Source organism: Mustela erminea, chromosome 20, assembly GCF_009829155.1.
Source record: "Mustela erminea isolate mMusErm1 chromosome 20, mMusErm1.Pri, whole genome shotgun sequence".
NCBI lineage: Eukaryota > Metazoa > Chordata > Mammalia > Carnivora > Mustelidae > Mustela > Mustela erminea.
The window spans coordinates 32384407-32448933 of NC_045633.1; the positions used below are offsets into that span (position 1 = coordinate 32384407).

Consider the following 64527-nt stretch of genomic DNA (forward strand, 5'->3'; position numbering starts at 1 on the left):
CAAAGGCGGACAGGGAGGTGCGGGGCAGGAGAGGCTGGGAGAGGGGAGTGGGAGGAGGCACGGATACCAGACACAGACATGACACCTCGTGACTCTGGGCCAAGCAGATGAAAAAAAAAAAAAAAAAGTCCTAGCAATGCGCCCCCTCCCCAGGGAGACCATAAATAGAAAGCAGCGACACTCCCCCTTCTCCCCACGGTGCGCGATGGGGGAAGGGGTCAAGCGGAGGAGAGAGCCAGAAAAAGAGTCAGGAAGAGAATAGAGACCTCGGGAACAGAGGCGGGGGAGACAAGATAAAATGGGGCACAGGCAGGGGATGAGGAAGATAGACCAATGAGCCATGGGGGGTGCCCCAGAGCCACAGCCATGGATTAGGGGCTGTCCTGGAGGGTTTTCCCCAGTCTTTCCTCTGCGCCTTCCCAGGAGTGGGGAGTGGGGGGGGGGGGGGAGGCGGGACAGAGCTTCCGAAGGAAGCTACTTGGCAGGGGTCCCCGTGGGCGCCAGGCTCAGGGGACAGGTTGGAGCGCAATGACGACGGGATGGGGGAGGGATGACGGACGGGAAAGTGCCTCTGAACATCTAGGCAAAGTCCGGGTCCCAGTTATCTAGGTCACCGGACCGGGAGGGGTAGGGGTAGGACTGTAGGGGGCACAGCGGCTGTCTTCCCCTGGGGGGGGGGGGCGGTGGCCTGCTGCTACCCCCGTTCCGCGGAGGAGGAGCACGCCAGCCCCCAGCCCCCGGCCCCCTACCTCGCCGGAGCCCGGGCCGGGATACCGAGACACGGAGCGGGACAGGCCACGCGGACAGCGAACCAGGTGTCGGGAGTGGGGTCCCTTCGGAGCCCCGAGGATCGAGTTCGGACGGCGCGGGGGGACCGGAGCAGTCCCAACGCGGAGTTGGAGCGCGGATGTGGGGTCTGCGCCGCGGCTCAGTGCCGCACGCGGGCGGGAGGTTCGGGGTTCGGGTGCTGCGGGCGCCTCCCGTCGCGACGCTCTGCTGGGCCCGCGCGGCGGCTCCGAGGGGCGGAGACCCTGGCGACGCGGAGGAAACCCGGCCCGGATCTGGAGTGGACTCAGGGCGGCCTGGGGGCGGGGAGCAGGTGCCGGGGAAGGTGGGGGGCGGGGGGGCGTGCGGGCCCCGGGGCCAGCGCAGCTGGGTGGCCTCAAGTCCGGCCGACGAGACTTCGCCCCTTGTCCTGGCTGGGCAGCGGGACTAAGGGTGGGAGGTGCCTAGGGTTTTGGCCGAGGGGTTGACTGCGGGCTTAGTTATCACCCCACACCCCAGCACCTTTACACTCTGCCCTGGGGCCTACCCCCCCACACCGCTTTCCCAGTCCTCCCTCCTCCGGGCGACACCCCCTCAAACTAATCTCAGTGCCAGGTAAGTCAGAGCCACTGGAGAGGGCACGCAGAGCCCTGGGGACCAGGTCGGAGAAACCGATGGAGGAAATTGGAAATGCTTGCAGATGGGGGTGCGAGACACCGGGAGACAGATGGGGATGGGAGCCCCTCTCCCTCGCCCTCCCTCCAGGGTCTGCCCAGCTCTCCTGCTCCCTCTTCTCACCAAAGCTGATTCCCCACCTATCTTTTCCCACTTTTTAAAATACTTTCCAAGGTGATAACTCAGCGATCCAATAGGCTGTGCTAATGTGATCAAGTGGGGGGGGGGGTTCGTGTCCTCTTCCGGGGCTCCCAGACACATGGCCTCGCGGAGGGTTAAACAGACGAGAGTCATTCTTGGAATTCCAGGCCCAGGTAGGCCAATAAATAACTGACAAGTCACTTAACCTTCTTACTTTTCTTTCTTTCTTTCTTTCTTTTTTTAAAGTTTTTATTTCTGTAATCGCCGCACCCAACGTGGGGCTCGAACTCTCGACCCCGAGATCAAGAGTTGCATGCTCCACCGACTGAGCCGGCCGGGCGCCCCTCTTCCTTCTTTTTTCTTAATATGATTTCTGATTTAAAAAAAAAAAAAAACAAAAAAAAAAACAAAAAAACCCTGCTAATACCCTGCCCATCTCCCAAAGCGCGGGTAAGGCGGAACGTGCTCCACTGGCGGCTGGAGGGAGACGCAACCAGGCTCTAATCCCTCCCTTTTCGCCAGAAGCCCCGCCTTCTGCCATCAGAAGCTCTGGGATTGGCTCAACGTTCACCACTTCCAGTTCCCTCAGCCAATGAGAAGAGAAAGTTTCCCGAAGTTGCTAACGCTTCACGTCTGAGCAGCTCAGAAGGGAGAAGTCGCCGCTCATTGGTCTAATCAAAAGCCACGTGGTTCCAAAATCACCACGCGCAGGCTGCTTCTGTCCCGACACCCCTGGGAGTTTAGGGGGGGCGGTGGTGATAAGAGGATGGAAGGTGACGAATCCCCTGGCTGCCCCTCCCAGCAAGAGGGAACAAGAGGCTTTCGGCATCCGTAAGTGCTTTGAGGATGCGGGGTGGTGGGGGAGAGGGGGTGGGCTGGAGGGAGGTGGGGGTGCATCACCTTGTGCCTCTGGACTTTAAAATCCGCCAGGGTTAAGACCCGTGGGGGTGGAAGCATGATTTGCTTTGCGACAGAGGCGTGAGAGTCCTGGCTTCACAGGTCTGGGTACCAGGTCACCCCGCCTCTCCCCCCCACTTCACCCCCGCACCCCTTCCTGGTGGTGAGCCGCAGAACCACCCAGAATGTTTGCACAGCACTTCGGTTTGATTCTCATAACACTGTAGGATGGGTGAGGCTTGTTTAGTCACTTCCACAAAGGAAGAAAGTGGGTTCTGAGAAGTCCCGCCTCGTGGGCTAGATCCCGCAGCTGGCAAGGGACACTATGAAGGCCTCCGGCTGCAAACGGAGACCCCCACCGACCACTGACCCCCTCAGAGGGCAGAGGTACTTGGTGAAAATGCTTTTGCAAACGGCAGCACACGAAGCAGATGTCAGTGCAGTTAATGCTGGAGGTTTCCCTTAGCTGCCCTGAATTTTGTAAATGCTGTCTCGGACCCTGGGGACCCATACTGGCTTTGACTCTTATGCCGGGCTTGTTTCTTTGGGCCTTTTATTTGGAAGACCAAGGCTGAGACCCCTGGCCTCTCCCTGATCCAGTGACCCTTCTTCCTGGGAAAGTCCCCATTCTATGAGTCAAATCTATCGGCACTTGGCTGATCGCAGAGAAATATAAAAGATGCTTTACTGAGCATCTTATGGGCACCGCATGTGCTTTTTGTCGATTAGGCAAAGGACCAGCTGATCTGCAGATAAGGCAGGAGGCCAAAGATCAAAGGGTTAAGTAATTGCCTCAGAGTCACAGAGCCAGTGAATACCTAAAAGTCTTCCTCAGAATTATGGCATTGGAAGGAACTTTCCAGATCACCTCAGAAGGCAAGGTATCACAGATCCCACATACTGGTGACTCACGGCTTCTTCATCTGTAAAGAGGGCATAGCTCCCACCTTCCAGTAAGGATTAAGTAAGATAATGTAAGAAAAGTGCTTGGCAGAGCATAGAGGTTCGATTAAAAGTAGGTATTACGATCTAGCCAACTAGAACAACAATTCTCCCCTGCGGTGCATTGCAGCTTGTACACTGAAATGCAGACGGAAGCAGAGGCCTGCCTTATTCATTCTTCCTTTGGGACTCTCAGACTCTAGGAACTTCATGAATCAGGGGATAGAAAGCTGGGAAGCCACTGAGCTTGACAGTGAACTCTTTTTTTAGAACAGGGTTGATGTTACAACTATCTTTTTGTTGTTGTTGTTGTTGTTGTTTTAAGATTTTATTTATTTGGGGTACCTGGGTGGCTCAGTGGGTTAAAGCCTCTGCCTTCGGCTCAGGTCAGGGTCTCCGAGTCCTGGGATCAAGCCCGAATCCGGCTCTCTGCTCAGCAGGGAGTCTGCTTCCCCCACCCCCCGACCTGCCTCGCTGCTTACTTGTGATCTCTCTCTCTCTCTGTGTGTCAAATAAATAAATAAAATCTTTTAAAAAAGATTTTATTTATTTATTGGTGGGGGGAGAGAGAAGGAGCGGGGCAGAGGGAGAGGGAGGAGCAGACTCCCTGTCGAGCAGGGAGCCAGACGTGGGGCTCAATCCCAGAACCCTGAGATCATGACTCAAGCAGAAGGCAGACGCCTAACTGACTGAACCACCCAGGCCCCCTGATGTTAAAGCTATCTTTATACCTCTGGTGCTTTGTTCAGCTCTTGGCACATAGTAAATGCTTAATAAGCATATTATGAAAGAAGGAATGACTTCAACCTAGATCTAGAGTAGGGGAAGTTGAGACCACCTTTGATCGTTTTTATCGAAAGTCATCCACTGGGTAGAGGTAAAACCAGACTCCCGGTATCCTAACCCCAAGTCAATGCACAACCCAGCCTCACACTGCATTTCTTTTTTTCTTTCTTTTTCTTTTCTTTTTTAAAAGATTTTTTTTTAAGATTTTATTTATTTATTTGACAGAGAGATCACAAGTAGGCAGAGAGGCAGGCAGAGAGAGAGAGGAGGAAGCAGGCTCCCCGCTGAGCAGAGAGCCCGACATGGGACTCGATCCCAGGACCTTGAGATCATGACCTGAGCCGAAGGCAGCGGCCTAACCCACTGAGCCACCCAGGCGCCCCTTATTTATTTATTTGAAAGAGAGATCGAGATCATGGGATCATGGGATCATGACCTGAGCCGAAGGCAGAAGCTCAACCCACTGAGCCACCCAGGCGCCCCTCACACTACGTTTCTAAAAGCTCAGGATAACGGCTTGTGCCTAGAAGTCCTTGAAATTCCACATCTTCTCTCCCCATCCATCAGCAGGTCCCTCTCTCCAGGTCTATATGAACCAACATTGTCTGTAATGTCTGTCATTTATTCACAAACATTAACATCATCTTCGATGGGTCTGATTGACTCCATTTCTGTTCTCAAAGAGCACAATCATTAGCTAGCTGTCAGAAAAAAACCCATCACTTTTACTCTGGAGACTATCTAACACACGCAGAAAATAGAACAGTATAACGAAGCCTCACCGGCCTACCGTCAGCTTCAACAATTATCAGCTCATAACCACTATCATTGGACACTGCAAGCACCCTGACATTTTGAAAAAAATTTCAGACATCATATCGTTTCTGGTATTTCAGTAGATCTTTATCATAGGGAGAGAGAGAATTGTGTCTCCCTCCCCAATTCATATATTGAAACCCTAACCTCCAGTGTGACTGTATTTGGAGACAGGGGCCTTTACACAGGGAATAAAAGCTAAATGAGATCATAAGAGTGGGGCTAGAATCCATAGGATTATAAGAGGCAGAGACCAGGAGCCCCCTCTCTACCCTCGCATTTGCAGAAAAAAGACCTTGTGAGGAGACAGAAAGAAAGTGACTCCACAGGCCAGGAAGAGAGCTTTCACCAGAAACGGAATCTGCCAGAACCTTGATCATGGACTTGTAGCCTCCAGACCCATGAGAAATAAATGTGGGGGACACCTTGGGTGGCTTAGTCCATTAAGTGACCGACTCTTGATTTAGGCTGAGGTCATGAGTCATTTAAATGCTTTAAATTGTTCTTTTCATTTGTTGGTCTTCAAAATAACAAGTTTTTAATTTTTTTAAATTTTCATGATTTTGGGGGCGCCTGGGTGGCTCAGTGGATTAAGCCGCTGCCTTCGGCTCAGGTCATGATCTCAGTGTCCTGGGATCGAGCCCCGCATCGGGCTCTTTGCTCAGCGAGAGCCTGCTTCTCTCTCTCTCTCTCTCTGCCTGACTCTCCGCCTACTTGTGATCTCTCTCTCTGTCAAATAAATAAATAAAATCTTTAAAAAAAAAAATAAAAAAAAATTTTTTTTCATGATTTTTATTTATTTAGTATGCAACGGAGAGAAACCATGAGAGCGGGAACACAAGCAGGGGGAGTGGGAGAGGGAGAAGCAGGCTCCCTGCTGAGCAGGGAGCCAGATGTGGAACTCGATGCCACCATGCCAGGACCTTGGGATCATGACCTTAGCCGACGGCAGTCGCTTAACAGACTGAGTCACCCAGGCGCCCCTAAAAAATAACAGGCTGGGGCGCCTGGGTGACTCAGTGGGTTGAGCCTCTGCCTTCGGCTCAGGTCATGATCTCAGGGTCCTGATGAGGATCGAGCCCTGCATGGGGCTCTCTGCTCAGCGGGGAGCCTGCTCCCCACCCCCCACCTGCCTTTCTGACTACTTGTGATCTCTGTCTATCAAATAAATAAGTAAAATCTTTAAAAAAAAAAAAAATCCCCTCCAGTGGTTGAAGAAGGACAAGGTCCCGCCAGGAGGAGGAGGCAGCCTGAGCAAAGCCCAGAGCAACAGCACCCTTTGCAAGAACTGGCAGTTCTGGGTTGTACCGGTCTTGTAGGCAGGGGCTGGCCCGCGGGGAGTGGGGTGGGGAGGGGGTTTAAGCAGGAGTGACATCTTTGCCTTGTGAGTAGAGACCGCCCTCTGGTGCCCACATGGGGGAATGACGGGGAAGAAAAAAGCCAGAGGAGGCATCAAGTTGAGCTTTTAAGTTTCCTCAGTTCATATGTTTAGAAGTTAGACTCTTCCAGATCAGGACGAGAAATCACAATGTTGGGGCTTTTCATTCAGCTACACAGGAGGAGGAATGGCATGAGGAAACTCATTAACGGTTTTGTCCTGTGGGCCACAGGCCTCTTAAAAATACATTAGGCCCTTCAGGATGGTCTAGTGACCCATGTTCTTCTCTCTGGGCACCTGTCACGCACAGTCCTCCAAGAAAAGATCCCGTGGCGAATGCTCGCCACTACCTAACATAATTTGCACAAAAGACCATCTCTGGGTGGGTGCAGCCCCCAGGCATAAGCAGAGAAGATTTTTGTGCGAATTTTTAAAGGACACCTGTTGGGGCACCTGTGTGCTCAGTGGGGTTAAGCCTCTGCCTTCGGCTCAGGTCATGATCTCAGGATCCTGGGATCCAGCCCCGCATCAGGCTCTCTGCTCAGCAGGGAGAATGATTCCTTCTCTCTCTCTGCCTGCCTCTCTGCCTACTTGTGATCTCTCTCTCTCAAATAAATAAATAAAATCTTTTAAAAATTTAAAAAAAAAGGGTACCTGTCGAGAGCTGAATGTGCACCACCCCCCCAACTCAAAAAGACACATTGATGTCCTTACCCTTAGTGCCTGCAAAAGAGACCTTATTGGAAGATGGGTTCTTTGCAGACGTAATCACATTAAGATGAGGTCATACGGAATAAGAGTGGGCCCTAATTGAATCTAGAAGTGGGCATCTAGAAGGAGAGGGAGATTTGTGAGACAATCCATTTGGTTGTTTTAAATCACCAAGTGTGGGGCCCCTTGTTAAGGAAACTAGTGGCGCTCCCTCCCTTCCCACGATGGGTGCAACACCCCCCCCCCAACTTCTGGCTCTGTGAAGGGAACCCCCATGCACTCCTGCCCCCAGCCGGGCTTCCTGGGCACAATCTACAAATGATGCAGCTGGTTCCCTCTGCACAGGTCTCTTGGACATGCTTCCTTCGCTCGTGCCTGGTGCATGGCCATCACAGAACGCAGTCAAAATGCAAAAACACCCAAGACGCACTTCCTGCCCTTAACAGCCGCATTTAATAATAGGAGATAAAAGATCATGGATGAGTCGTATGTTTGGGTAACAGAAGACCAGTCTGCCTAATGCGATGGCATACGTGATGGGATCCTATGGTGTGAGGCTTGGGATGTGGCTGTGGCTAGGAAAAGATTTTCCGTAAAGACGTGGGCGAGATAAGAGTGCCAGTAACTAAGGTCTGCTGAGCGCCCTGCCGGGTCCCATTTCTGTGCATACCTCATTTGGAGCTCATGAGGAACCCTGTGGTATAGATAGGAGGCTTAGAGGCGGTGCGTGAGCCTGCCAAGGTCCGCTCATAGTGAGGGTTGAGCCCCGGGAGCTGAACTGGGACTCGTTGGTAGGGGTTCCATCCGCTCTCGGCTCAGGAAGGAGAGCCGAGTCAGAGACAGGCTGGGAAGATGGGCTGGGCTGTTTGGAGGCTTCCTCGAATGTGGTGCTGAGGATTTCACACCTTCGAACAAGGACCCCGTGACAGTGAGGATCCACTAGGGAGACTTACACGCAGAAAGCAGTGCGTTACAAAGAGCATCTGGACAGCGGGAGAAGGGGTTGGATGGGAGAGGAGGAGCAAGACGTCTCTGATCGCAGAGGAGCCGTCCCAGAGGCTGTCCGCGGAGGGATGGGGGTGGGGAGCGAGAGGAGAAGCTGAAAACCGTTTAGCAGGAAAACTGAAGAGGCCAGGGGTCTTGAGTGGGGTTCTGGAAGGTGTGGGGAGAAGCAGGAGGTGAGGACCATTCTGGCATGTCCAGCATCGGCCCCAGGAACCCTGGGGATGGCAGGCGGCTCAGGACCTAGGGATCCCCGGGTACACAGATGCCATGTTCTGCCCCTACAGAGCTTGCCCTTTCCACAAGCAGGTGGAGAGGACCATAAGGGCTGGAGCTCAGGAGGAGAGCTCATCTATGGGAGGTGACTGCCAGATCCCCAAAGCATACTGGGGTTGGCCTTGGTGACAGGGGAATGGAGATAGGACTAGCCGTGGGGCTCGGGTCAGACCCTAGCAAGATTCTCCCTGTCTGGGACTGGAGCTTCCAGACCAGCCGTGGTCATGCCCGGACCTCCCCCGGGCTGCTGGGTGGACTCTGCCACACCGTGAAGGCTTCTCCCCGCCTCGGCCCTTCTCAGTGCCACCTCCCCCTTCTTTCTCCGCAAAGGCTTCCGGATGTTTCCTCCCAGCTCCACTGTGGCTGAGGAGGCACCCACCTGAACGAGAGAAAGCCAAGGGTGAAGAAAAAAGGCTGGGTCACCAGTGGGTGGACTGTTTGCCTCAACCTCAGCACAGAGACATCGGTGCGGCTGTCCTGTGAACTTGGATGGAATCTCACGCCTGTCGCAGAGAAACCCTGTGTATGTTCAGTTGATGAGAATCTGAGCCATACCCTTGTGATTTGTGCGCTTGTCTGTATTGTATTTCAATTAGGAGTTTTAAAACCTCACAACTTGGAAGTAGGTAGTCCTGTGTTACCAGGGGAAGCTGAGGCTTGCGTGCTTTGACCAAGGTCATGACCAGTGACTGCTAGAGCTGGACCCCTGTGGTTCAGAGATGGCCCTTGGACCACTTTGGGTCCTCAAATTCAAGTTCAGGCTCAAGCGTTCCCTTGAACTACCTGCCTTCCAACTCTGTGCTATTTCTGTTTCCAGTCAGTGACTATTGTCACCCTGCCAGCAGTGTGGCATCTTTCTCTGTGAGGACCCAGGACGTGCAGGCCAGAACAGGAAGGGACAGGCCTTGTGCTCTGAAGCTCAAGCATAATCTCTCTAGAATCTTGATTCCTGTCAGGGCCTCCGGCTTTGATCATGGTCTGGGCCTGAGCGGCCTCAGCTGAACTAAGCCCGTTGGCCAAGGTGACAGTTGCACTGGGGAGATTTAGGTCCAGGTTAGAGCCCATGTGACAGCAGCCTCTGGGAAGCAGGGGACTGACGTCGCACAAGGCCCTTTGATTGTCTCACCTGGAGTCTCAGTCCAGCCAGGGACACTTGTCATTGTCCAGGGGTGTCATTTTCTTTTCTCTCCTTTTTTCCCTTGAAGATTTTTATTTGTTTATTTGACAGAGAGTGACACAGTGAGAGAGGGAACACAAGCAGGGGCGTGGGTGAGGGAGAAGCAGGCTTCCTGCTGAGCGGGGAGCCTGATGTGGGGCTCGATCCCAGGACCCTGAGACCATGACCTGAGCCGAAGGCAGAGGCCCAACCCACTGAGCCACCCAGGCGGGGCCCCTGCCCTGCAAGTCTTGCCACAGCTCTCGGCACTGAGGACACATTCTGTTTGCTGAACCTCATCCCCAACACACACCTATGGGTACAGGTGCCGAGGCTCTCTCCCAGAGACGGAAGCCTGATCTTGACCTTCCTGTACCTTTCTGGTTTGTGTCTAACCCACCCCGATGTTTCCACATGAAGGATAATGTTCCCTCTCAGCTGTCCCTCTCTCCACCAAGATGAGACATGACTACTTCCCTGAGAAGCTTGCCCAATTAGATTTATGAGTCCTGGGAAGACTTTGTTTCTCCTGACCACATGTCTGCCTCTAGGGCCAACTCAGTCCTAACTGCTTGCTGGCGCCTGTTTCTCTCCAGCCTCAGGCTAACCCCTCCCCTCTCCTGACTTACTGGTCTTGGATTTCAGATAGGAGGAATGAGTGATGGGGAGTGAAGTCCCTGCCTTCCTTTCCTCCAGTCCCCCAAACTCCCATTCCTCACCAACCACCCAGCCCAAACTCCCCTCCCCAGAGACAGGCATCTACCACTCACAGAGGAGAAGGGCAGGGAGCTTTTTGGAGGAAGGCCCACAGCGATCTAATCCCCATACCCCCCGCCGTTGGTGGCCAGTTCTCACTAGAAGATGGTGCCTTTGTCCCTCAGGGGAAGAATCCAGAGAAAAACACGTGATGCGATCCTTAAACCCCACGCAACAAGCAAGACCACATTTTCTAAGCCAGTGATCGAGAAGTGACCCTTGAGTCCTCAATCCGTGACAAGGATCAGAACTTGGACACCAAGGAGAGAGGTGTGAGGGAAGGACTTCAGAGCTCTGTAAGCCCTACACCCCCCCCTTCCCGGAGGACCAGGCTTCCCTCCACAAGATCAGTGACAAAGGCTGCAAAACTCAAAGAGTGCCGCCTACCCCAGCGTTCGCGGAGTATGTCCACCAGAGGAGTCCAACAGCCAGACGGTAGCTGACTGCATGTTCCCATCCAGGAAGGACAAGTGGCTGCATTGAACCTGTATTCTGGTGGTCTCCAGGCTAAGCGTGTTCCAGCCTCCAACTGTTTAGTTTCCATCCCTCTCTCAACCTCTCAGCCTAGAAGAGCAGTGGGATTCCTAAGGAGAAATCCTGTGTCAAGTGCATGAGCAGAAAACCAAGGACAGACGAAGAGGCAGAGAAAGCTAAAAGGGAATACTCCAGAAAATCCAGGAGAGCCCCCCTGAGGACAAGGAATCAGCTTGGAAGGTCTGGAGGCCCAGAGAACACGAAGCTATCTTAGGACAGTGTTGTCAAAAACGTCGGGGATCGGGGCGCCTGGGTGGCTCAGTGGGTTAAGCCACTGCCTTCGACTCAGGTCATGGTCTCAGGGTCCTGGGATCGAGTCCCGCATCGGGCTCTCTGCTCAGCAGGGAGCCTGCTTCCTCCTCTCTCTCTGCCTGCCTCTCCATCTACTTGTGATTTCTCTCTGTCAAATAAATAAATAAAATCTTTAAAAAAAAATGTCGGGGATCCTCCTTCCCCTCCTGTGCCTCTACCCTCCATCCCAAGGGGTCAGTAACAGTGTCTAGCAAGGGAGGGGGAGAGGAGGAGGAAAAAGGGCAACCCCGCCCCATGTCCACCGTCCCTAGCTGCCCCTGCTGTTTAGGAAGGCAGCCTGCTTGCTGCCCTTGTTGGAGATGGAGGAGTCCCACCCTCGGACGGAGATCCAAGGGTCGATTACTTCTCAAGCTATAGGTCTGTGTACCAACTAAAGGTGAATGAAGAACTTACCCCCCCCCCCCCCCCCGAGAATGACCCAGATAAGCCACAGGGCCGCTCAGATTTTCCTCCAGGAACAAGAAAAAAATTCTTCCACTGAATGTATTTTATAGGACAGTGGGAGACTAGTGTAGGTGCATTCCGATTACATTCCAGCAAGTTCTTCTGAAGTCTGGGATACAGACGCAGAGCCAGGCAGCAAAGGGGACAGATGCAGTCAGGGAACACTGTGACCACGCGAGGACCCTTAGACGGGGCGGTCTTACCCTCTCCTGGGACTGACAACGTGTCTGTGATAAGGGTGATGGTAGTTTGCCAATTTCCGTTCTGAGCCCTTATATTTTAATTCTTCGATCATCACAAGAGTCCTGTGCTTTCTGAGCGGATGGGCTCATGTGGACGTGACGTGGTCCTGTGCTTTCTGAGCGGATGGGCTCATGTGGATGTGATGCTGGTCAAACAGGTCCCTGTTTCCTTCACTGCCCGGCCACAGGGAAACATAACGGACAGACAGGGGTGTAGTACGGACCAGCATCCTCAGTTCTCCCATCAGAGATCATGGCGTTCCCCATACGGCCAGGAACCCTTCACGAAACTCAGCTTTCGCTCGGGCTGGCTGTTTCACCATCCGTCCTGTCTTCTCCAGCTCACCCCGCAAAGCCGACTCCTCCCTAGAGCCGCCCTCCGCAACTCAGTCCTGAGGCCCTCCAGCTCTCGGGGAAGCAGAGGCCTTCATTCCCAGAGGGAGAAAGGGCTCCGCAAAGGAAAGAGATGGTGCAGCCGGATTAAGGCTTGTTGGGAGGAGAATTCAGGGTTCCGATCCCCACAGTCCTGGAGGATCGGTTCATTCCCGGACCTGCTCAAACCCCCAGAGCTGGAGGGCGAGCTCTGTAGGCATCCGATTCTACAACATCATGGTGGGAGAGGAGGAGCTTTTATTGGAGCAGTACAGAGACCAGTAGGTATAGCTCTCAGTGCCCTGGGCTGAGGGGCTCAGGGCTGGGGGGGAGGGGAGGGGGGCAGCAAATGCTAGATGAAGGTGAGGTGAGTAGAAGCGGGGACCCCGCAGCTTTCCTTGTGGTCCTCAAAGAGTTGCTCCAGAGCCTCCATAAAAAGCATGTGATAATGGTCCACTTCGTCCTCGGTGGGGTCCAGGCGCTGGGGCACTGGGATGGGGCGGCCCACTGCAGGGAGAGGGGAGACAGAGGTCGGGGGTGGGGGAGGTCCTGCTGGCCGCACAGCGGACAGCAGTTTTCTTGCCGGGAGAGGGGTACTCACCCACAGTGGTGATGGGCCTGGCGAAGGGGAGCAGGCCCCAGGACTTGGCCGAGAAGAGTCCCCGGCCCCAGAAGATGCAAGGAGAAAAGCTCATGATCCTCTTAAAGGTGACCTGACACAGATACTGCCAGGAGTCTGTGGCGAAGGCCTTAAATTTGAAGATGTCATTCTCCCCAAAGGAGTACACAGGTACCAGGGAGGCCCTGGGAAGGGACAGAGAGAGAGAGAGAGAGAGAGGAGGGGGGTCAGGCCCGCGGCTTTTGGAGGGAATCACAAGTCCCTCTCCACACCTCTGGATGCCAATGGCCAAGGCCATTTCAAGCAGATGACCAAGATCTGCAGAGAAGGGACTCATGGTTCTTGAGAAATGAGTGTGTACTGGGCCTTCCTATGTTGACCCTTGAACAACATGGGGTAAGGGGCACTGACCCCCACCCCCCAAATCCCCATGTAACTTAATACTCCCCCCAAACTTAACCCCAATAGCATGTCCAATAACATAAATAGTCAATTAAGACATAATTTGTGTATGTACTATATACCGTATTCTTATAATAAAGTAAGCTGGGGGGCCTCTGGGTGGCTCAGTCAGTGAGGCGTCTGCATTGGGCTCAGGTCATGATTCTAGGGTCCTGAGATCGAATCCCAGGTCCAGCTCTGCACTCGGCAGGGAGTCTGCTTAAGATTCTCTCTCCCTCTGCCCCTCCCCCAGCTCATGCTCTTACCCACCCCCCGCCCCGCCTTCAAATAAATACAATCTTAAAAAAATCATCAGGGAGTGCCGGGGCGGGGGCTCAGTTGGCTGAGCGGCTAACTCTCGGTTTTGGCTTAGGTCATGATCTCGGGGTGTTGGAACTGAAACCCAAGTTGGATTCTGCAGTCAGGGTGGTATCTGTTTGAGGGTCTCTGCCCCTCCCTCATGCCTCTCTCTCTCTCTCTCAAATAAATGAATCAAATCTCTAAAAAATGAAAAGCATCAGGAAGAGAAAATACATTTACAGTACTATATTGTAAAAAAAAAAAAATCCATGTATAAGGGACTGGTGCTGTTCAAACCCATGTTGTTTAAGGGTCAACTGTATACATTTTGTCCTTGAGCCTTTGCCACTACAGCAACTCCTACAACTCCTAGCACAGTAGTGTTAGTCCTATCCCACGAGCAGAGATACATTTCCAGGGTCTTGCCTTTGAGGCAGTGTCAGAAAGGGCTTTGAACTCAGGATTTTGGAGCACAAGGCCCTACTACTTATGCTATGATCCTGCCTCTCTCTCTCTCTCTTTTAGATTTTATTTATTTATTTGAGAGAGAGAGAATGAGAGCCAGCGAGCCCAGGAGGCGGAGGGTCAGAGGGAGAAGCAGACCCCCCTCCCCCCTCCGCCAAGCAGGGAGCCCAATGCAGGACTCGATCCCAGCACTCCAGGACCACGACCTGAGCCAAAGGCAGTCACGCAACCAACCAAGCCCCCCCACACTCCCCCTGCTCCTGCCTCCTTCGGAGAGGACAGAAGCCTGGCAGAAGTGGGCATGGTGCTTGGCACAGAGAAAGTGCCCAAGAGTTGATGCGTGCCAGAGGGCACAGAGTGGGCTCTGGGGACACAGAGGCCCAACTACAGGGACCAGGATGGGTGGGGACAAAAGAGTGTGGACCCCCAGACACAATGTCAAGTTCTGACCTCCAGCAGCAGCCCCGGCTGGGCGCCTGTACCCCACTCACCCGTGCCTCAGTGCCAGGCGCACAAAACCTTTGCGATTGCGGAGAATGAGGCAGTGCTTCCCCGGGATGGCATACAGGGACTCCTGGGCACCCCCAACCATAATGATGACAGCCTGCCCACGCTGGGGCTGTGACAGGATAAAGTCCAGGCTCTGCCGGCTCACAGGACGCAGTCCTGCACAGGAGAGGAGGTGGGGGGCCGTCACCACCCCCTCCCAGGCTGCCTGGCCCTCAGCTGCCCTTTAGTGAGCCCCACACCCCATTCCCTCCAAACCTGCCATCCCCGTGCCCATGTCAGTGTGACCTAGAGTGCCTTTCCTTGCAAGGATGAGGGTCATTTGCTCTGGAGCTCTTCACTGATGCCCGCTGTGAAGCAGGCCAATATTCAGGCAGGGTCCCTGCACTGGGTGCTTGGGAGGCAGTCGGGGGTGGGGGCGGGGGTGGGGGTTGGGAGGGAATGGCTGCCTCCTCCTGCTCAGCTCCAGGCTCACCGTAGGACATGAGGTATTCACGATAGACGGGAAGGTGGAAGAGGACGTCCAGCCCTGTCATTGAGGCCTGAATCCCGGGGAACTTCTTGGAGAAGCCGGTGACGTCGGTGGAGAAATTGCAGAAGGCTCCCACGCACATGATCCCGTGTGGGTGGACACTCAGCACATAGTTGCGGTCGGGGGGCAACTCTGCGGTTTTCACCAGCTTCGGGGCGGGGGTGATGGTGAGGGGATGCAGGGAAACAGGTAGGGAGGAGGGACACCGGCTGAAAAGAGCTGCCCTCCGCCCTGCCCGACTTCAGAGTCCAAGGTCCTCGAATGGGGTGGGCAGCACAGAGAGCCTACTGTGCACCGCCACTCTGCACCGCCCACCCCGTCTGAGGTTAGGGAGCCCAGGGTGCACAGGCAGGGGTGAGTAAGTGTGGGGGATTGGGAGAGGGAGGAGGAAGAGAGTGGATGACCCGGTACCTTGACAGGATAATAATTCCTGACGTGTCTCCACATGGCCGAGTTCCTTATCCACTCAAAGCGCCTTCCACCTTGGGGCAGAGAGATGCGTGGCAGGAATCCCTGGACGGCCCCCTGCCACTGTCTCTGCTTCCTGGGCACAGGTCCTGCAGCGCTTACCTTGCTTGGGTGTGTCCCAGTCCAGGAAGAGCCACACCAGGTACAGAACAGAGACCGACCAGAAGGGCGTGAAGAGGAGGAAGAGAAGGAGAAGAGAGAAGAAAGGGCCTGGGGGAAAGATGAGAAAGATGAGTGCGTTAGCTTTTGAAGAATCATTCCATGCCACCTGCTCTCCTACCCCTCACAGATGGCAGATGTGCCTCCAGCCATGGCCCTGACCTCTGGCCGCCTCCTTCTTCCTTTGTCCTCCAGGAAAGCCCCAGGCTTTCTCCCCGATGTCCCTCCTCCCATTGGGGACCCCAGGGCACCAGCCTCTCACCCATGAAGAGGAAAGTGAGCACGTATTGGTAGGCGCCCACTACTTCTAGCCACTGTTTCTGCACGGACTTCATGGTGGGGTCTGGTCTGTGGAGATTTCTGTCGCAGTCGCTGCCCTCTGCCAGCGGGGGCTCCAGGACCCCGAGCACAAACGAGGAAGGTTTGGGTGCCGCAGGAAGTCTTTCTTGCCGGAGGGACCAAACCCTCGGGGCCTCCCGGTGCTGCGGGTCTGTTGCGTGTGTCTGGAGAGGGGGATCCCTGGATTCGGAGCGCAAGATGCCTCCAGAATGATCTTTGAACTGCCAGTGTTAGTCGGTTTGGGCTGGCCCGTGGCCGCTGGGCGGAGCTGGGAGGTTGCAGGGAATGCATAGGCGGTTCCGGGACTGATGTGGGGAGGAGGCTCCGAAGGAGTCGGAAAGCCCATCCACCGGGTCCCAGCCGCTGGCCCGGGCAAGAAACCCGGCTGAGACTGTGGGATCTCCAGGGCGACCGGGCAGGCCCCCGCTGCGCGCCCTGGACCCGCGGAGCGGTCAAGATCACCCAGAGGCACGGCCGCGTACAAACACGCACACACCGCAGCTCTGTTCCCACGTTTAATTTCCCTGCCGGCACGCAGCCGAGGCGAGCACCGCGAGGGTCGAGGGTCGGGCGGCGCGCCTAGGTGAGGAGGGGGTGCGGATGGGCGGCGATGCCGGAGCGCGCCTCGTGCGCTTCGAGCCCCTGCGGGAGCCGCTCCACGTCGATCGTGCAGCGCGTCCACCAGTGCCCCGCTGGGCGGCGCGCTTCGCTGCACCGGGATCGGCCCCTCACCCCCGGCGGGCAGAACGGGACGCCCGAGGGGCGGTGGTTGGGATCCCCAGCCGGTGCCCTTCCTGCCCAGCAGGCCCTGGGCGGTTGCCAAAGGGGGCGAGGCCGGCGTGGCCAAGGCGTAGGCAGCAGCCAGGGACCTTCACCGCCCTGCGCCTCCTGCGCGCTCCGCAGCCACGATCCCGGAGGGTTCGGGAACTGCTGGAAGAACTCGTCGTCCCCGAAAGAGAGGACAGGCACCAGGCCTGCCCTCGAGGGTAGCCCGCGAGCGTCCCGCCGGGCCACTGCGGCATCCTCACCCGTGTTCCAGGGCCAATTCGACAAAGCCCTTCTGATTCCGGATCCGCAAATCGGCTCGCCGGGTTTTGCCTCCAGCGCTTCCAGGGCACCTCCCACGGCGAGGACCGTCACCTGGCCGCCCCCAGGCTGGGACAACAGATAGGCTGCGCGGGCCCTGTCCTAGGACTCCAAACCTGGGGAAGGGGACAAGGGCCCGGATGCCTGGGACTTTGAGAAAAGAGGGAGGAGGGCACCGTGGAGGTAGAGAGGGGACCAGAGAGGTGGGGGGGGGGGGTGACACAGCAGAGACTGGGGGAATCTCCCCTCTTCTCATCACTACAGGGGAAGAGGGGGAGGCGGAACCGACGAGGCAGCATGAGGAGGTGTGGCGGGAGGCGGGGGTTGGGGGGTGGGGGGTGGCGGGAGGCTGGAGAAGCCGGTGGCCTCCCTGCGGATGTTGCTGAACGCCCTGGTAAAGGACCCGGGCCCCCTGGGAGTGGAAGCCAAAGAGAAAGTTGCGAGAGGGATCAGTTCTGGGGTTTTAACCAGCTGGGGCCCCCACTCTGGCCAGATTAGACTTTGGGGGCAGAGGTGGTAACCAGAGAAGAGCCTATTCCAAAGCCTTCCCCCCCTCCCCCAGCCCACCCCACGACCCCCGGTCTCCTCTCCTCCCCCCACAGCACACCATTCTTGGATGGCCTCACTGACACAGGGAAGTAATCTCAGAAATGTCTCCAGATGGCCCAGCTATGGCCCCAGGGAGAGGGGTGGCCTCCTGCCCATGGTGTGTCCCTGTCTCTAGGATCCAGGCTCGGCTTAGAAGAGCAAGGGGCAACAGGGCCGGGCACACTTGGGCTGGAGGATGGAGTGGGGGTTACTCAGGACCCAGGCATTTCGTTCCCAGTTACCCGCCTCTGCCCCCGCTTCCCTGTTCCATGGCTTCAGGCCCTCCTGCCCAGGCTAATTCCTTCCCATTCCTTCATTGGGCTCCGGAGAGCCCTGTCCTGCTTCCCTCCTGGTAATAGGGAAGCAGAGTGCAAGGTGCTAAGCCTCACTGAGCCCCAAGAAGGAGAAGACCTGTTGAAGGACAGCAACCAGTCAAGGAGCCCAGAGGAGGTGGCTGGAGGGGGCCGGCATACTGTGGAGGGACATCCCATAGGGGCCACTATGAGTTCTTTTGGGGGGGGTGGTTCTTAAGTACACTCCTTGTGGTCCAACACACTGGCCCTGACCCTTGGCCCTGGTTCAGCTCCTGTGTCCACCCCTGCTTGCTGGCCTGAACCTTGCACCCTCGTGAGCCCCGGCAAGAAAGGGTTAACCACTACTGAGCTCACAGAGTTGTGACCAGTGGGACCAAACAGAAATGCCCAGGGGTGTGGCCAGGAGCCTGAGAGCCAGGGTATGCGGACAGGACCTTGGGCCTCTGCGGGGGTGGGGGGGGTTGGGGGGGTGGGGGGGTGGCAGGCTTTGAGGAGTCTGCTGGCAGAGGTCTGGGAAAGTGGGGTGTCATCAGTGTGGTGTGTGCCATGAATGGCAGGGCTCCCCTCATGACTGAGAGCATCTAGACACCCCTTTAGTTGCCACAGTCCAGCCCCTAAGGACTCTGTGGGAGACATTCCAGAAAGAAGGGCTTTTTGGGAAGGGCCAGTGATGGGCCAGCCCAAAAGAGTACACCCTCCATGTGGGCGGGGACCAGTCCTCACATGGCCAGGGTCCTCCCCAACACTGGCCAGGGCTGTGGAACCGGCACCGTCTCGGTTCCCTCTCCGGGTGGGGAAATGTCACTTTTTTTTTTTTAAATATTTTATTTATTTATTGGACAGACAGAGATCACAAGTAGGCAGAGAGGCAGGCAGAGAGAGAGGAGGAAGCAGGCTCCCCGTCGAGCAGAGAGCCTGATGCAGGGCTTGATCCCAGAACCCCGGGATCATGACCTGAGCCGAAGGCAGAGGCTTTAACCCACTGAGCCACCCAGGCGCCCCGGAAATGTCACTTTTTAAGGCAGGTATGACACAAACCCCATGAGGTGCCTCTGTCCCACTGTCTCCTGGCATAAAATACTTTCCCACTTTCCCTCCTTTATGGTGATTTTCTGGCTAAGGTCTCCCCCCAGCTTGGAGCCACAAGAAGACAGGTGTTATTCTCATGGACCCTAACCCTGTGGCAGGTGCCCAGCAGGTGAGGGGTACTCAGTAAATGACTGGTGGGTCATAGGACACAGGTTGAGCAAGCCACTGTTCAAACTGGCACACCCTTTCTGCCCTGTCCGCTGCTTCGCTCTCGGGCAGGTTGTGTCACCCCGCACTCCCCGCCTGGAGGTATTTTCTCCTGTCCCTGCTCAACCCACTTCCATCCACAGGGAGACCGGGTGAGACGGACTAAAAAGTCTGGCCAGAGAGATGATCAGTCCGCTGGGCAGGGGGACTGGCCCCACCCGTCAGCAAGGCCGGTTTCACCGGGGAGGTTTTCCTGGGAGTCCAGGCAATAGGAAGGAAGGGCTGGGTGGCAGGTAAGGTGTTCGAGGCTAGAAATGCCCAAGGACCCGCAAATATTTGGTTTTCAAAAGGCGGTCCGCAGGGCTTCTCCAGGGGTCTTGCTTGCTTGGCAAGGGCTTGATGGGCGCCCCCCAGAGGCTGGAAGACATAAGCTCTCAGGAGGTCTCGCCTCTTTTGAAGGCTACTTCCCATTCCCCTCTTCCGGGAAGCTTTCTTGGGATGATCTTCCAAGCCTTCCCTTTTTCTGATCTTTCCTACCCAAAAGCTTGGGTCCCACAAGCCTCCTGTGTCTTCCCTTGAAACGCATGCTTGCCTTGGCATTGTCCCCAAAGCCCAGCCCTGGGGATCTCCCACCCCCACACTTCACGCTCAAGAGCTTTAGAGAAGAGGTTGTGGGGGTGGTGCGGAGGTCTTTGGGCCTGGCCCTTCTCAGGCTTCCCCACCCACGCCCCAGGCAACACAGGGGAGTTAGAGATGGCATCCGGGGAAGCTTCTCGGTTCTCACACTGCTCCACAATCTGCTTCTGCCTCCTTTTTTCCTCTCTGTTCTTTTTCTTTGGAGTAACTAACTCCAGGTCTCCCCTCTGCTCTGGGGGCAGGAAGGATTCGGGGTCAGTGGCGAGGAGAAAGACGGACACGGACTCAAGAGTTACAAATCCTCCTTTATTGGGAGGGAGGCTGAGAAACAATAATTTATTGTATGGGGAGCCCCCAGAAGTCTTCTCCCCATGAACCTTTGGGGAATGAGGGGTGGGGCAAGGGGGCTCCCAGGAGCTTCCTGAGAGGGCTGTGTGTTGGGGGGGGGGCACATTCAGTCCCAGGCACACCCAGCATCCACTCAGGAAGGGAGGCGCCAGACACAACCCCCGCTCCAAGGCTGGGGGGGGGCGCACATGCGGAAAGGCACAATGGTAGGGAGAGTGTGGCAGAGTGGTTGAATGTCAGGGGTCGACAAAGGACACCATGATATAGCGGGTGCCCCGAGTCGTGGGCAGCCCCTCGTGGTAGTGGGTGAGGCGGCCGGGGTGCAGGAGCCCCCAGCCCTTCCGCGGGGACGAGACTATGCAGTCATAACGCAGGAAGCGACAGCCACCTCCCTGCAAGAGGACAGGGGATCGGAAGTGGACAGTGAGCGGACAGGGCGCCGGGGGTCAGGCCGCCACAGCGGTGGGGTGGGGTGAGAGGCAGGCACGGGGGCTTGGAGGGTTGGCACACAAGGGAGGCACGGGAGGGACAGGCACACAGCCCGGAAGAGGCCCAGGAGATGGCACCTGCGAAGGAACTGGACATGGGAAGAGGGCAGGCCGCGGGGCAGGGCGGGTGACAGAAGGGGGCGTGGGGCAGGCCAGCAAGGTCCCCGGGGCTCACGTGAGCGCGTGCACGTGTGTGGAGGAGCCCTGCTGGTGTCCTGACGCGGGCGGGCGCTAGGGGCTCACCTCATAATCCAGGCCCTTGTGGTTGAGGGCCACGTTGAGGGTGAAGGTGGACGAGTCGTGATGGGGCCGCAGAGAGGGCTGCTCGTCCGGCCGGTAGCGGACCACGAAGTTCATCACCGCCCGGGTCTGTGGGGACACGAGAGAGGACACCGGAAGGATGGCCGCGAGGTCCTGGGGGCCTTCCGAGGAGGGTGGTAGGGGTAGGGCCGCAAGGGTCTCACTGCTAACTGGTGGGACCCCTTCCCACGGGGCTCCGGGTGCTACAGGGGCTGAAGGGGCGCCGTGTGGAGACTTCCAGCAAGGACCGGGCTGTGTGGGAGGGTGGACGTGGGGTCGGCAGGGGCGGCGGCCCACCTTGGTGTGGTAGCCTGGGAACAGGCTCTCTGTCATGGGTCCCACGTACGTCCTCAGCAGCTGTAGCCACTGGTCCTCATAGCCCACCTGCTTCATGTGGATGTCCACGGTGGGCACGTTCTCGTAACCTCCGGCCAGCCTCGAGTCCTGCGGGCGGCGGGCACTGAGCCCCGACAGGGCCACGCCAGCCTCCCCCCTCCTCTCGCTCTCAGCCCTGAAAGCTTGCGTGACCTGCGTCTGGGAGCCTCGACCGTTTAGCCTGACCACCCCTACCGGCCCTGAAGATGTCACCTCTTCCGTGAAGCCCCTCGGTCCCCCCGCGTCTGGGCCAAGGGCCCCTCCGGTGACTCCCGCAGTGTCTAGCCTGCCCGTCACAGCCTTCAGGAGCTGAGACTGCGACGGACGCTAGAAGCTGAAGTGCACGAGGGCAGGGCGTGACCAAGTGTGGCTCAACGTGTCACACCCCCTGGGTCAGTGGCCGGCGTCTGGGACCTGCCAGCCCCGGGTAAGGAGTTCCTACACGAATGCATGCACACAGGCACGCGGTTGTGCCCCCTGTGGGTCCCCCCCACCTCTCCTCCCCTCCCCCGGGGTCCCCTTCTCCGGGCGCCCCCCCCCTCCCCTGCCCCGGCCCCTCTCACCTCATGCCGGCCCCCTGACCACTGGCCGTAGTGCTCCATTTCCTCCACCAGCTCGTCGCACATCTGCTCGGACAGCAGCGGGAACCAGTACACGTCTGGGCACGGCTGAGGACGGGCAGGGGAAGAACAGTGGGGCCGGGGGACCCTTGCGGACCTCTCGGGAGGAGACAGGCAGCCAGCCCAGGGGGGCGAAAGCCGCAGCAGAAAGGGAAGCCAGGAGTTGGGAGAAGCTGGGGGCACGGGGATCAGAGCAGGGGGATGGGCCGGGGAAGGCGGGGCCGGAGAAGGTAGGAGCAGCGCAGGGAACCCGGTGCAAACGGCAGGAGCACGCCAGAGCCCCAGGTGGGCCTTCTTTACAAAACTGTCACTTCACCCATAACACCAATAGGCCCAACAGATAAGAGAGAACCGCTCTGATGAGTGGCGGGGTGCGGAGCCGAAGGCCTTTCTGCTTGGCCTTTGCCTCTGTCTGCCCGAGGGCAGTCGGTTTGGGAAGCACCCATCCACCCAGCAGCAGTGGACTCAGGGCGGTGGCCACCGGGGCAGTCGGGGGTCCTGCATGGGGCTCACCTGCTCCACAAGTCCCTCCCCTTCGAGGGCCCGGCTGTAGTTCTCATGAATGTACTGTTCCTTCCAGTCCTGCGGGAGAAGGGAGTGGGGTGCACACCTTGACGTGTGCCCTCTTCACTCCCCCCGGTCCCACCGAGGGACCCCCAGGGCCACGACCGCGATGGCCTCTCCCCAGGCAGGAGCAGGACCTGGGAGTGGGCGTGTGTGTGCACCCATGCCTGCGCCCTCCTGTAGCCAAGGGCACGTCCCGCGATCTGAGCAAGACGGCTGGCACTTACCAGGGGGTTGTCGAAGATCTGCCAGAGGTCAGGGTGCAGATGGTCGGTGTCGTACCGGGAAGTGGCCAGGAGGCGGCCGAATTCGTGCTGATTGCTCAGGTGGAGGAAGATGCCCTGGAGTGGGGCAGGGGGAGGGTGTGAGGAGACACCGGTGGCTTCTGGCCAGCACCCCGCCTTCGGGCACACAGGCCGCACTCACCTTGTCCCGCAGGCTCTTACAGAAGGCCATGTCGGGGTCAGTGTCGCTGCCCGAGAACACCTCCCTCTGGGGCAGCTCTGTCCTCAGGGTCTCACCACGGATCACGTATGCCTGGGATATATAGGGCACATTCCACACGCCCCTGGAGGCACCCACACGGGGGTCAGTGAGGTGGGGGACCCTTCCCCAGGTCAACCCCAGAGCCCCTTCCCTTGGGGCACCCCACTCTCTGAGCCGGAAGGTCCACCGGCTTCCCGGTCACAACACCTCAGGCCGGCTGCCCCGTGAGCCCGGCCCCAAAGCTGGGGCCCTTTGCGACAGGTGAGGCTCTGGGGGAGTGCGCAGGGGTGTGTGGGCCCCGACGGATGGGAGGGGCCGCGGCAGGACTCACACTCGCTTCCGCTGTACCAGCTCTACGTAGTCCTCCGAGCGTGCATAGTACTCGTCGGGGCTCAGGGCTCCCCAGAAGTTGGACCACAGCTTCCCGTGACGGGACAGCATGGGCGCTATCACCTTCCTGCGGACAGGCGGAGCGGAGGGCCGGGCACAGGTGAGCCCCGGGTCCCAGGACGGAGGGGGGACAGGGACTTCCTGGGGACTCTCTGGGGACCCTCTGGCTGAGCTGGGCAAGCGACCTGTTCTCTTCGATGAGGATGCGCAGGGTCTGCTGGTTGGTGAGGACGGTGTCGGCATCCAGGCTGAAGTAGAATTCGCAGTCCGGGTCCTGCCGACAAGTGTCCCTGGAGGGGACGGGTCGGTGAGCAGAGGGGTAAAACGGAAGCGGGCGGGCAGGGAGGAGGGACTGTGTGGTGGGTAGGAGAAACCCCCACTACCCGCTGACGAGGGGTTAGAAGAACGTGGGTAGAAACATCAGCAAGAGAATAGAAGGAAGACTATGGAGGGGGGCTTCGGCTCCCCGCCCTGCCGCTCATTAGAGCGATTCTCTCTTGTCTCTTGGGCCTATTGGTGTGGGGGGTGGTGTGCATGCTTCCCCAGGACCCCGAGGTTCTCCTGGCTGCAAAGGTGCCCCCGTGAAGGCTGAGCAGAGGCTGCACAGCGTGTGGACGGGAAAGGGCGGGTGTGGTGGCCGGCAGACCCCCTTGGCTCTCACCCGTGCTCCCCGCCCAGTGCTCACTCACATGGCCATGTCCCTGGCCTCGCCTGGCGTCAGGGCCTCCTCTGGCCCCACCAGCTTCACAGCTGAGAAGTGGTCCTGGAGCTGGGGCCAGGAGTCTGCGATGTGGGGCTCATGGTACACCTCCTGGAGAAGCGGGGGGTAGAGAGGGCAGAGAAGATGAGGTCTGAGGGAGAGGAGGGGGCACGTGGTGAGCAGGAAGGGTGCAGGAAGGAGTCTGGGTGGGCGGGAGTTCCAATCCAGGCAGGGGCAAAGCCCCTTGGGAGGGCGCACAAGGGAGAGGCCGCCTGCAGGGGTGTCTCACGTTGTTATGCAGGAAGAGGGTGATCCTGTCCGGGGGATAGTCCAGGAGCAGCAGCCGCTGCAGGAAGCGGGGCAGGAACGGGGTAGGTTGTTCCACAAACACAGCCAGAAGCACCCGGGGGGGAGGCTAGAAGGTACAAGATGGTGCTCAGAGGAGAGCCCAGGCCCCCACACCGGTGTGTCCTCCACCACCCTGGCAGGCTGGGAGTCCCCAGGAGCTCCGGCCTGTGCCTTGGCCCTCAGCACACGCTCCCTGCACCCCTCCTCACCTGCCCCCCCGGGAGTGTCCTCCGGTCCCGGCCGCAGAACCCACAGCCTCCCTGGGGGGTCCAGCCGTTAGGGACATAGTTTCCCAGGTAATTCAGCTGGAGCTGTTGGGAGAGGCAGTGAGAGCAGGAAGCAAAGGGGTCCAGCAGCAGAGCTGGGGACGGTCAGGTGGACGGACAGGGGACAGGGCAGGGAGGGGAGAGATGGACACTCAGAACCTCTCCCAGTACCTCTGCCGCTGGGGCTGGGGAGGACTGGCTGCTTGGAAGGGCTGGAGGTACGCAGGGGTGGGGGCTAGGTCTGACTGGGGCAGGGGTGGGGGGCTGAGGGTATGAACCACTGGAGCACCTTAGTGGGACCGTTCCCATGGACCACGACAGGAAGTGTGTCATAGGCCACATTCCGGATACGCACACGGTTCCGATCAAACTTTAAAACCACCTCATCTGGGGAAGAAAAGCCCAGCTTTATACTCTTTTCCTCTCAAAGCTGCCAAGCAACAGATGCTTCTAAATATGGAGGGGGCGGGCGGGGAGCCCAGCTGCTCTAGAGAGAGGATGGACTGTGGCTCCAGGGGCGTGGGGGGAGCAGCCACTGTCTCTCTCCCGAGGGTACTGACCAGACTCCGGCCACCCTGGGGAGCGCCACCCTCCTCCCCGGGTGACCCGGGCAAGTCACCTTCACAAAGGCAATTTCCTCCCCTGTCACCGGTGGTAACCATAGGTCCTCCTTTCGTAGGGCTGTGGTATTAAATAAAATCACAGAAGCGGTGCCCTTTCTCCTCACCTAAAGCCCCATTGAGGTTCTGAAAGATCCGGGATTTATGATCCAGATTGAGGCTGAGTTTCTCCTGGATGGGATGAAATGGGGTGGGCCATCATTACCCACTCTTTCTAGAACCTCCCTAAAGCCCTAGCCCCCTCATCTCCCCTTCAGGCTGCACCCAGAGCCACAGGTGGCCACCCTCCACCATCCCTCCCTACCCTGAGCCCCGGGTCCAGGTAGAGTCGTGTATAGAACAGCTGGTCGTCATCGTCATCTTTGTACTTCCACTGGCGGACGACTTGGTGGATGGTGGGGGCAAAGCCAATGAATCCTGTAGGGGTGGGCGGGCGCTGACCCCAAGACTCTCAGAGTCCCAGGGACCCATCCCCACTCCCTCTCTAGGCTGGGGGCCCCTGGAATGCTCCAGGCCCCAGCACCCACCCCCCCCCACACTCCATGCCCTAGTACCCCCACTCCCATGCCTTGGGCACTCTGCCACTCACCACCAGAGTTGAGGAAGCGCTTCCCCGTGCCCACCTCAGGGTACTGCTCTGCCAGCCCCCACTCGGGCCAGCAGAAGCCCTCCGCGGAGAAGAGCAGGCGGCTGCCGGTCTGGACAAACTTCTTCAGCAGCTCCGAGGGGCTGCCAGCCAGAATCACGTCGTAGCTGGGTGAGGAAGACTGGGCGTGAGCCAGGCAACCACGGGAACCTAACGCTCCTTACCCCCCCTCCTCCTCCTTGCGACACCCCCCCCCCCCGCCCCGCCTCCCCGTCAGCGGCCCCTTTACCTGTCCACAAACATGATGACCATGTCCTCCTGGTCTGCGTATTTCTCCATCTCCTTCTTGAGCCACCTGACCTTCTGTCCTCCACCAACCGTTCGGGCCACATCACCCCCTCGCCACTCCTCTCCCAGGCCCAGGGTCTGTGGGGGGGGTGGGGGGGGGAGACCCGCCAAGCCAGGGAGCGGCTCAGTCGGCCAAAGGGGCCCTCCTGACCAGGCTCACCACGGGGCCCCCAGCATGCAGCCCTCAGCCCACTCCTCCCGCCCCTCCTCCCCTCCTAGGGACCAGCAGGCTTTCCTCTCCTCACCCGCACTGTGTAGTTGAAGAACTCCGCGGACCGCAGGAAACGCCGGTATCCTTCCGTCTCGGCTGTGGCCACCGTGATCACCAGCAGCTTCTCTGTCACCAGCCGGGAATTGGCGCTCGGGACCCACTCACCCAGCTCACCCCCCGCCCCCCGCAACGCGCTCCGCTCACCGCAGACCCCCATGCCCTCCCTCCGACGCTGCTCCTGTCCTGTTTTTTTCCGATTCCCTCTTAAACTCTTCCCAACCTGGGAAACTTTGGCCCCCGTGGAGAGCTGGATGGGAGTAACACCCAGGAATTCGGTGTCAGTTCACAGGCGAGGCTGGAAATCCCAGCCCAGGGTGGGCAGTGGGCGAGGGGCCGCGTGGTTCACCCTGTGCAGGGCGCACGGCGTGGGAGAGGCCGGCCACCCCCTCCCGGCCTTGACCCTTCCCAGGCGCCGCGGGCAGGCACGGGAACCCGGCACCCGCTCGGCTCGGCGCTCCCGGGGTTCTCACCTGGGTTGACCGGGTCGCTGCCCCGCGGACGGTCGGAGGCCGAGGTTGCAGGAGGCGGCGGCAGCAGCAGCAGCAGCAGGAGCCCGGGCAGGAGCCGGAGTCCCGGGCCGGAGGAGGCCATGGCGTGGGAGCGGGCGGAGACCGCACAGCGGCTCGCAGGGCGCTGGGGCAGTGCGCCCCGATCCCAACTCCGGGGAGGGACTCTGGGAAGAGGGACCGGGGCTGCCGTGCGGCCAGCCGCGAGGAGGAGCAGGGCTGGGGCGCCGCCCTGGAAAAAAGGCGTAGCCCGAGGCTACTGAAAACTCGAGAAGCCGGCGCCGCGGACAAGGGGAGGATTGTACCCGGGCGTGAGCGCGCGGGTGGCGCGGAACCAGCAGAGGGGGCGCCCGGCCGCGGAGCGGGGGAGGGGCGGGGGCTCGGGCCGGCGATCCGGAGCCGAGGACTGAGGTGAGAGGCAGGCCGGCCCAGTGCCTCCCGACACACGAGGAAACTGAAACCCGGAGAGGGGAAGTGACCCCCTGCAGGTCGGGCGGGATGCGGAGGCGGGTCTTTGCCGCAGCCCAGCCCGGAGCCGTGGGGCGGAAGGCTGGGAGAGCACAGCGGTGGGGGCGCGGGGAGGTTGGGCGAGCGGAGGAGCCGTCGGCAAAGAGGGAGAAGGCCGAGCAGTCTGCGGCCCCAGGGGCAAAGGGGGTTGAGCTTTCGGCAGAGGGTCCCGGGGGGCCTCTCGGATTGCCCACTCAAGCCTGCCCACTTTCTTCGGTAGTCCAGCCCATCATCTCTACCGCCCCCGGGAGAAGCTCCAGGGGTTGCCTTTGCTATGATGGCATCTTCAGAAGAACCGAAGGAAAATGACATTTCTCAAAAGACCACTGGCATCGCCTCTTTAAAGTGATACATTTCGGGGAGTCCCACAAAATACACAACCACTCAGACCGGAAGTAGTTTTGCCCCTATAAAATATGGCGGAAAGCTTTCTCGTCTCCTAGGCAACACCACCTCCTGCGTAGGCACGTAGGGATGACTCTGCGCACGCGCAGTAGGACGCGCCGCCGGAAGTGATGGCACGGGGGGGGGGTGGTTTATAGTGCGCCGGCGCAGTATGCCCTTCCGGCAGCTGTGTTGTGGAAATGGTGGAGAAGAAAACTTCGGGTATGTGAGCCCCAGCGGTTGACCCCCTACCTCTTCCTGTCCCAGACCGACCCTGGCCTAGGGTGTTCTGACTCAGTTATTAGTCTCAAATCCCTTCCCCGGCCGTCGGGTCCTGGCGTTCCGCTAGAGCCCCTCCGACCATCCATTCGTGTTTTATTGATGCCGGCTCCATGCCTGCGCTGGGGATGCAGAGAGGAAAAAGGTCTCTGTCATCCAGAAGCTGGCTCTCCGGGAGGGGGACAGACACGCGAGCCTACCGTTGCGTTTCAGACCGAGACGTGCGACGGCAGAGGGGTGTATAGCTCGGGGGCGCGGGCAGCAGTGGCACGTAACCTCGCTTCTGGGACGGAGGGGACTAGGAAGGCTTGGAGGGAGAAAAAACGCTTGGTTTGAATCTGGAAAGTCGAGTCACGGTTTCGCTCAGTGCAGGGGCCCCGAGGCTCATTCCCAGCAGCGTGAACCGCACGTGCAAACGCAGGAATGCGAGAAAAAGCAAGTCGCTTAGGAAGCCAGTTCACAGTTCGGGGCTTGCGGAGGAATAGTGAGAGTTTGGAGGGTTGGGGAAAGGAGCATTTGAAAGGCATTCTGTACGGCGCCGGGGAGCTTCAGTTCTCTCCGGAGGGCTGTGGAGAACCGTCAATGGCTCTTTTAAAGCAGAGGCGTGACCCGGATTTATCTTTTAGAGAGGCAGTTCTGGCTTCAGTGCCGCACTGTACGGAGGAACTTTCTAGAATGGTGGGAATGGTCGTAATCAGCACTGTTTAGCTTGGCAGTCTTTAGCCACATGTGGCTTTTGAGCACGTGAAATGCGCCTGGTGCCACCGAGAAAATGAATTTTAAATTTTATTTAATCTTACTTGATCTACGTTTGAATTTGGGGCGCTGGGTGGCTTGGTTGGGCGACTGCCTCTGCCTTTGGTAGGCCCTGGGATCTAGCCCACATCGGGCTCCCTGCTCAGCGGGGAGCCTGTTTTTCCCTCTGCCACTCCCCCTTCTGTAGTCTCCTGCTCTCTGTCAAATAAATAAAATCTTTTTAAAAAAATCTACATTGAATATGTTTTTGTTTTGTTTTGACAGAGAAAGAGAGCACAGGTAGGCAGAGAGGCAGGCGGGGGGCGGGGGGGGGGGGGAGCAGGCTCCCCGCTGAGCAGAGAGCGGGATGCTGGGCTCGATCCCAAGACCCTGAGATCATGACCTGAGCAGAAGGCAGAGGCTTAACCCACTGAGCCACTCAGGCACCCCTCTACATTGAATTTGAATAGCCACGTGTGAGTAGTGTCTACCTTATTATATAGAATAGGTGTAGAGGCTGGAAGGCCAGTTAGGGAGTGATGGAGTTTAGTCCCTATAAAAAGAGATATGGGTGGGGCACTCTCTGCCAGATGACTTTAATCAATACAATCATGTCAGTCCTTTCCTTTTTTTGTTTTTGTTTTTACAGATTTTATTTATTTATTTGACAGAGAGATAGAGTACAAGTAGGCAGAGGGCAGGGAGAAGGAGAAGCAGGCTCCCCATGGAGCAGGGAGCCTGATGCAGGATTCCATTCCAAGACCCTGGGATCATGACCTGAGCCGAAGGCAGCCACTTAAGCAACTGAGCCACCCAGGCGCCCCCATGTCAGTCCTTTCTTAAAACTCCTTGCTGAATCTCTGTTATTCTCACTGTAAATCCCTAGATCCAAATTCCTTTAGATGTGTAAAAGTAAGACTTTTAATGGTCTGCCTGACTTTATATCCACACAGTCTCCCGGACACCGCAACAGACTTGATGTAGCCACCCTACTGAGCTTCCTTCAATTTACTGAAGGCACTTTGGTCTCCCATTCAAGCTTTCTCTCATGCTGATAGGAAAGCCTGATGCACCCATCCCTCTCCCCGAACCAAGCTAACTTCTGTCCCTCAGTCAGATCTCAACCTAGACATTCCCTCCTCTGAAAAATCTTCTGACTACCTCAAGGCCGAGTTAGGTGTTTCTGGCATGTGCTCCATAGTTCTTTGTACTTCTTGTGTGATCATATACTGTGCTCTACTCTTCTTGCTTATTTCATTGTTTGTATGCCCCTCCCTTCAACCCCGACTGTAAGCTCATGTATTCCTATGGCCTAGCGCACCCCCGGGGACTTGGAGGGAAGCCAGTATGCAGGGATCCAGAGCTGGGCAGTTCTGGGTCTGAATTCTGACCTAGCCACATACTAGCTATGTGAGCTTTGGACACACTTCTTAACCTTTGTACTTCAGTAAGCGGTATGATGGTAACGATAACTCTCTCGTAAGGCTGATAAAGGGTTAAAGCTCTTGCACAAAGAGCCTAGTGAGCCTGGCTCACAGTGCATGCCCGGTAAGCATTAGCCACTGGGCCATCGCTATTATTATGGTTACAGGCACTCCATAAATACTTGTTGAATGAATAAAGAGATATTTTGTTTGGAATTATCAGGCCCTGATAGAGAGATTTAAAATAACTCCTGGGTTTCTTGTTTAGGATATCTGTGTAGATGATTCCATTTACGTAAAGAGTATACAGGAGGAGAAGCAGACTTTGGGAAGATTTTGAATTTAGAGCTACAGCGACAGTGGGGCCATCTCTGGGTAGCCTCAAACCTCTCATGTGGCCTGAGATCTGACTGAGGGACAGAAGTTAGCTTGGTTCGGGGAGAGGGATGGGTGCGTCAGGCTTTCCTATCAGCATGAGAGAAAGCTTGAATGGGAGACCAAAGTCTCCCCACTAAGGAGAGGGCTGGCCCCATCCCTTTCTCAATCTTTGCACTCTTCCTGGGATTTCAAACCCAAACGTGGGGCTCTCTCACCCAAAAGCAAATGACTCCAAAAGTGGTTCTCTCAATTGTGAACTTTCTCCTGAGCCCCAAGGCTGTTGACTGTTCAGTCAGCTGGAAGAATCACCTGCTGACCTCACCATTTTATTTGTTTGTTTGTTTATTCTTAACATACAATGTATTATTTGCCCCAGGGGTATAGGTCTGTGAATCATCAGACTTAAACACATTTCACAGCACTCACCATAGCACATACCCTCCCCAGTGTCCATCACCCAGCCTCCCTATCCCTACCCCCTCAACCCCCAGCAACCCTCAGTTTGTTTCCTGAGATTTGGAGTCTCTTATGGTTTGTTTCTCCCAATCCCATCTTGCTTCATTTTTTTCCCTCCCTATCCTCCATGAACCCCGACTCTGCCTCTCAGATTCCTCATATCAGAGAGATCATATGATAATTGTCTTTCTCTGATTGACTTATTTCACTTAGCATAATACCTTCTAGTTCCATCCACATCATTGCAAATGGCCAGATTTCGTTTCTTTTGATCTGCTGCATAGTATTCCTGTGTGTGTGTGTGTGTGTGTGTGTGTGTGTGTACACATACCACATCTTCTTTATGCATTCATCTGTTGATGGACATCTAGGTTCTTTCCATAGTTTGGCTATTGTGGACATTGCTGCTATAAACATTCGGGGGCACATACCCATTTGCATGACTGCATTTGTATCTTTAAGGTAAATACCCAGTAGTGCAATTGCTGTGTCATAGGGTAGCTCTTATTTTCAACTTTTGAGGAACCTCCATGCTGTTTTCCAGAGTGGCTGCACTAGCTTGCATTCCCACCAACAGTGTAGGAGGGTTCCTCTTTCTCCGCATCCTCGCCAACATCTGTCGTTTCCTGACTGGTTCATTTTAGTCATTCTGACTGGTGTAAGGTGGTATCTCACTGTGGTTTTGATTTGTATTTCCCTGTGGTGAGTGATGTTGAGCACTTTTTCATGTGTCTGTTGGCCATTTGGATGTTTTTTTGCTGAAATGTCTGTTCGGGTCTTCTGCACATTTCTTGATTGGATTATTTATTCTAAGGAACTTATCAACTCTACACTACACTTTATCAAAATCTTTTGGACACTAGCCCTTTATCTAATACATCATGTGCAAATATCTTCTCCCATTCTGTCACTTGTCTTTTGGTTTTGTTGACTGTTTCCTTTGCTGTGCAGAAGCTTTTGATCTTGATGAAATCCCAATAATTCATTTGTGCCCTTGCTTCCCTTGTCTTTGGTGATGTTTCTAGGAAGAAGTTGCTGCGGCTGAGGTCGAAGAGGTTGCTGCCTGTGTTCTCCTCAAGGATTTTGATGGATTCCTGTCTCACATTGAGGTCTTTCATCCATTTTGAGTCTATTTTTGTGTGTGGTCTAAGGAAATGGTCCACTTCCATTCTTTTGCATGTGGCTGTCCGATTTTCCCAACACCATTTGTTGGAAGAGACTGTCTTTTTTCCATGGACATTCTTTTCCTGCTTTGTCAAAGATTAGTTGACCATAGAGTTGAAGGTCCATTTCTGGGCCCTCTGTTCTGTTCCACTGATCTATGTGTCTGTTTTTGTGCCAGTACCATACTGTCTTGATGATTACAGCTTTGTAATAGAGCTTTAAGTCTGGAATTGTGATGCCGCCAACTTTGCTTTTCTTTTTTCAACATTCCTCTGGCTGTTCGGGGTCTTTTCTGGTTCCATATAAATTTTAGGATTATTTGTTCCATTTCTTTGAAAAAAATTGATGGTATTTTGATGGAGATTGCATTAAATGTGTAGATTGCTTTAGGTAGCACAGACATTTTGACAATATTTTTTCTTCCAATCCATGAGCATGGGATGTTTTTCTATTTCTTTGTGTCTTCCTCAGTTTCTTTCATGAGTACTTTATAGTTTTCTAAGTACAGATTCTTTGCCTCTTTGGTTAGGTTTATTTCTGGGTATCTTACTCTTCCATGAGGTTTATTTCTGGGTATATTACTGGTATTTTGGGTGCGATTGTAAATGGAACCGACTCGGTAATTTCTCTTTCTCTGTCTTGCTGTTGGTGTATAGAAATGCAACTGATTTCTGGTCATTGATTTTATTTCCTGCCACTTTAATGAATTTCTGTGTGAGTTTGGGCAGTTTTGGAATGGAGTCTTTTGGGTTTTCCACATAAAGAATCATATCACCTGCAAAGAGAGAGTTTGAATTCTTCTTTGCTCATTCCAGTGCCTTTTATTTCTTTTTGTTGTCTAATTGCTGAGGCTAGGACTTCAAGTACTAAGTTGAATAGCAGTGGTGATAATGGACAGCCCTGCTGTGTTCCTGACCTTAGCAGAAAAGCTCTCAGTTTTTCCCCATTGAGAATGATACTCGCTGTGGGTTTTCATAGATGGCTTTGATGATATTGAGGTACATACCCTCTGTCCCTACACTGTGAAGAGTTTTGATCAAGAAAGATGCTGTACTTTGTCAAATGCTTTTGCAAAATCTATTGAGAGTATCATATGGTTCTAGTTCTTTGTTTTATTAATGTTTTGTATCACATTGATTTGTAGATGTTAAACCAGCCTTGCAGCCCAGGAATAAATCCCACTTGGTTGTGGTGAATAATCCTTTTACTGTACTGTTGGATCCTATTGGCGAATATTTTGGTGAGAGTTTTTGCATCCGTGTTCATGAAGGATATTGGCCTGTAGTTTTCCCTTTTGATGGGGTATTTGGTTTGGGGATCAAGGTAATGCTGGCCTCATAAAATGAGTTTGGAAGTTTTCCTTCCGTTTCTGTTTTTTGGAATAATTTCAGGAGAATAGGTATTAATTCTTTAAATGTTTGGTAGAATTCCCTTGGAAAGCCATCTAGACCTGGGCTCTTGTTGGAGGTTTTTAATAACTGCTTCAGTCTTCTTACTCGTTATGGTTCTCTTCAGGTTTTCTATTTCTTCCTGGTTCAGTTTTGGTAGTTTAACCCACTGAGCCACCCAGGCGCCCCACAGTTTTGGTAGTTTATTTGTCTCTAGGAATGCATCCATTTCTTTTAGATTCAGATTTGCTGGTGTATAGTTGCTCATAATATGTTCTTATAATTGTATTTTTTTGGTGTTGGTTGTGATCTCTCCTCTTTCATTCATGATTTTATTAATTTGAGTCCTTTCTTTTTTCTTTTTGATAAGTCTGGCCAGGGGTTTATCATTCTTATTAACGCTTTCAAAGAAACAGTTCCCAGTTTCATTGATTTGTTCTTCTGTCCTTTTTGTTTCAATTTCATTGATTTCTGCTCTGATCTTTATTATTTCTCTTCTCCTGCTGGGTTTAGGGTTTCTTTGCTGTTCTTTCTCCAGCTCCTTTAGGTGTAGGGTTAGGTTGTGTACTTGAGACCTTCCTTGTTTCTTGAGAAAGGCTTGTGTTGCTATATACTTTCCTCTCAGGACTTCCTTTCTGTGTCCCAAAGACTTTTGAACAGTTGTGTTTTCATTTTCATTTGTTTCCATGAGTTTTTAAAATTTTCTTTAATTTCCTGGTTGAGCCATTCATTCTTTAGTAAGATGCTCTTTAGTCTCCATGCATTTGAGTTCTTTCCAAGTTTCATCTTGTGGTTGAGTTCTAGTTTCAGAGCATTGTGGTTTGAAAATATGCAGGGAATGATCCCAGTCTTTTGGTATCGATTGAGACCTGATTTGTGGCCCAGAATGTTCCATGTGCACTAGAGAAGAATGTGTATTCTGTTGTTTTGGAATAGAATGTTCTAAATATATCTGTGATGTCCATCTGATCCAGTGTGTCATTTAAAGCCTTTATTTCCGGGATGCCTGGGTGGCTCAGTGGGTTGAGCCGCTGCCTTTGGCTCAGGTCATGATTCCAGGGTCCTGGGATCGAGTCCCGCATCGGGCTCTCTGCTCAGCAGGGGGCCTGCTTCCCTTCCTCTCTCTCTGCCTGCCTCTCTGCCTATTTGTGATTTCTCTCTGTCAAATAAATAAATAAAATCTTTAAAAAAAAAAAAAGCCTTTATTTCCTTGTTGATCTTTTGCTTAGATGATCTGTCCATTTCAGTGAGAGGAGTGTTCAAGTCCCCTACTATTATTGTATTATTGTCAATGTGTTTCTTTGATTTTGTTATTAATTGGCTGCTCCAATGTTAGGGCTGTAGATATTTAAAATTGTTCAAGGGTCTGTCCAACAAGAAGATCTAAGTATGGTATAGTGTCCTTCCTCATCTCTTATTATAGTCTCTGGCTTAAAATCTAATTTATCTGATAGAAGGATTGCCACCTCAGCTTTCTTTTGATGTACCTTAGTGTAGTAAATTGTTTTCCACACCCTCACTTTAAATCTGGAGGTGTTTTGGGGTTTAAAATGAGTTTCTTGAAGACTGCATATCGATGGGTCTTGTTTTTTTAATCCATTCTGATACCGTGTGGTTTTTGATTGGGGCATTTAGCCCATTTACATTCACGCTAAGTATCGAAAGATACGAATTTACTGCCTTTGTATTGCCTGTAAGGTGTCTGTTACTGTATATTGTCTCTATTCCTTTCTGGTCTGTTATTTTCAGGCTCTGTCTCTGCTTAGAGGACCCTTTTCAGTATTTCCTGTAGGGCTGGTTTGATGTTTGCAAATTCTTTTAGTTTTTGTTTGTCCTGGAAGTTTTTCTCTCTCCTGTTTTCAGTGAGAGCCTAGCTGGATATACTGTTCTTGGCTGCATATTTTTCTCATTTAGTGCTCTGAATATATCATGCCAGTCCTTTCTGGCCTACCAGGTAGGTCTCTGTGAATAGGTTTGCTGCCAATCTAATATTTCTACCTTTGTATGTTACAGACCTCTTGTCCCAAGCTGCTTTCAGGATTTTCTCTTTGTCACTGAGACTTGAAAGTTTTACTCTTAGATCACAAGGTGTGAACCTATTTTTATTGATTTTGATGGGGGTTCTCTGTGCCTCCAGGATTTTGATGCTTGTTCCCTTTGCCAAATTAGGGAAATTCTCTGGTATAATTTGCTCCAGTATACCTTCTGCCGTCCTCTCTCCTTCTTCTTCTGGGATTCCAATTATTCTAACATTGTTTCATCTTATGGTATCATTTATCTCTCAAATTCTCCCCTTGTGGTCCAGTAGCTGTCTCTCTTTTCCTTAGCTTCTTTATTCTCCATCATTTGGTCTTCTGTATCACTAATTCTCTCTTCTGCCTCATTTATCCTAGCAGTAAAAGCCTCCATTTTTTATTGCACCTCCTTAATAGCGTTTTTTATTTCAACTTGGTTAGATTTTAGTTCTTTTATTTCTCCAGAAAGGGATTCTCTGCTATCTTCCATGCTTTTTTGGAGTCCAGTTAGCACCTGTTTTTTGGTATTCCGGTACATGAGCATGACATTCTGAACTGTAGTTCTGACATATTACTAAGTTCTGTATTGATTAGGTTCCTAGCCATTGGTACTGCCTCTTGTTCTTTTATTTTTGAGGCGAGTTTTTCCACCTTGTCATTTTATCCAGATAAGAATAGATGAATGAGTGAACAAAATACTACCAAAGGTAGCAACGACCCCAGAAAAATATACACTAACCAAATCAGAAGAGACCTGATACTGGCGGGAGAAGAAAGGATGGGGGAAAAAAAAAGAAAAAAAGCATATAAGACTGGTGAACAGAACAGAGCCACACACTTGATTTTGGGTGTATTTTGGTCTGTCAAAAGAAACTGTCTCCCAAAATTTTAAAGAAAAACATATATATACACAAAAGTAAGGGTAAACATGATGAAGGGATCGAATTTGACTATAAAGATGAAAATTTTTAGGGGCACCTGAGTGGCTCAGTGGGTTAAAGCCTCTGCGTTTGGCTCAGGTCATGGTCCCAGGGTCCTGGGATTGAGCCCCGCATCGGGCTCTCTGCTTAGCAGGGAGCCTGCTTCCCTCTCTCTCTGCCTGCCTCTCTGCTTACTTGTGATCTCTGTCTGTCAAATAAAATCTTTAAAAAATAATAATAAAGATGAAAATTTTAAAAAAATTTTTAAAAAGGTATCGATAATACAAGAAGTTGGTTGAAAAAAAGAGGAGAAAATAATGTGATTAGGCTGGAGACTAGAACAAAGCCATGCGCTTGATTTAGGGTATATTTTGATCTATTAGAAGAAACTGGGGGTGCCTGGGTGGCTCGGTGGGTTAAGCCTCTGCCTTTGGCTCAGATCATGATCTCAGGGTCCTGGGATGGAGCCCCGTGTCGGGCTCTCTGCTCGGCGGGGAGCCTGTTCTCCCTCTCTCTCTTCCTGCCTCTCTGCCTACTTGTGATCTCTGTCTGTCAAATAAATAAATAAATCTTAAAAAAAAATAAAAAAAGAAGCTGTATCCCATAATTTTAAAAGATGAAAAACCTATATGTATACAAAAAGTAAGGTCAAATACAAAGAAGGGATAGACTATGACTATAACAATAGAAATTTAAAAAGATTTTTTAAAAAGGTATTGGTAAGATAGAATAGTTAAAAGTGTTAAAATAGGAAAGAGGAAAAATTGTTTAAAAAAGAACAAAATATTTTAAAAATTTAGATTTGGGGGCACCCGGGTGGTTCAGTGGGTTGGGTCTTTGCCTTTGGCTCAGGTTGTGGTCTTGGGGTCCTGGGATCAGGCCCTGCGTCAAGCTCTCTGCTCAGCGGGGAAGACTGCTTCCCCCACTCTGCCTGCTGCTCTGCCTACTTGTGATCTCTGTCAAATAAATAAATAAAATCTTAAAAAAAAAAAAAACTTTAAAAAAATTTAGCTTTGGAAGACTAAAAAATCACGGGGCAAAGCCATGAATTATATGGGCTGTATTCCCATAGCTCTGAAGTTTTTCAGTTCTCATCAGTAGGTGAGCTTGGACTTGGATGGATGTTCTTGTTGATCTTCTGGGGGAGGGGCCTGTTGTATTGATTCTCAAATATTTTTGCTGGAGGCAGAATTACACCGCCCTTGCGGGGGACCAGGCTAAGTGGCCTGGTTTGGAGAGCGAATCTGCTCGGGTTCACTTTTGGGAGCTTTTGTTCCCTGAACACTTTCCGTAGAGCTCTGGAGGACGGGAATGAAGATGGCGGCCTCCCGTCTCTGGCCCGTAGGTGCTGAGAGCTCGGGGACCCCCTCCTCAGCGCGCCCTCAGAGAACAGCAGCAGTCCCTCCTGTCTCCCTGGTCTCTGGCCGTACTCCAAGCTCACCCGGCCTGTGACCAAACGTTTCTGCCTCTGGCGCACAGCCCTGTTTGGAGTCTGCAAACCCAGCAGATTCCTGCCGTTTGCTCCTCCCGAAGGAGGAACGGGGTGGCATCCTGGATCTGGCATTTGCAGGGTCCTTGCTCGAAGAGCAGTGGTCCGACTGTGCCTCGGATCCTGGTCTCAAGTAACCCTGAGCTGAGAGCCGCCCCCCACCCCAGCTTGGTCCCTGCATCCAGCTCCCCTGCTCCGATTACCTGGGGACTCTGCTGCACTCAGACACCCCCGATCCTTCTGTGACCCCCACGGGACCTGAGCCCACACTGTCCCCGCGAGGGCTCCACCCCCGCTTAGCCTCTGGAACGATGTCCCTCCGTGGAGCAGACTTCTAAAAAGTTCGGATTTTGTGCTCTGCTGCTCCACCCACTTGTCGGGAGCTGGCCCCTCCCCCGCGGTCCGTCTTCTAGATGTGGCTTCAGATTCACTTCTCTGCGTGTCCTACTTTCTGGAAAGTGGTCGCTTTTCTGTTCCTAGAATTGCTGCCTTTCTCCTTGATCTCCTGTTGGGTTTGCAGGTGTTCGGGATGGTTTGGTAACTGTCTAGCCGAACGCCTCGGACCTGTGATAATTAGGTCTCGCTCCCACTCCAACGCCATCTTGCTTGTCCCCCTGGAAGCTTCCTTCTGACTTCACCATTTTAAACCTCCCTCTCGTTATCATTCCAGCTGTTCACTGGGCTCTGTTAACTCTATACAAAATATCTCTCTTCATTAAACGTATATTCATTGAGGGCCTGTAGCCATAAGGAAGAGCTGAAGTCATGTCAAGAAAGCAGATGAGGGGGGCGCCTGGGTGGCTCAGTGGGTTAAGCCGCTGCCTTCGGCTCAGGTCATGATCTCAGGGTCCTGGGATCGAGTCCCGCATCGGGCTCTCTGCTCAGCAGGGAGCCTGCTTCCTCCTCTCTCTCTCTGCCTGCCTCTCTGCCTACTTGTGATCTCTCTCTGTCAAATAAATAAATAAAAAATTTAAAAAAAAAAAAAAAAAAAAAAAAAAAAAAAAAAAAGAAAGCAGATGAGGGGTACTTTCCACCCAAGGGGGTCACAGGGGGCCATACAAGGAGGATTGTAGAAATACACACTGGATTTGGCCCTAGGAGGTCACTGGGGTCTTGAACGTGCGTGGTTGCCTCTGAATGGGAGTCAGTTCACGGGGGGTTGAGGATTGGGTGGGACGTGCAGAAATGGAACATCCCGTGGACCGTTGTGTCAAAGATAAGTCACTGTGATGCCGAGTTGACCTGGGAGAGTTTGGCAGGTTTTTCTAGTGAAGGGAAAGTTCTGTGGGGTACGAGGGGTTAAAGACGCAGGAGGGAGGGAAGGACTGGAGTCAGAGGTGGAAGGTCAGGTTTAACAGTGGGCCCCGGGGTGCGCATACACTTCTGTTTGAGGGTGGGCTGAAAGACGAGTGTCTGTCCATGTGGCCGGCCGTGTCCTTTGTGGCAGGAAATGGGGCTGCTGAGCCTGAAGGCGGGGTGCATTAAGGTCCCAGTGGAGGTGGGAAGCCCAGAGGGCGTGGTTGTGTGCTTTCTGTCAGCAGTGAGCGGTCTCCAGGAGGCGTTTCACTGGTTGGGTCTGGGGGTTGGGAGGAAATGCTGGGGCCACCCCAACTTCTCTCTTCCTGTGTCCCCATGATTCTGGCTCTGCCCCATCCAGTTCGCTCCCAGGACCCTGGACAGCGGCGGGTCCTAGACCGGGCTGCCCGGCAGCGCCGCATCAACAGGCAGCTCGAGGCCTTGGAGAATGACAACTTCCAGGATGACCCCCACGCAGGACTCCCCCAGCTTGGCAAGAGGCTGCCTCAGTTCGATGATGATGCAGATACCGGTAAGGCGGGTGGGGGAGGAGGGAGGAGTCAGCCTGGCTCAGGACCGTAGAAAGACCTGGGCTGTGGGGCGGGCAGATGACGGGAGGGAGCTCCTCTGGCTGCGCTGGGACTGGCTCCGGCCACAGCTTCCTCTAGCAGGTGGAGAAGACAGAATGTACGGGAACTGAACTCCCAGAGCCCCTCCAGCTCTGACAGTAACTACAGTTGACCTTGAGCGTCACCGGTTTGAACTGAGCAGTTCTGCTCCCTCATGGGTTTTTTACAGTCCGGTCCTGTAAATGTTCTTTCTCTACCTTGCGATTTTTCTACATATTTTGTTTTCTCTACCTTCGTTGCAAGAATATGGTATATAACACATAGAACATATAAAATTTGTGTTAACTGCCCGTTTCCATTATCAGTAAGGCTTCTGGTCTACAGTAGGCTATTTGGGGAGTCGGGGGGTTGAAAGGTCCCCACAGATTTCTCACTACGTGGAGGAGGTGCCCCTGAGCCCCTCGTCAGTCAAGGGGTAACTGCCCTTCCTCTGTAGGAAAGAAAAAGAAGAAAACCCGAGGGGATCATTTTAAACTTCGCTTCCGAAAGAACTTTCAGGCCTTGCTGGAGGAGCAGGTGAGGGGGCGCTGGCCCAGGGGCTGGGAGGACCCCACAGGGAAGGAACGAGCCCGCCGAGGTCCTGGTCCTGGTGGTGTTTTCCGCGTGGGTGGGCGAGGAGCTGTGGAGCCTTCCCCTTGTCTCAGCAGAACCTGAGTGTGGCCGAGGGCCCCAACTACCTGACGGCCTGTGCGGGACCCCCGTCCCGGCCCCAGCGCCCCTTCTGTGCGGTCTGCGGCTTCCCCTCCCCCTACACGTGTGTCAGCTGCGGCGCCCGCTACTGTACCGTGCGCTGTCTGGGCACCCACCAGGAGACCAGGTGAGCTCGGCACGCCCCGCCCCGGGTCCACGGCTTCTCCCTCGGACCCCCTCCTCTCCTCACCCTGGGCTTCCTCTGCGTGCAGGTGCCTGAAGTGGACCGTGTGAGCCTGGGCGTCCCCGGAGGAGAAGGCCTTCGCGCATCACCCCAGCCTCAGAGAGGGCTCGGCCAGAGGGGGAGCTGCTCTTCTGGACCTCGCGAGCAGCCGCTCACTCGCCCAGCAGAGCCGTGTCCTTCCCGCCGGAGCAGAGCCGTCTTCCCACGGACTGTGTGCAGGGACGCGGGCTGGGCCGTCAGCGTGCTGCTGTGCGTAATAAAAGGTTTCTTGCGGCGAGGAGCCTCCTGTTCAGTCACAGGGTGTTCTGGGGGTGAGGGTCACAGGTCTGTTGTCCTACTCACAGCTCTGTGGCTTTGCCTTCTATCTGTCAATCACCGCTCTCACATCTGCCTCTCTAACCCTGGAAGATTCCCTCCCGTTCTCCTGCCACGCCCTGCCTCCGCGTCTCTTGGCTGCTGCTTGGTGTTGTTTTGGGGGGATTTCTGGAGGCCCTTGCTTTTGCTTTTTGTTCCTCTCGTTTTTCTGAGGATCATTTGAGTGTCGCCAGGGCCGGGTGACAGGGAAGTAGAGTGAGCGCTGGGGACAGGATGCAGAATGATACTGCGGAAGGAGCCAGCCCTGCTTCATCCTCTGGTCCTTAACCCAGTGGAGAGATCGGCCCTTGTCCTTGGTGCGGCCGGTCTGAGGAGCATTTGTCTTGAGGAGGCGGATGTTAACCGGGAGCTGCAGTGTGTGAAGTTACCAGTATCCGAGAAAACGCGGAAATTCCTGGGAAGCGTGAGAAGCATGGGGGAATTCATGATACAGAGGCCTCTGTTCTTGGTGGTCCTGGATGCTGTAATTTTTTTTTTTTAAAGATGTTATTTATTTATTAGAGAGAGAGAGCAAGCGCACAAGCAGGGGCAGAGGGAGAAGCAGACTCCTCACTGAGCGTGGAGCCTGATGTGGGGCTCGATCCCAAGACCTGGGTGACCATGATCTAGCAGAAGTCAGACGCTTAACCCACTGAGCCATCCGGGGGCCCCCAGATGCCGTAATTCTTAATGCGGTATTAAAGCTTCTTATACCCATGCCGCCTCTAAGTGGATTGCAAGCTGTGAGCTCAGAAGCTCCTTGGAGTTGCTGTCTTAAGGCCCTGTACCCCGATAGGACACAGCATAGCAGATACGTAGGATGTAAATATATTTGGTGAACAGATGACCTCAATGAGATAGTAAAGAGAGCCAGCAAATTCTGGGTTAGGCTCCTTCGTAGGCTCTTCTCTCCCCTTTTGGGACGTGACAACAGCTGGCCCAAATGCTCGCGGTGTCTTCCTTGCCTTTTCTCTGGAGACATGAGTTTGGGTCCGTGGTGTTGGGGACAGCCCCAAGTCTGATGGTGAGGACATGGTTTGGGGACAGTTCTGGCTGGTGGTTTTAAAAGACGACTGGACATTTTCTGACTATCCTTTCATCAAGAGGTAGAGTCTTTGCTCCCTTCCCCAGGGATCAGGGCAGAATTATGACTTTCAGCCAGGGTGGCATAAGTGAGACCATGGGACGTTGAAGGATAGGTAGTAAAAGGCAGAGAAGCTTCTGCTTTGTCAACTAGGACGCTTGTCGTTTTGGATCCCTACGTCACCATGTGAGAAATCCAGCCATCCTGAAGCCGCCGTGCTGTGAGGAACCCCGACTGCACGGGGAGGCCACACGCAGGTGCTCCCGTGCCGGGCGCAGCCGAGTCCGGCCTTCACACCAGCCCAGCCCAGGCTTCCTTCGTGGGAGTGAAGACGCCTCCAGATGGTTCTGGCCACCAGGCGTCAAATCACCCTCAGCCGTTTGAGGCTTCCTGGTCATGTGCTCAACATCACAGAGCAGACACAGACGTCTCTGCAACGGCCCAGACGCCTCGCCTGCGGAATCCGTGTGTATGACCCAGTGGGCTGTGCCGCTGAGGCTCGGGGGCGGGGGGGGGGGGGGGGGGGGTTGTTCCGTGGCAGTGGTAACCGGGACACCAGGAGTCGTTTGCTGGCTTCTGACTTCCGGCCTGAGTTTACTGTCTGTCCCATGCAGGGAAACTTCCCTAGATCCTAACCTTTCAGTCTTCCTCTCCATCAGGGAAGAAAATGGAGGGAAAAAAAGAGGAAAGAAGGGAGAAAGGGGAGGGGGGAATGAAAGACTCTGTCTTGGCTGAGAAACGCCTCGTCATCACCTCGGTGTGATCACCTGCATCGGACTTGCTTTCAGAACGCGGTCTCCTCGGCTTAGTTCCTCAATTCACTGGCATTGTTCCATATTTCGCTATTACGAAAAGAATCACATAGATTCTGCCTGGTGTAAGATTTGTCTCCTCAGTGACACACTTAGCCTTCCCGGGGGACTGATAGGACAGAGCCAGACCCAAGGGCTCTGCATGGCTCTGATGCCAGGGGGCCCCAGGAGGACGTTCTGTATCTAGGAAGGGTCTCTGGACCCCCACTTAAACCCACTCTCCCCCAAGGAAAGGCCTGGAACAATTCTCGCCAGCTTCCTACATGCTGGGGAGATCAGTCTCTACTTTGGGAGACACCCCGGTCTCCGGGAAATCAGGGTGCCCAAAGCTTGTAGAGGGTCGTCCCCGTGTCCAGTGCCCTGTGTCCAGTGCCCCCTCCCGGGCGCACAAAGGGCGGGAGACGTTAATGCTAGAGCCCGGGGGCTCACTCCTACAGGCCTCTATGAGAGTTGAGTTCAGTTGACATGAATTGGTTAGGAAAGGCCAAAATTCCAGGAAGCAGGCCAGCTGTGTCTTCAGTCTTGGACAAATCCTGGTCCTACTGTTTCCCAACTGTGTGGCTCAGCCAAGTCACAGGTCCCCCTCTCTTAACAGCCAAGGCCCTGGTAGTGGGAGGATTAAACAGGACGGCCTGCCCAGCCCAGAGCCTGGCATCTGGAGAGTTCTGTCAGTGATAGACGTGGACGTGATTACCAAGACCTCCAGCAGTTTGTTGTCCAGCCCGTTCCACAGACCGGCCATTCCTCGCCGTGGCCCTCACACCTTGCCCACCACGCGGCAACCAGCCGTCTACACTTCGCTCCGCTCCTAGCTGGGAGCTCTTCGAGGGCGGGAAGCCATGTCTTGGCACCACACTACTTGTAGCAAAAAAGGGAAGAAGTATTGTTTAAAAGGGTCAGTCTGTCGGTAGCTCCTAATAGCCACGTGACTATGCAGGAGGGACAGACGATACCAAAACTTCAACCAGTGCCCGTGTTCAGGGCACGTACTTAGATGCGCAAGTGCGGAAGCTGGCTCACGTGAGCCTTCCTGAGAGTGGGAAGCGCTGAGAAGAGGCAGGCTGGGCTCTGGAAAGGAGGTAGAAGCTGTGGGGCGGGGGACGGGGTGGAAGATTGGGTTGGAAATGTCCCCGGGGATGTCAGGAGATGCACTTAGCTTTTGTCCTTTGGGGGTGGGGAGCACGCAGGATACCGGCCTCCCCGAGGCCTCTCAGAGTTGTAAGAACCTTCGTGAGGTGTAGGTTCTCATTTTTGAGAGAAACCCACTCCGGGTTTGCTAATAAAGCCAACCCTGTGGGCCCGTCCTTGGCACGGCAGACGGGTACATCATGACGCCGGCACCCACGCGCTCGTGCAGTCCCTTACACACGGACTCTCGACTTGGCCATGTAACTGGCTCCACCAGCGGGACATCCACAAATTTTCTGGAAGCAGAGAATTGGGAGGCAATAGGGTATACAGACTTCCGCAAACTTCTTGACCAGGAACCCCCTTAACAGCTGAAAAGGCACCTGTGCTTCTGGGTAGACCCGTAGGAAACCGCAAGGCCAGTGAGCCATCCAGTTCGCTAGGAGAGCGCCGCTGTACCGAGGAGTAGGGACCCCACACAGAAAGGTGGGCTAGGGTCCGGCAGTGTGTGGGGCCTTAATGGTCTTGGGCTTTATCCCCCCCCACCCCAGGTGCTAGGGAGCTGCTAAGGCAGCACAATGCTTGGCGCTCCACGGAGGGCGGGGAGGTGGAGAGAATTAGCCAGATGAGAAACTCCACCAGGGGATCCTGGGATGACGGTCTGACCCAGCAAAGGCAGCAAAGGGAGCCAGTAAGTGGATGTGAGAACCACTGAGGAGGGGGAATCCATGGGATCTGGGGGAGGTGGCAGAGGGCAAGTGAAGGGAGAGCCCGAGGTGACTGACAGCGTCAAGCTGTGTGTGACTCAGGGGTCGACTGTGCTGGTCACAGCAGTCCCAGGAACTGGCTGGGGGAGTGATGAAGTCGGCGAATTTGCCAGCCTGGGGAAGACGCACGGGGGTGCGCGCACTTCGGAGGCTGCGGAGAGAGGGCCCTGTTAGGATGCACATGTCGGGGCGGGGCGGGGGGGCTCTGCATCGCAGGGGACCGGCAGTGCAGGGGAATAAATAGGATGAAAGAGAAAGTTCAAGGGGCGAGATCAGAACCCAGGGCACCCCAGTGACTGGTGGTCAGGGGTCCCCGCTGCCGAGGACAGGTACCGGGCTAGGGCCCTTGACCCCCGCCTTGCATTGGATGCCAGGCTTCTCTCTTGTGGCCTTATTTTCCCGTCTCTCACCAGCCCTGGTCCAGGCCAGCCCATGACCCACTGCCGTGTCTGAGTTGGACACCATCAAGTCACACACACACACCACCGAGGTGCAAGCCTCTGGGAAGAGCCCTTGAGAGCCTTTTCTGGAAATCGTTGAAACTTTCCCCCAGAAAAATCTAGGCCCCAGGCCTGCAGGAGACCTGGTTGATTTGACAACTTCAAAGGGCCGTTGATCTGCGAGGTCCACCCAGGCACAGCTAAAGGAACTCTGCTCAGGTCAGCTGTCTCCTTGAGAAAGGTCGAGAGTCAAGAGCGGCTTAGCTCTGGCTGGCCAGGGGGATCCCTGCGCCCCTTTCAGTTTCCTAGAGGTGGGTCTTCCCCTATCCACGCCTTGAGGACTCTTGTAATTATGCGTGCCACACTCGTGAAATTATTTGCAACCCCTCCTCTCCTTTTCGGATGAGACAGTCCAAAGGTGATAAAGAGGGACAAGTGTCCCTTGGGTCCGAGAACTGAGACGGCTCTGGGGGCCACCCCAGCCACCCGTCGCTTGGACAGCCACTTCATCCCTGAACAGTTCACAGTACAAATTTATTCATTCATGTATTTATACACAATACAAACGGTAGGGGACGCCTCCACCCCCTTAGCCAACCAGCGCCCAGACCCAGGTCCTGCCCCAGGAGTCCGCGCTGAGTTCTAAGGAGGCAGGTTCCCGGCCGGATGGAGGAGGCGTGGCCGGGGTGGGAGGCGGGGCCAGAGGAGCGGTCAGAGCTGGGCGTGGCTTCTGGCCATGGGGTGGAGTTGGAGCACGGCCTACCGCCCGAGGTTCAGGAGGCCTTTCTCCGCTGGGGCATTGGGAGGGCAATGGGGTCCATTGGCGTCCTACACGTAGGCGTTCTTCCCGTATTTGCCAAAGGTGCTGTCCCCTTCGTCCGAGGCCGCGGGGCGCAGGCCGCCAGTGAGGACAGGGGACCGCATTACGGAGGCCTTGTAGGGGAGCCTGGTTCAGAGGGGCCTAGGTCAGTGGAGGAGCACCCCCCCCATCCCTCCTGCCCCGCCGACGCACGCAACCGCCCTTACCTGGGGGCCTGGTCTGCGTCGGGAGCGCGGCAGCAGCCAGAGCCAAGGCAGAAGCCCCCCAGGATGGCGAGCATGGAGGCGCTCCAGCCCAGGTAGAGGGCGGGGCCCAGCTCGTACCTGGGGAGAGGAGAGGTGCGGGGCAGCGCTAGCTCTGGCCGGCTGAGGCCCACCCACAGCCCCCCAGCGTGGGGCTCCCACACTCACTTGGTCCCAGGATACAAGGGGTCAAAGAATTCCTGGGTGATGTTGAAGGCGTACCAGGAGATGGCCACCATCCCACAGAGACCTGCGGAGGGAGAAGACGGCCACGCTCGAGCCCGAGGCCTGGCGGAGGCGGAGGGGGTGGCAAGTTTCACTCCCTCCCTAGCTCCTGACCTTTCTGTCTCCTAGGGTCCCCAAGCACAGCCCCGCTTTCATGTCTAGTCTCCCACACTCTGCCCTTGGCCCCTTCTTTACCCGGCCCTGCCCCACATCTTGATCACCTAGTCACCTCACTGGGAATCTGCCGTCCAAATCCGACCCATCCTGGGAAATCCAGCAGCCCCAGCAGTGGTCCTGCACAGCTGCCCCGAAGCCCCTTCCTCCTGCCTTCCGAAGCCCCCAGAGCCCGTGACACGCCTTTACCACTAGTGCAGTGAAGGCCCGAGGCCAGTGAGACCCAGGACTACAGGACCAGCCTCACCCCTCTCTGGGGGCTCCTCCAGTTGGTCACCAGAGTTTTCTGAGCCTGTTTCCGCAGCTGGAGAAGAGGGCGAGACCCAGCCTACTCCACAGGTGCGGTGAGTCTGCCCTGGCTGGTCTTCCCGGCCGGCTGTAAGGTCACTCACCTTGGGGTCTCTCTCACCCCTCACTCATGCCTCTTGAGGCTCCTAGTCGGGCCTCAAGAAACACTGCTGATGGGCGGATTTGTAACTGAGGGACGGGGACAGGAGGAGTGAGGCTGGGTGGGCAGGGGGAGAGGGCAGAGCTGAGCAGGGAGGGCAGGAGTCAGTGTGATGGGAAAGGGGAGACCCCCACAGGGAGTGGTGAGCCGGAGAAGACAGGGAACCCCGGGTGCACTGCCACTACAACCCCCCTCCACGACGCAGGGCACACCCGTCCCCTTCCCCCAATTACCAGCCAGTATGTGTAGGGCCCCTGCAGTGGCCGCCAGCTTGGCCTTCCTGGAGAGCTCCATACTCCCAATGTTTACGCAGCGCAGCCCCACTATGCCTAGGAAGAGGCCCAGGAAGCCCAGGAAGATGGCGGTGATCATGAGCGCCCGGCAGGCCTGGATGTACCCTGGGGAGGTGGGGCGCAGCCATGGGTCCCTCAGCTGGCCCCTTGCCCCTCCACGACCGAGCCAGCCCCTGCTCGGGTCTCAGCCCATAAGGGCCCTCAAGTCCTCTCCTTCCCCATCAGGCCCTATTCAGCCGAAGGGGTCCCACGGGCTCCTTCCCAGGAGCTTACCTCGGCCCCCAGGAGTCCCAGCCTCTGCTCCCCACCCCCTGACAGGCTTGCTCCTTGACACTACTGACACTTTGGCCCTCTGTTCTGGGGGTGGGGGGCGTTCTGTGCCCTTGGGATGTCCAGCAGCATCCCTCGCCTTTAGTCATTAGATGTCACTACCAGTCCGTCCCAAGAGGGATGGTCAACAGGTCTAGACGCTATCGAATGATCCCTGAGGGACAAAATAACCCCAGTTGAGAACCTCTGGTCTGTCAGGTCCCCACCATGCCCTGTTGTGAGTTACAGAAATTGCACTGACTATTCCCTCTTCGCTGCGGTGGCTTCTCTCTAAGTCCCACCGGGTGCCTGGCACAGCCCGAGTCAGCCCGAACGGAGCGTTCTCCTGAAGCGACCGGTAGGGGGCAGCAGTGGCCCACGGTCACTGGACAAGGGCAGTTTCTCACCCGGAAAGTGGGATTCCCCGGGCGCAGGACCCAGCCCAGCCCATCTAGCTCAGGGATGTTGGGTGCCTCGGTTTCCCCTTCTTCAAAGCTGAAGGAAATGGCCACTTTCCTTCCGGGTCCCCATCCCCCTACTCTGTCTTTGATAGTTGCCAAGCACTCCAAGGACCTTGCTCCCCTTTCCCGGGTGGGGCAGTGCCATTGGTGCTGAAGGAAAAGCTGGGCCTCTGCCAGGAGCATGCGGAGTGGCCCGGGGTTGGCGGGCAGGGAGGAGGACCAAAGTTCTCACTCGCAGCTACTCCCTCGGGAGTTCCCACCCTCTCCCCTACCCCGAATCCTCTACGGACCCATATTCATCCACACGCCTCCACCTGGGACTGAACCGGCCCAGGCTTCCCAGGTGGCCCTGGGGGTCAAGGGGGAGATTACTGATGGGTCCTGAGGCAGTGCGGGCTGGACGTGATTAAATGATAGTCAGGAACCCCCTGGGGACCAGAATGGCCTCAGAGGGACTCACCGGCCTGGGTTCCAGCCCCCTTACCACCTGTGGGACTCTGGGCAGGTTCACACTTGTCCTTGGGGCTTCCCAGCTTTGGTACAGTGAGGCCACTAAGAGGCTGCAGAGCCAGGCGACCCGCGATGCCAGGCAGAGCTCCCCTGCCCTTCCCCGCCGGCATGCTCGTGCCCCTCCGTCAGCAGATCCATGTGGGGCCCTTCTTGGGTGGACGAGCTCACAGCCAAGGCCCCTGCCCAAGCCACAGGTGTGGTTGGGGTGGGTGCGGGGGCAGTGGCCGTGGCTGATGAGCAGGCTGCCTCCAGCATCCCTTCAGGCCCCCCAAGCACTCTGAGCTTCTGGCCCAGAGAACACTCAGCTTTTATAGGGAGCTTGGGGCGGGGCGGGTGGGGGGCACTTGCTTGCACACAGAAAGCCCTGGAGAGAGTGAAGGCATGAGGCCCCCGCTGCTGTCTCAGAAGATTCTGGAAATAGTGGGGACACAGAGACCCACCCAGATACCCTAACTCCTCAGAGCATCTCTGGCATTCCTGGGGGATTTTGAGGAGCCACGTTCCACACCCAGCGCTGGCTTTGGTTCCATCCACTACCCCGCACCCGCAGCAGGGGACCCAAAAGAGCGAGATGGCTCCAAGGAAGGCGTGGGAGCGACACCGAATAGGGTACGTGGTCCCCTACTCTTGGTCTCTGGCTTGGGGCCGACTGACGGGAGACTCCCTGGGGGGGCTCTGGGGAGCTACTCATAGGGTGAACAGGAAGCAAGAAGGAGCGACAGCCACCAGGGAGAACCTTCTGGGCCAAAAGAGCGGTAGACTCTAAGCCACCAAGAACTTCAAGAAACACACTGCCCGGGACCGCGGAGCACACACATGCATGCACAGCCCCCGACCTGCTTCCAGCGGACGCTTGGGAGGGGCAGGAGGCTCCCTTTCAAAGGGCCCTTTAGAACTCGCCAAGGCAGTGGGACTAGTGGCCCAGTGGGACCCTGAAGGTCTTACGTGTCTCAACCCCAAGAACCCAAGATGGGGCACCCTCTTCACCCCGCAGATCCCAGCGCTCCCACACCAGAGCTAAGAGGCAGAAACTGGCTGCGTGCGTACACACGCTGACGTCTCCCGCTAATGCTCGGTGTGCTTGATCCTGACCCGGGAGCATCCGTAAGCCCGTGCTGTGAGGACGGGGGTCCTACAGACGGGACCGACGAAGCTCCCGTTCTGACCTGCCTGGGGCGCGGAGGCGGTAAACCGAGCCCGGCAGGCAGATCCTGCTGCGCCTGTAACCACTAGGAGTGTCCCGTCTGGGCAGGGGGACACGTGGGACGAAGTCTCTCCCGCACTTCCAGACGCTGCCCCCCCACAACCCGCTGAGCCCGATCCAGACCCCCTTTCCGGTCTGGTGCCGGAGGCCCGACCACGGGCAGCGCCCACCGTCCCCGGGGGCCTCTCCCTCCTCCCGCCTCCCGCCAGCGTCTGCCCCCTGGAGCTGTCCCCAGCGCGTACCGGAGAGGGCCAGCAAGGACGGAAACTCGCGGCAGTTGTAGACGCCCATGGAGTCCGTGGCACAGCTGAACCAGAGGTTCTCGAAGATGGTGTTGGTGGTGATGACGCTCCCGTGCACGGTGGACACGCGCCAGGAGCTGTGGGACAGGGTCACCCCCAGCATCAGCAGCCCCAGGGCTCCCATGAAGAAGCCGAAGGTCTCCACGGCCAGCGACATGGTGGGACGCAGGGCCCCGAGGGGCGCCGGGGGCCCCAGAGAAGGGGAGGGGCTGAGCCCCGCGAGACCTTGAGGGGCTTCGGCTAAGGTGGGGTGCTAAGGCAGGCTGCGGCGCGAGAAAGGGAGGTCAGCTGCGGTCTGGGCCTCGGCTCTGTCTCCCGGTTTCCGCCCCGGCCCTCTCTCCGGGTTCTCTGCTTCCTGGAAGGTCTGGGCAGAGGAATGAGCCTCCAGCACCAGGCAGCTGTTGACGAAGAGATGGAGGGAATAAAAGAAACAGGCCAAAAGTCCACCCCCTCCCCCAGCCTCCGGGCTCCCCGCCCCAGGAGGGGGGCGGAGAGGACTTATGGGAGTGACGGCACAAACGGATACGGTCAAGGAGGGGCCCCCCCGGGAGGCAGTGGGAGCCAAGGGGAAGCGTCTCTGACTCAGCCTTCATGGGGGGCCAGAGAATGGACAGAGAGGGACATGACAGAGAAGGTGACCGAGAGACCGTGTGTGCTCCCAGACGTACCTTCGGTGTGGCAGAATCCGCGGCACAGAACCACGCTCCTGGATGTTGGTGAGAACAATTTAGGAGACGCAAAAGACCTAGTGTTTGGGCCCCATCTTTCCAAGGTAGGTTAAGGCTGCATAAGGGAACAGGGCATAGGCACCGTACCCAGCGCTCTGGAGTCCAGCCAACCCAGACTCAAACCAGACCCAGCGTCTCCCAGAGCCCCGTGAGCTTGCTTCTGCTTCTGTGAACCAGAACTAGCTTCCTCACCTGTGACCCCAGATCAGAAGCTCCCCGAAAGTGTGAACTGCTCCCTCCTTGGTACCCCCCGCAGGCTGGGGTGAGGCCACCAGGGGGCTGCTTTCCTCCAAACTTCAACTTCCTGAACTTAAACCTCCCCCCTTGTTGGGCTGATCTTCTGCCTCTCGGCACCAAGCTTGATCTTACTGCCAAGGGCCGTCGAGGGGGATAAATCGCAGGCCCAGAAAGTGATCCCGTCGCTAATCTAAGCAGCTCAGTTATCAGAACTGTCACCAGCTCTATTAATTATGACGGATTAGAAACCTCCAGGTCCCCACCCCACACCAACGCTGAGCACCTGTCCTGGTGCATTTCCTGCCCCGAGGCCACGGCCAGGACATCTCGGATTCTCCTCCTGCAAACGCCACAGGGGCCCAGTCTCCGGGGGCCAGGGGCCGGATGCTACCCCCAGGCAGTCACCCAGGACATGGCTGAGCCAGAGTGGGTTCCCCTCTGCCCCCCTCACGGTATCAGGCTCCTGTGTGCTCCCCTCAGCTGCCGCCTCCCCAGTCCCCCCAACCAGGCTGGCTGGGCTGCGGAACGAGAGGTATGCAGTGAAGCAAGACAGGCCCGGGCTGAGCCTGGCACCGGGCGGGTGTGGGGCAAAGCAGGCTGGGTGGGGACTGGGCTCCGACCTTCCGTCTCGGAGCCGACAGTCGGGATGTCCTGAGTTTGTACCTTCTCTCAGGAACTCTGACAGACTCCGTGCCAAACCCCCAGGCCTGCCCCTGGGCAGCGGCCCATCCCCTGAGGAGGATGGGGAGGGGGAAGGCAGGAGGACAAAGAGAGGGAAGGGCGGAGGTTTCGGAGGAAACTGAATGGGGGGGCCCCCTGGTGTGGAAAACTCCACGTGCTGCGACGCAGCTGTGCGGGTCAGAGGAGACCGGAGACATAAATCCTGGCCTGTCCCCGCCAGCTCTGCCCTTCCCATCTCTAGTCCGTTTTCTCCCAGGACTCTTACGCCACGCAAAGGCCGCGTCCCCGTCCCCTGTGCCCGATCTGCTTTGGGGGTGGGGGAGGAAGGAAGGGCGTGGGGTCGGGGCAGCTCGGCGGACAAAGGCGCACCCCACGCCAGCCGTGGGGACAGGAGTAGGAAAGTGAGCAGGAAAGGACCGCGCACGACCACCACCTTTGGGCCCCAAAGAGCCCACCCCTTCCTCACCACGGACACAGCAGATCCCAAGCCAAGGCTGTTTTATTTACACTCCTCCTGGAGCACATGGTTTGGGGCTGCCGGACACATCTCTGGGGAAAGGAGGCTGAACGCCAGAGGGCAGTGATGGGGCGCAGAAGACAGGGACAGCAAGGACGGACGGGTCCCCCCTCTCCGAGTGTCCTCCACAGGCTCCCACTGTCCTCGGGCAGAGGCGCGGTTTCATTCAGGATTTGGACTTGGACACAGCAAGTCCGATGAGTCCAGCCAGGCCTGCCACGCCCAGAGCCATGCCTCCAACAATGGCCATGCCCACTAGGCCATCTGGGGAAGGGAAAAGGGAGACTGTCAGGAGCCCGGGCCCCCCAGGGATGCGGCCCAGCACCTTCTTTCTCCCCGCCCGATGCGCCTCAACAGACGTGCCTCCTCCCCCGGAGTCATGAGGTGAGGGCCTCGGGCTTGGAGAAGGGCCTCTGAGGCACTGAGCAGCTGCCTGGAGAGGAGGGCGTCCTTCAGGGGAGACCAGAGAGCCCAGGCCTGGGGGAAGGAAGAGGACCTACCCAAGAGCCGAGAGGCACGAGGGGGCCCGCGAGCAAGGGGAGTGGGCAGTGCAGGGCAGAGGGGAAGGGTGCACCTTTCTTCATGGCCTTGTCAATGAGCCGTTCCAGTTCCTTGGCCTGGTTGTTCTGGGGCTCCGTCTGCAGCAGCCCCCGCACGTACTTCAACGCCTTCTCGTACTCCTGCTCTCGGGGAAACACACCACGCACGCCCCCCCTCAGTATCTATGGCTTCTCCTGCTCATCGGACGGGCCTTCCCTTCACCGGCCCCGGGGGCTCCTCCCTCCCCCTCCTCCCGGACTCCAGCCCCACCCAGCGGAGTAGAGTCCACAAACAACCCCAACTGTGTGGGGGTGATAAGCTGGGGGAGATAACAACCCGAGGCTTGGGGCTGCACCCCAACCTGAGGTCACCTTGCTCCCCACGACCTCAGCAGCTGGAATCTGTCTCTTGCCTTCCGTCAGCCGACTTTCACCCTGCACCTCTGTACCCCCCACCCCCCACAGCCCTCCTCAGCCTTCCTGCGGCCAGGGCTCTGGAGGGCCCCGGAGGAGCAGCGAGCTGGCGCTGCAGCCCACCCCGGCAGGGTGCAGTGCGAGAAGGGACGCTCCGCCTTACCTTGAGCCGGTAGTTGCCCACGGCCAGGTAGAAGACATAATCCCGCTGTTCCTCTTTACTCCCTTTGGGCAGCAGCTCTGCAGAGGGCGGAGGCAGAAGGGTGAACACCGCGTCTCTCCTTCTCTAGCGCTGGTGTCCCAGACACCCCTTCCACTCTCCGAATCCCTGTCTGGTCCTGGCTGAAAGGCACTGTCCTGCGCTTCCGTTTCAGCTCCGGCTCCTCCCGGCTTCCCAGTCGGACCTCGGGGGCGGCATGGGCGCAGGCTGCCAGACACCCGGCCGCTGCTGTGCACCCTGGTCTCAATGCTGCCGTCTGCTCGGGCTCATCCAAGGGAACCGAGAGGAAACTGAGGCGCCGGAGAAGCCAAAGACCGCTCTCCTCACCGCTGGTCCCTGCTGTGCGTTCTCACTGCAGCCGTCCGCTGCCCAGACTAGTGTTCGAGTAAGTCTGCCCTCCCTCCCCCTTTAAATAAAAGATCAGCTCGAAACCCATCTTCTTAAATGACTTGACCTGATTCTTTTTTTTTTTTTAGATTTATTTATTCATTTGACAGAGAGAGATCACAAGTACGCAGAGAGGCAGGCAGAGAGGGGGAAGCAGGCTCCCTGCTGAGCAGAGAGCCCGATGAAGGGCTTGATCCCAGGACCCTGAGATCATGACCTGAGCCAAAGGCAGAGGCTTTAACCCACTGAGCCACCCAGGCGCCCCCACCTGATTCTTTCTCAATTCAGTGACTTCCCAGGGGCCTATGTGCTCAGCTGTACACTATGCAGTAGAATTTGTGGCTAAATAGTTTCACAGGTGTTTATAAATCTCCCCACGTGTCTGTTCGGTCTCCTCCACTGGAACTGGCAACGCTTAGAGACCCCATCTACAGCTGCGCCGAGCTGCAGAGGGAAGCTGAAAAATCTGAAAGAGCCAAACGGGCAAATGCAGGGTGAGGTTATTTGCATTAGAAAAGATTCTTATTTTTATCGACTGACAATGGCCATCCTTTGCTAGGACGCTGTTTGCCTGCACATGATTACCTGGCCAAGAAAAGGGGGTAGAGGGAACAGAGGAATTTAAAAGTCAGGTATTGTGGCCTCTGACAAACGGTGACCCATCCAAAACCAACAGGAAATAGGATTACAGTCAAAACAGTGCCATCTGCCCCCAGGATCCGGGCCCGTCTTCAGCACTTCTTCCACACCGCCCTCACGGAAGGTTTTCAAGAGCTGCTGAATAAGCAACATGGTGAGGCCAAAGAGCAAGACAGGAGCTTCCAGTCCTCACTCAGCCGCTAATTCACGAGCTGTGTGACCTCAGACTAAGTCACTCTCCCGGTCAGGCTACCAGATCGCCAGAGGCCTGCGGGGACTGACATACGCTGGCAAAACAAGGATGAAGTGGTAATTAGCCAAAAGCACACTGGGAGAAGCCAGGTGAAGGGGCAGCCCTTTGTTGCAGGTGTTTACAGGAAAATAACTGCCACGTCGAGAAAGAATCCTGGGGGCACCTGGGTGGCTCAGCGGGTTAAGCCTCTGCTTTCGGCTTGGGTCATGATCTCGGGGTCCTGGGATCGAGCCCCACATCGGGCTCTCTGCTCCGTGGGGAGCCTGCTTCTCCCTCTCTCTCTGCCTGCCTCTCTGCCTGCTTGTGATCTCTGTCTGTCTCTCTGTCAAATAAAAAAAAATATATATATATATATATATATATATATATATATTTTTTTTTAAAAGAAAAAGAATCCCAGCACTGGAGATGGAGGGAGTGAACAAGGCCATGGCAGCAGCTGGGAAGGGGAGGGTGGGGTAGCCTAGAAACTCACCCTCCAGCAGTGCGATGCCTTTACGGATGTCATCGTTGTACTTGCTTCGCACCAGGCACCAGGCATACTCAAACTGCGTGCTCTTGGACACAGAGCCTGCTGCCTTCTCAGACTGAAATTTCTTTTCAAACTTCTGCCAAGGAGAGGAGAGGAGTCATTTAGAAATGAAGGGGCCCACCGTTCTCTACCAGGACCTACGGGTTAATTCCCAGTTACACCCCATCTTCCCCAGTCTCTGCCTCATTTTCCTGGCGGGTCTTGGCATCTGGCATCCCAGGTTCCTCTAGCTTCATCCCTGGGACCCAGACCCAGGGATTCTGCTGCTCAGCGACGGGCTGTCTCCTTGGACAGTAACCCCGTCCGCTTCCCTCCCCCTAGTGGTGCCGAGCGGAGATGCCACCTGGTGGCGGCTCCAGGCACCGCTCCCGAAGCAGCTGACCCCAGAGGCTAAACAGTAAACACGCTGTCAGAACTTCTCAACAACCCACGCAGCTGCTTCCCCCAACCAGCCCCACCCTGTTGGGCCTGGACCTTTTCTTAACTGCAAATTGGGAGTAAAAACAGTGCCCACACTAGCCCACAGAGCTACAAAGACTGAGATATGGCCTGCAATGCAATTAGCACCGTGCTGCATTCAGTGAGTAATATAAGAAACTTCATGGTAGTTGCTATATTCCCGCCCCCGCCCCCCCACTGAAGGAACAGAAAGTGTCCGCACCCTGACCTAACTCCTCCACGCACCCAGCACCTGTCAGTCTTTCAACGCCAGACCGCAGGCCCCGAGTCTGGGGCGTGTCGGCGCAGAAAACTACAACTCCCATTAGGCTACTGGACAAAGTAGAACCTCTGGGCAGGGGCCGGACACTGCAGAGGATGCCGGGAGCCGTAGTTCGGCTTCCCTAGGCAAAACTGATGCTGGGTAGAGGGTCTGGCCCCAACCGGACGCTCCTCGGGACCCGCCCGTCGAATGTCTCCTTTCCCTCCCTCGAGGCCAGGCCTCACCAGCAAGTCATCCACAGACACCAGGTCGTTCAGTACGGCCTCCATGGCCGCCGCCCCTGCAATCTTCACACCTAGCTCGCTACAGTGCCACCGTCTCCATGGCCTACTGGCAGAGCTGGAGAGCCACTTCCGTCGTCCGGCGGAAACCGGCCCCCTCCCCGTCGCGGAGCCAATCACCTCACACAGCTGATGCCGAACCCGCCCCCCGCCGCCGGTAGCGCCCCGCCCCTTCCCCCCCGCACCGCCCGCGCGCACGTTGAGGCACTAATGCGCACGCTCCGAACGGCCCCCCTTTCAGCCCCCACCGGCGGATAGCCACAGTGCAACTTCAAGTTCCACGTTCGTCCTCGCGAGTGACCCGACCCGCGTGTGCCTTCCTCCACCGAGGCTGCCTTAATAGAGTTTGGACCTATCTTGGTGGTTAGCCCTTGGGCTGAAAAACAGCAGAAAGAGGACTGGGGGACCTATCCAAACCTACCTCCCCTCGAGCCCCACCCCGTCTATGTCTGGGAAACCGGAGGCTACGAGACCTTTCGGTGCCTGTAACAAAATCATAACTGGTACCATAACTGGTTTTGGGCCTCCGCTGATTTACAAGAGGATTGACAACAGGACCTGTTAACCATACACGCAGGGACTGGGGTACATACGAATAGGGGATACTATATAGATCTTTAAATGGGAATTTAAAGAGAAGCTGTTACCCCATTAGTTGCAGAGGGGGTCCAGTCTTTTAATACCTAGGTAAAGGCTTCCTCTGCGTGTGTCCAAGGGGGGAAGATCTGCTGTGGGTCATGGGCAGGAGTAGTCAAAAGATGGGAAAGGTAAATGTTCACTCCTCTGGCACCTGAGCTGTGCAGTGAAAGGACTGGGTAGGTAGCGACTTTCCGATTCTTTTCACCTTGACCCACAGTGCTCCAGTGCACATCACAATGTAAGTTCCATGAGGGCAGAGCCTGGGTCTTGTTTATCTTTGCATCCCCAGCTCCTGACACAAGATCAATGTCCAGTAAGTATTTGTTGAGTAGACACGAAATAAACAGCAGTAAAGCGGGCAGTGCAAATGCAAGGGATTATCATCCAAAAACCTTTCACGTTTGCAGAGTCCCTTTAATTTTTTTTTTTTTTTAATTCCCACAATAGTCTTGTGAGTTAGGGGAGAGACGTCTTTCCTACTTAGTTCGAACAGTTGAAATGACTTTGATATAGGGAGTCTGTTAAAGAATAAAGAGAAGACAGAACAAGTTCTTAAGTACACTCTAACTATTCATCTTGAAACAATTCAGGCCTAAATTTGTATTTTTTTTTTTTTTTTTTTTGCTGGTTTGGAACAGAGGCCTTACCTTAAGCAGCAGGATGAGCCAGGGAGGAACAACGCGGGTTAATTTAAAACCTAGAAGGCAAAGCAATCGCGTGAAACCATTTGTTTCAAGTACAGCAGGAAAATTTTAAATGAAGGCAGTTCGGTAGGAAAACTAAAAACGAAACCCTGCAAACTACCACCAGGGCTGAGATTGTAATACTAGTCTTCATGCTACTTGTCGGTTTGTAATTATACGCTTGTGTGATAACTTGATGAATGAGACCCTCTCGTACAAGAGTGGAGGCCGCAGGAGAACGGGGTCTGTATTAAATTGTTCATATTATGCCCCTAGAGCCCAGCTCTGAGCCTACCACCAGCAAATACTCAATTTATAAGGATTGCGTAAATAGACATTACTGTTGCCATTATTAACTTTTTGGAAAGCAGTGAGGGAATATGAGTAAGAGCAAAACGATATACCATTATCTGACTAGTAATCCGTGGAAACATTCAACAAAAGCCAAACCAAAAAAAAAAAGGAAAAGCAAGACATGAAGACATTCGTTCCTGCATTATTTGTGGCGGTAAACAAAAGCGCCAGGGAATGGTTTCATTAAATGAGGACACGGCAATATAATGAAATAACCAACAGCCTTCAAGGCACAGTCCTATGGATTCTTTGCGTGTGGATGGCAGTAGTCAAAACAAAACAAAAAAGCAGGCACTTGTCAAATTTGGTCCTGCAAGTGGGCAGAAAGGAAACTGCCATTTTTGGCTGGTGGCCCAGGAAGCCCTTCAGGGTCGCCCCTGCCTACCTTCCCAACTTCCTCTCCAGGCACCCTCCAGTCCTGCACGGCCAGACGCCTTCCGGGCAACCACCTTGCTTCCAGCCGGAACGCTCTCCACTCACGCGGCAAACACCGGAGCGCCTACAGGGCGGGCGACCGCCAGCCCCGGGCCGTTACCGCTCCGGGACAGCTTCCTTCGATCCGGTCCCCGCGGTACAGAGCTTATCCCCCCGTCCTGCCGTCCTTGATGTGGACAGGGACGGGGCCTCCTTCATCTCTCTGCCAAAGACCAGGAGTCCAGGCATCGTTTGTGGCGTGAATGGAACAGTAACGACAGGAGCCCTGAAGACGACTCTAGAAACTGCGGGGCCGTCTGCACTTCCGGGTGCCGGTTAAATTGGCACGGGAGGAAGCCAGGAGTCGGCCGGGGGTCTCCTCCCGGGCTGCTCTAGGAAGAGGGCTCGGTGGTCCGGAGGACCCTGGGAGCGGCGGGCGTGTTGCGTGGGTGGGAGCCGCACGCAGCGTGGGCGCCGCGCGCCGCGCCAGCCCCCTCCTCGGGGAGGCGGGGCCGAGCGGAATCCGGGGCGGGGCACGGGGGGGGCGGTCCGAGGACTCTGGTGGCCAATTAAAGGGCTGGGCTCGGTGAGAGAGGCGGGGCGGGGCGGGGCGCGGCGCAACTTGGAGGCGGAGCGGGCGACGCCGAGGCCTGGGAGTCTCCAACCTCCGATGGGTGTCCGAAGTGCTCCCGGCTCAGTCTTGCCCAAGAGACGCTCTCTGTAAATTCAGTTACTTGTCCACTTTAGAGTCTGTCTCGGTACAAAAGTGTGCTATGGATACACACCAACTACGGGCTCGTGAATCACTTGGAATCGTTAAAAATGCAGAGTCTGAGTAGGGCTAGGGTGAAGCCCGAGATGCTTCATTACTAAGAAACTCCCAGGAGATGCTGCTGCTGTGCATTCTCTAAGACGCTTTCAGGAGCAAAAGTGTGAAACAGTGGTTCTCCAAGTGCAGTCCCAGGACTGGCAGCAGAGGCATCCCCTGGGAATTGTTTGGAAATGAAGATTATTGGACCCCACTCCTGCACCTGCTGAATCAAAAAGTCTGGGAGTGGAGTGGGCAGGCAGTCCATGTTCCTGCAATCCCAATGGGTAATTTTGATGCGGGCTGGAATTTGGGAACCAGCGGACAGTGGAAAAGTCAAATAGCCTCGACTGTCTATAACTTGTGACCATGGTCAGTTTGCCTTAATCTGCCTTAGTCTAGCTAAACTTCAGCTGAAAAATCAGGATGAAAATGCTAATGCCTTCCTAGTGCATCTCTTATAATGAGGAAATGTGAGATGACAGTAAAGAACTTGGCACACCTAACAAGCATTCTAGAAATTTAAGCTGTCATTTCCGTTCAAATGGATTGCCAAAGGGCAATTCAAGAAGGGGTAACTCACCTGGCTGGAGGTGTTAGGAAATTCCTTGGCTAAGAAATGTGAGCTGACGTTTGAACCAGGATCTTGAAGGATAGGAACCCCCGGTGAAGGTGAGAAAAGGCATTCCGGGAGCAGGGAGCACCCTAGGCAGTCTTAAGAAAGGACCCGGGGTGGGAGGGAAAGTGTTGTGGGAGAACTGGTTGACAGGTGATTGCAGAATAAATCACAGAGACCTTGCAAGCCATCCAGTGATGCTTACACTCGTTCTTTAGGCAGAGAAAATGCCTTTACAAGAAGGGCAGGATCTGCCCTATTTCTTAGAACAGCAGATCTTGTGACTATAGTGGGGAGGCTGTTCTGAAGGGCAGAGAGATCGGTTTAATACAGATGATGACAGGTCAGGCTAGAATCAGCAAAGGTTTAATCGAAGGCGCTGGTCCTGAAAGTAACGGGAAGATACTAGGAGGAGGAAAGGCTTCTCTGATAAAATGGGCAGAACTTGGTGGCCCAAATGAATATGGAAGATGAGGGGGTGAGAGGACTCCCTGACCGTGTCTAGGTTTCTACCGGTCTCTAAACAGTAGAACATGTAAGTGGAGGTTGTACAAATAGAAGCCTCAACTCCAGGGACCAGAAAAACCTTTTAGAAATAGGCAGGAGAGAAAACAGACAAGGAGCATAAGAAGTGGACCCAAGAGCTGCCAAGAGGAAGTCCAGGAAGGCTGGTGTCCTGAGAGCCAAGAGAGATTTCAGTCAATACTGGTGGATAATTTTTTTTTTTAGATTTTATTTATTTATTTGTCAGAGAGAGAGAGAGAGTGCACACAAGCAAGCAGTGAGGCAGGCAGAGGCAGAGAGAGAAGTAGGCTCCCCACTGAGCAAGGAGCCTGATGTGGGACTCAATCCTAGGACCCTGGGATCATGGTGTTCCCGGTGGACAATTATTTTAAAAGTTGCAAAGACCTTAAATAGGATGAGGACCCAAAATAGGCCACTAGATTGGACGGACACCGGTTGGTTATTTGTGGAGAGCTTAGAGTCATTTCGCTACTGCAAGAAGGATGGGAAGAGATTTTTTGAAGGATGAGGCATAGGCAGGGACAAGGGGACAAGCATATGGAAAATAACTTTAAACTATTTTGCTGGAAAGTGGAAAAGATGGGGTTCTAATGGTAGTGACTCCAACAATATTACCTTTCAATGATGGTGATTATCTACAAAGTCATTCATTTGGGGGTGATGACTAATTTCATTTATTTGAGGTACCTCTTGCAAATGACTGAATTTTGGAGAGCCATGAAACAGACAAAGAGGGTTTTTTTTTTGGGGGGGGTTTTTTTTTTTTTTTTTTGGTTTTTTTTTTTTTTTTTTTTTTTTTTTTTGGTTTTTCCAACAACGGATGTACCTTAAATTAAACTATTTAGGTGTGATTTTCCTGCTTGTCTATTCTGGGAAGAACATCACCTTTGCCATTTGCCACTTTGGTTTTAGAATTTGAGAAAGAGAAGAAGGAGGACAAATCACAAAGAGGCGAGAGAAGTTTCTGGGTCAGTGAGTTTTCATTCATTTCATTCAACAATGAATTCAAGGGGCCAAAAAAAGAACTGGAGCATATTTAACCCCAACCTTATACACTGCCCTCGTCCAGCTCTGAGCTACTGACTCTAGGATTCTTTCAGGATTCACTGACCTTCCAGAAGGGTTGTATACATCACCAAAGATGAATGGGGTTGCTTGGATCAGGGTCAGGGACCTTTTTCCAGAATGTCATGCTGAAGAATTATAGGAATACCAGCTTATTGGGTAAAGATTCTGTCACATAGATGGGAAGCTTTTGAGGGTTTTTTGTTTTGTTGTTTTTTAGTGTTTGGGTTTTTTTTTGAGAGAGAGAAAGAGAGCACACAAGCAGGAGGAGAGGGAGAGGGAGAATCTTGGGTGGGAAGCCCTGACGTGGGGCTAGATCTCACAACCCTGAGATCATGACCTGAAATGAAATCAAGAGTCAGATGCTTAACTGACTGAGCCACCCTGGTGCCCAAGCTTTTGAGTTTTTGTTGTAATTAACATGCATTGCTTCCATAATCACAAATCCTAATTTAGCCATGATTCGCCCAAGTTCCATTTTGTTGATGTCAGCTGAGATCATGGAGCATGTACTGGGCTGCAAAGGAAAAGGGGAGGTTGTGAGGGACTGTCTGTGCCTTTCAACCAAAAAGTTGCCCCAACAAGTAATGTTGTCATTAACTGAGCAGATATGGAGAGGAGCCAGTCAGTTGGCCTAAGGCGCTCCTGACTAATAATCAGGCCAAACAGTGACGTATTGACTTTTAATTTTTTTTTAAAAAATTTTTATTTACTTGAGAGAGGGAGATAGAGATATAACATGAGAGAGCATGAGTGGGGAGGAGAGGGTGAAGCAGGCTCCCTGCTGAGCAAGGAGCCCAATGCGGGGCTTGATTCCAGGACCCTGGTGTAAGGAAGACATGGGCCAAAAGAAACAGCTTAACCGACTGAGCCACCCAGGTGCCCCTGACCTTTTAATTTTAGTCCAATGTGAAATATTTATTTTGCAATAGATTTTGTAAGTGATTTTGTTGTTGTTGTTGTTGTTATGACTTTTTGGCTTTACTGTGTTTTTAAATGTCTTTGTATTTTGGTGACTGCTATGTTTTTTTGTTTGTTTGTTTGTTTTACTTTGTTAAAGATTTTCTGCAAAGAACTAGAAAAAAAATCCTTGGATATTCAAATGGAGGCAAAACCAAAAAAGATTCCTAAATCCATAATTAATTTCATATATCCTATATGAAATTATGAAATGCATTTAGTCTATTAAGTGCCTCCATAAATTAAAATTTAACATGGAAATACACTTAATGAATTGACTGAAAACCCCATGAAATACTCAAAACTAAGTGAAAGATTTAAAAAGCATGCATGTAAAAACATAAACATTCTCAAATGAGGAGGAATCATTGTATTTCACAAATGTTGGGAGAAAGCTTCTTGACATTGGCCTTGGCAATGATTTTTTTGGATAGGACACCCAAAGCATAAGCAATAAAAGCAAAAATAAACAAGTGGGCTGACATCAAACCAAAAGGCTTTGGAGCCACAAAAGAAACAATCAACAAAATGAAAAGGCAACCTATGGAATGGGAAAGAAATATTCGCAAATCATGTATCTGAGAAGGGTTAATCTCCAAAATATATAAAGAACTCCTATAACTCAATAGCAAGCCCACAAATGATTCAATTTAAAAACGGCCAAGGACCTGAAAAGATATTTTTCTAAAGAAGACATCCAAATGGCCAAGAGGTACATGAAAAGGTACTCAACATTGTTAATCATCCGAGAAATGAAAATTGAAACCACCATGAACTATCACCTTGCACCTGTTAAAATGGCTATTATTCAAAAGACCAGTGATAACAAGTGCCTGCCAAGATGTGGAGAAAAGGGAGCCCTGTGCAATGTTGGTGGAATGTAACTTGGTGCAGCGGCTATGGAAAAACAGTATGAAAATTCCTCAAAATATTAAAAATAGAACTATCAGACTATCTGGCAATCCCACTTCTGGGTATATACCCAAAGGAAATGAAATCACTACATGGAAGAGAGATCTGTAGCCCCATGTTCTTGTAGCATTATTCCCAACAGCCAAGACAGGGAAACAACCTAAGTGTCCCTTCATGAATGAATAGATAAAATGTGATACACACAGACACACACACACACACACTGGATTATTAATTATTTAGCCTTAAAAAGAAGGAAATCCTGCCATCTGGCGACAACATGGATGGAACTTGAGGGCACTATGCTAAGTGAAATTAGCAGAAAAAGAAAATGCTGTATGATCTCACTTATATATGGGATCTAAAAAAACCAGAATTCATAGAAACAGGAGAATGGTGGTTGCCAGCGGCAGGAGCTGGGGGACATGGGGAAATGTTGGCCAAAGGGCACAAGCTTCCAGGTATGAGATGAATAAGCTCCAAGAGTCTACTGCGAAGCATGCAGACTATAGTTCGCAACACTGTATGGTATGTTCGAAGTTACTCAAGAGTAAACCTAAAACGTTCTCGCTACAAACACACGAGTTGGTAATTATGTGAGATGGATGGATTAACTAACTTTGCTGTGATCGTTTCACATATATACGTCTACTGAATCATCACGTCGTACACCTTAAGCTTACACAACGGTGTATTTCTTTCTTTCTTTCTTTAAATATTTTATTTATTTATTTGAGAGGGAGAGAGAGAATGAGAGGAGAGATGTCAGCGGGAAAAGCA

General features: G+C 54.7%; 5 protein-coding genes and 1 long non-coding RNA gene across 9 annotated transcripts; 2 read left to right on the forward strand and 4 right to left on the reverse strand.

Moving 5' to 3' along the window:
- Window positions 1-12449: 12449 nt before the first annotated feature.
- MOGAT3 (monoacylglycerol O-acyltransferase 3) lies at window positions 12450-16136 on the reverse strand. Its single transcript, XM_032327762.1, has 7 exons — window positions 15959-16136; window positions 15640-15747; window positions 15481-15551; window positions 15013-15217; window positions 14522-14696; window positions 12807-13009; window positions 12450-12712 (listed from the first exon to the last, which is right to left on the reverse strand). The coding sequence occupies exons 1-7, from the start codon at window positions 16029-16031 to the stop codon at window positions 12558-12560; spliced, it is 990 nt and encodes a 329-aa protein (XP_032183653.1). The 5' UTR covers window positions 16032-16136; the 3' UTR covers window positions 12450-12557.
- A 4044-nt stretch (window positions 16137-20180) lies between these two features.
- Window positions 20181-27601, reverse strand: PLOD3 (procollagen-lysine,2-oxoglutarate 5-dioxygenase 3). Of its 2 annotated transcripts, XM_032327760.1 has the most exons (20): window positions 27076-27601; window positions 26826-26852; window positions 26580-26671; window positions 26276-26412; window positions 25990-26153; window positions 25705-25817; window positions 25508-25571; window positions 25070-25167; window positions 24724-24825; window positions 24456-24581; window positions 24156-24277; window positions 23652-23756; window positions 23408-23533; window positions 23017-23158; window positions 22818-22931; window positions 22540-22608; window positions 21970-22074; window positions 21329-21475; window positions 20975-21100; window positions 20181-20635 (listed from the first exon to the last, which is right to left on the reverse strand). In XM_032327760.1, exons 1-20 carry the CDS (start codon window positions 27194-27196, stop codon window positions 20480-20482), a joined length of 2256 nt encoding a protein of 751 aa, XP_032183651.1. In that variant the 5' UTR covers window positions 27197-27601; the 3' UTR covers window positions 20181-20479. The 2 variants fall into 2 exon arrangements, with proteins under 2 accessions (XP_032183651.1, XP_032183652.1); XM_032327761.1 differs by lacking the exon at window positions 26826-26852 and having other exon boundaries at window positions 27076-27600.
- A 511-nt stretch (window positions 27602-28112) lies between these two features.
- On the forward strand, window positions 28113-41322 carry ZNHIT1 (zinc finger HIT-type containing 1). 2 transcript variants are annotated; one of them, XM_032327763.1, is made up of 5 exons: window positions 28113-28224; window positions 39908-40078; window positions 40612-40691; window positions 40820-40992; window positions 41078-41322. In XM_032327763.1, the coding sequence occupies exons 1-5, from the start codon at window positions 28203-28205 to the stop codon at window positions 41097-41099; spliced, it is 468 nt and encodes a 155-aa protein (XP_032183654.1). In that variant the 5' UTR covers window positions 28113-28202; the 3' UTR covers window positions 41100-41322. The 2 variants fall into 2 exon arrangements, with proteins under 2 accessions (XP_032183654.1, XP_032183655.1); XM_032327764.1 differs by having other exon boundaries at window positions 40823-40992.
- A 4802-nt stretch (window positions 41323-46124) lies between these two features.
- CLDN15 (claudin 15) lies at window positions 46125-51107 on the reverse strand. Of its 2 annotated transcripts, none has more exons than XM_032327694.1 (5): window positions 50563-51107; window positions 47777-47872; window positions 46865-46946; window positions 46661-46777; window positions 46125-46580 (listed from the first exon to the last, which is right to left on the reverse strand). In XM_032327694.1, the coding sequence occupies exons 1-5, from the start codon at window positions 50777-50779 to the stop codon at window positions 46463-46465; spliced, it is 630 nt and encodes a 209-aa protein (XP_032183585.1). In that variant the 5' UTR covers window positions 50780-51107; the 3' UTR covers window positions 46125-46462. The 2 variants fall into 2 exon arrangements, with proteins under 2 accessions (XP_032183585.1, XP_032183584.1); XM_032327693.1 differs by having other exon boundaries at window positions 47777-47941; window positions 50563-51106.
- A 197-nt stretch (window positions 51108-51304) lies between these two features.
- Window positions 51305-54393, forward strand: LOC116580889. The gene is made up of 2 exons (XR_004281824.1): window positions 51305-51394; window positions 54029-54393. It is a non-coding gene; the product is annotated as an uncharacterized LOC116580889 (long non-coding RNA).
- FIS1 (fission, mitochondrial 1) lies at window positions 52750-56892 on the reverse strand. Its single transcript, XM_032327695.1, has 5 exons — window positions 56715-56892; window positions 55713-55845; window positions 53902-53978; window positions 53360-53465; window positions 52750-53049 (listed from the first exon to the last, which is right to left on the reverse strand). Exons 1-5 carry the CDS (start codon window positions 56757-56759, stop codon window positions 52952-52954), a joined length of 459 nt encoding a protein of 152 aa, XP_032183586.1. The 5' UTR covers window positions 56760-56892; the 3' UTR covers window positions 52750-52951.
- Between the last annotated feature and the right edge of the window lie 7635 nt (window positions 56893-64527).

Excerpts from the sequence above, each read along its gene's own strand:
- MOGAT3 (XM_032327762.1), bottom strand. The coding sequence starts at position 16,031 with ATGAAGTCCGTGCAGAAACAGTGGCTAGAAGTAGTGGGCGCCTACCAA. Across the intron at positions 15,552-15,639 it reads CTGGGACACACCCAAGCAAG|GTGGAAGGCGCTTTGAGTGG; the intron begins GTAAGCGCTGCA and ends CTCTGCCCCAAG. Across the intron at positions 15,218-15,480 it reads GGAATTATTATCCTGTCAAG|CTGGTGAAAACCGCAGAGTT; the intron begins GTACCGGGTCAT and ends CCCGCCCCGAAG.
- PLOD3 (XM_032327760.1), bottom strand. The coding sequence starts at position 27,196 with ATGGCCTCCTCCGGCCCGGGACTCCGGCTCCTGCCCGGGCTCCTGCTG. Across the intron at positions 26,853-27,075 it reads CAGCGACCCGGTCAACCCAG|CTCTCCACGGGGGCCAAAGT; the intron begins GTGAGAACCCCG and ends ACTCCCATCCAG. Across the intron at positions 20,636-20,974 it reads ACAAGGGCCTGGATTATGAG|GGAGGTGGCTGTCGCTTCCT; the intron begins GTGAGCCCCTAG and ends GTCCTCTTGCAG.
- ZNHIT1 (XM_032327763.1), top strand. The coding sequence starts at position 28,203 with ATGGTGGAGAAGAAAACTTCGG. Across the intron at positions 40,692-40,819 it reads AGGCCTTGCTGGAGGAGCAG|CAGAACCTGAGTGTGGCCGA; the intron begins GTGAGGGGGCGC and ends CCCTTGTCTCAG. Across the intron at positions 40,993-41,077 it reads GGCACCCACCAGGAGACCAG|GTGCCTGAAGTGGACCGTGT; the intron begins GTGAGCTCGGCA and ends CTCTGCGTGCAG.
- CLDN15 (XM_032327693.1), bottom strand. The coding sequence starts at position 50,779 with ATGTCGCTGGCCGTGGAGACCTTCGGCTTCTTCATGGGAGCCCTGGGG. Across the intron at positions 46,778-46,864 it reads CCCTTGTATCCTGGGACCAA|GTACGAGCTGGGCCCCGCCC; the intron begins GTGAGTGTGGGA and ends TCCTCTCCCCAG. Across the intron at positions 46,581-46,660 it reads GACGCAGACCAGGCCCCCAG|GCTCCCCTACAAGGCCTCCG; the intron begins GTAAGGGCGGTT and ends CCTCTGAACCAG.
- FIS1 (XM_032327695.1), bottom strand. The coding sequence starts at position 56,759 with ATGGAGGCCGTACTGAACGACCTGGTGTCTGTGGATGACTTGCTG. Across the intron at positions 55,846-56,714 it reads TGTCTGTGGATGACTTGCTG|AAGTTTGAAAAGAAATTTCA; the intron begins GTGAGGCCTGGC and ends TCTCCTTGGCAG. Across the intron at positions 53,979-55,712 it reads AGGCATCGCACTGCTGGAGG|AGCTGCTGCCCAAAGGGAGT; the intron begins GTGAGTTTCTAG and ends CGCCCTCTGCAG.